The sequence below is a fragment of the Rhinolophus hipposideros genome (genome assembly GCF_964194185.1).
Source record: "Rhinolophus hipposideros genome assembly, chromosome: X".
In the NCBI taxonomy this organism is placed as follows: Eukaryota; Metazoa; Chordata; class Mammalia; order Chiroptera; family Rhinolophidae; genus Rhinolophus; species Rhinolophus hipposideros.
In genome coordinates, this window is record NC_138046.1 from 54,919,546 (window position 1) to 54,991,634 (window position 72,089).

The following is a 72,089-nucleotide window of genomic DNA, read 5'->3' on the forward strand; positions in this document are numbered from 1 at the left end:
GAACTTTAATTGCTTTTTGCTTGTGAGTAGGTGGGTTTAACTCCTAGGCCATCTAGTTGTGAAACTTGGCTCTGCCCACCGCAGGGTGTTCTGCTGGGTGAGGGTTGGCCACTTAAATGAGGTTTGGCCTCTATGGGCTCTTGTGCCTTCAGAGAATTCCCTCTGGGTGTGTGACTTGTAGGTCAAACCCGGTAGTACTCTGGTTTGGTCCAGAGTTGGCTTCTGGATATGTTGAATCTTGTGCCTCTTAAGCTGGGCCCTGTTAGGGCAGTTTCAGCACAAATCAAGTTACCAAGTACAACAACAACAGCAACAACCGAGTAAATAAATCAAGTACATTCACATGTAAAATACAACCGACAATCCCCACTCAACATAGTCAAAGATATCGAAGAAATAAAGACAGAACAAAGCAAATCACAACAAGCAGAAAAAGAAAAAAAGAAAAAGGAACCCCAATCACAGCAAAACAGAAAGCAGCACCAGTCTTGGCTTAAGCCCACCAAGTAATCTCCAGGTTGTCCTCCGTTGTGCCAAAGAGTTCCCTGCCTATTGCGCAGGCAGCGCTGGTCACCTGGTGCCCAGAGTGAATTTGGGAGTGTAGATTTAAGTGCGAGGGGCTGAGGGGTCTGGATGACATTTTTCAGAGAGACCGTGCAGTTTCTGTCCCTTCCTGCACAAATGCACGCTGAGAGTAGCTCCACCAGCCCTGTGCCCAGTACTCCTGAGTCTTAGCGCCCTCCTTCCGTGGGTGTGTGGGAGGGGGCGGGTGGGAGATCTCTAAGCTGCTGAAAGCCAGGAGCTGCGTCTGCCGCTTACTGCTGAACTCAGGGAGTGCTTCGGAGGTTGCCCTTGCCCCGCCCCAGCCCAGCCAGAGAGGGTGGGGGCTGGGGATGGATAGGTCTTCTCTCTCCCAGGCCAGCCAAGTCACACTCCTCCCGCAGACCCGAAAAGGTGGTGGCTGGGGGTGTGGGAGTCTCCTCTCTCCTCGTTCAGCGAAAATCCCCTCCTCCCAGCCTCTTCCAAAGGTCAGAGCTGGCTGCCAATTTTCCCAGCGCCTGAGCACAGACGCCCCTCTGTAATCTGACACTACTTCTCAGTTCAGGGGTCAGTTTAAGTCTCTGGAAGGGGGGGAAGGATTCGAAAAGCGCGGTGAGAGGCCCAGGTGTGGCGTCTGAGTTCTTTGTCTGCCCTAGGGCCCACGAGCTGCCCGCCCCGGAGGGAGCGATCAGCTGTGGGACGATCAGCTGTGGGACGCAGGGAAAGAGCCCACCTCCTGGAGCCTGCGCTCTCCGCTGCACCCTGGGCTCCCGTGAGACTCTAGAGCCCCGGGTGCTGCCTGCCGCTGCTGCTGTGGGCAGGCTGCAGGGCCGCGGCTCTACCGAGGGGGGTGGGGAGAGCGCGGCGCGTTTCCTCTTGCCCTCCTCACTTCTCCCCGGCTCGCCCAACTAGCGCACCCCAAAGCAAACCTTCCACGAGTCTCCGCTCTTCCTGGGAGTCGCGCAGCGGTCGCCGTCTGGCCTGGGCTCTGCCGTGGAGGGGTGGTGCGTTTCCACTTTGGGCCTCTTTCTCCTTCCTCGCTTGCCCAACTAGTGCACCCCAAAGAAAACCTTTCACGAGTCTGTGCTACGTCCTGGGCGCCGCGCGGCGGTCAAGAAGTTTTCTTTAGCCCCTCCCTTCCAACTATGACAAGAAACCTGTATGTGTGTGACGAAGAGACAAAAATAACGTGAAAAATATATAGATACAGCAATATACAGTTATGTAACATACATACATATCATTTTTGTGATGAAATTCCCAACCAGGTATATACCATAATGTTATAAAATTTTATGTCAGTCATTTTACTTTCAACTTAGTATATTTATTATGAAAGCTAATGCAGTGCAAGAGTATTTATTTATTAGAGAAAATATTTTTGTACATGTTTTCATTTTGCTACATAGCAAGATGTACACCCTTGGTAATTTATAGTTCCCAGATATATATTTCTGTGTACAGTACTATATAAGTAAATTTACATGAACATGTATAGTCTTCAAAATTTTGGTCACAATATGTATACACTGTTCTTCATATATTATATGTCTATGTTTGTGTATATATGTATATGTAAAGACAGTACACACATACATATATATATACATGTTTTTGTACTTGTTTAATGTTTATGTTTGTGATGCATAGTTTTGATGTAAATTATTTCAGTAGAGTTTGAATGACACTGTTTTACTAATCAGATTTATTTATATAACAGAACAGTAAACATTTGCTTATAAAATATGTTACAAGTACTTTTCCAATAGTTTACATGTCCTTTTACGTGACTTTTTTGTTTGTTTTGTTTTTGTTTCTTTTTCGTTTTCGACATTCAGTATTAGTTTCAGGTGTACAGGTGTAAAGTATAGTTGTTAGACATTTATATAATTTATGCAGTGATGCCCTCTGATTAGTCTAGTACACACCTGGCACTGTACATAGTTATTACAATATTATTGACTATATTCCCTATGCTGTACTTTACATCCTCATGACTGTTTTGTAACTACCAATTTGTACTTCTTAATCCCTTCACCTTTTTCACCCAGCTCACCAACCCTCCTCTTGTCTGGCAACCATCAGTTTGTTCTTTGTACGAGGTCAGACAATTAAGTTCGCGAACTCATCCTAGAAAAAGTGCTACATACCTCATTGCTGAATATCACTATGGTCACCTTTGAAGTACTACCCTTGGGAAGCTATATACTGATGCCAGCACCTAGTCCACCCTTCAAAGTAATTTTGGAACTCTTCTTCTAGAATGGCCATCAGAGCTATTGTCATATTACCCTTGATGTCCTGAATATCATCAGAATGTTTTCCTTTCAATATTTCCTTTAGCTTCAGGTAAAAAAAAAGAAGACATTGGGGGCCAGATCAGGTGAGCAGGGGGGGTTTCCAATACAGTAATTTGTTTACTGGCTAAAAACTCCCTCACAGACAGTGCTGTGTGAGCTGGTCATTGTCATGATGCAAGAGCCATGAATTGTTGGTGAAAAGTTCAAGTCATCTAACTTTTTCATGCAGTCTTTTCAGCACTTCCAAATAGTAAACTTGGTTAACTGTTCGTCCAGTTGGTACAAATTCATAATGAATAATCCCTACCTCTGATATCAAAAAAGGTTAGCAACATTGTTGCAGCAAGTTTGCAAGCTTAATTGTCAGACTTCCTATCTTTAAGTCTGTTTCTGTTTTGTTTGTTCATCTATTTTGTTCATTAGATTCCACTTATAGACAAGATCATATGGTATTTGTCTTTCTCTGACTTATTTCACTTAGCATAATACACTTTAGGTCCTTCCATGTTGTTGCAAAAGATAAGATTTCATTTTTTTATTGCTGAATAATATTCCATTGTGTATATATAGCACATCTTCTTTATCTATTCATCGATTGATGGACATCTAGTTTGCTTTCGTATTTTGGCTATTGCTAGTAATGCTGCAGTGAACACAGGGATGGATACATATATCTTTTCAAAGTAGTGTTTTTGTTTTCTTCAGCTAGATGCCCAGAAGTGGAACTGCTACATTGTATGGCAGCTCTATTTTCACTTTTTTGAGAAATCTCCATACTGTTTTCCATAGTGGCTGCAAGAATTTACCATACCACCAACATTGCATGAGGGTACCCTTTTTTCCCACGTCCTTGCCAACTGTTGTTTATTGATTTTTTAATGATACTGAAGATAGACTGCCTTTCTGATAGGTGTGAAGTGATATCTCCTTGTGGTTTTAATTTGCGTTTATCTGATGATTAGTTGAGCATCTTTTCATATGTCTCTTAGCCATCTGTATAGACAAGTTTTCTTTAAACTTCCTTTTAAATTCTCTAATTAAGTTTGTAACATAATTAAAAGCTTATCTTGGGTCACATAGCTCATTTTGAATTCCCTTGGTGCTATATCATGCTGATGGAGTACTCAAACAACTTTCTCCTTCATGTCTTGGTCTTGAATATGGGCATGGAGATTGAGATGAAATCCCATCCCTTAGCTTGGAGACCTAAATATAGGGCGACATGGATTGAACTGTCCTGGGGATGATGTGTGGACCCAGTCAAGAGCACAGGAAAAGTAACCTCCTGGAGGGAAGGAAATGATGGCTTATTTTAAGCCAGAGGCACTTGGTATCTCTCATGAGAAAACAAGTATTCAATTATTTCCCCCATTATTTACAAATATAGAATTAGGTCTAATGTATTTTTCCATTGTACCCTAAAGCCTTTAGTGCTTCGAAACTAAAATTTCGAGTGGACTAGTATTTGATGCAATCTTATGTATTACTCATTTTTATTTTGCCAAAGCTGTATTATTTTTAAATAAAGAAAAATCGGATCAAAATGGCGGTGGGAGTTGAGCCTCTGTAAAGCTCCCCTGGAATTTACAACTAATCAACCAACAATAACTCCACAAAGGACTCCCTGCACAGCAGACAGGCAAGACGAACAAATCCACTAATGAATTCACCTAAAGGTGGGAGAATCGCGCGAGTGGGGGAGGAGGGAAGGGAGAAGCGCGGAGATGGAGCCACGCGGGCAGAGGACGCAGACCTAGCTCAGTGCTCTGAGCTCACTGCATCCCGGAACTACCACAGCTGCGGGAGAGGGAAGAACTCTGACTGCTAGGGTTCCACTTATGGCCCACAGGGCTGAGGGACAGTATATAACATGGCTGAACCCAACGCTCACGGCAGACACCTCGGAGGAAAGATTGAGAAAAGAAGGCTGAAAACGGTGATTTAAGCCCTGACTGCTGAACAGAGAACAGAAGCCTAAGGCACTGAGACAAGCCGCCTCCTTCCTACCCTCCCAGAGCTCGCCCCGACCCCACCTGCCCAGTGCTACAAGCAGAACAGTAGCAGTGTCAGATCAAAAGAACAGAAAATTTGCTTTTCTGAGAACTATGGACCGCAGACACAGATTCGCAGCCCAACTAGTTCTGTCAAAGGAGAGGGAGCTGTGGAAGCGGGACTGACTGTGGTGGTGGTCACCACCATTGCTCTGGGCCACCTCTCACGACTCACCCCGCCCCTAGCCCCACCTATCTGGGTGAACCCAGCAGGAGTAAACAGATCTGATAAAACATAGGGGCTCTGAATCTGGTGCAGAAATAGGTTTGGAACTTCAAAAGCTCTCCGCCACCCCACAGGAACGTGGCGCCCTATAACCCAGGCGAACTGTTAACAGAGGAGAAACCCATTTCCCAGTGAATCACCCCATTGTGTGAGAAGCTGGAAAAGGCAGAGAAAACATAGCATTACTGTGTGAGAGAGGAAAAAAAAGGCTGCAGTTGGAGAGAAAATAAAATATTCTACCAACAATTATTAAAAAACAAAAGAAAGACCTCCTCCTATCAACCTGTTGCAGAAACCACTCCTGTAGATGTCTAGGAAGAGAAATAATAAATCAGTAATTGCCATGAATAACCAAGGAAAAAAGACAGCGCAGAAAGAAAGTGAAAAGTCTCCAGAAAAGGAACTTAAAGATATGGAAATATGTGACTTAAATGACAGAGAATTCAAGATTGCAAAAAGAAAGCAGGAAAAAACACAAATACATGGAGATTAAACAACATACTTTTAAAGAACGACTGGGTAAAAGAAGAAATTACAGGAGAGATCAAAAGATACATAGAAACAAACGACAATGAAAATACATCCTACCAAAATTTTTGGAAAGCAGTTTTAAGAGGGAAATTTATATCATTACAGGCCTATCTCAAGAAACAAGAAAAATCCCAAGTAAATAACCTCATGTCATGTTACACCTTAAAGAACTAGAAAAAGAAGAACAAGTGAAACCCAAGGTCAGCAGAAGAAAGGAAATAACAGAAATCAGAGCAGAACTAAATGAAATAGACAACAAAAAAACAATAGAAAAAATTAATGTGACAAAGAGCTGGGTCTTTAAAAAGATTCACAAAATCGACAAACCCTTGGCTAGACTCACTAAGATAAAAAGAGAGAAGACACTAATTAACAAAATCAGAAATGAAAAAGGGGAAGTTATCACGGACACCACAGAAATACAAAGGATTATCCAAGAATACTACGAAGGACTATATGCCACCAAATTCAATAACTTAGAAGAAATGGACAAGTTCTTACAAACATATAGCCTTCCAAAGCTGAATCATGAAGAACTGGAAAATCTAAACAGGCCGATCACCAGTAACGAAATTGAATCAGTCATCAAAAACCTTCCCAAAATCAAAAGTCCTGGACCAGATGGCTTCACTAGTGAATTCTATCAAACCTTCAGAGAGGATCTAATACCAATCCTGCTCAAACTCTTCCAAAAAATTGAAGAAGAGACAATGCTCCCTAACTCATTTTATGAGGCCAACATTACCCTGATACCAAAACCTGGTAAGGACAACACAAAAAAAGAAAACTACAGACCAATATCTCTGATGAATACAGATGCAAAAATCCTAAACAAAATTCTAGCAAATCAAATACAACAATGCATTAGAAGATTATTCATCGTGACCAAGTGGAGTTCATCCCCGGGGCACAAGTATGGTTCAACATCCACGAATCCATCAATGTGATACATCACATAAACAAAAGAAAGGACAAAAATCATATGATCATATCAATTGATGCAGAAAAAACATTTGACAAGGTACAACATCCATTTATGATTAAAACTCTTGATAAAATAGGTATAGAAGGAAAATATCTTAACATAATAAAGGCAATATATGACAAACCCTCAGCTAATCTCATAATTAATGGTGAAAAGCTGAAGCCCTTTGCTCTTCGTTCAGGAGCACGACAGGGCTGTCCCCTATCACCTCTGCTTTTCAACATAGTGTTGGAAGTCCTTGCCAGAGCAATCAGGCAAGAGAAAGAAATAAAAGGCATCCAAATTGGGAATGAAGAAGTTAAATCATCACTCTTTGTAGATGACATGATACTATATATAGAAAACCCTAAAGACTCCACCAAAAAGCTGTTAGAAACAATCAACGAATACAGTAAAGTTGCTGGCTGCAAAATCAATGTACAAAAGTCCATTGCTTTCCTATATACTAACAATGAAATCTCACAAAAAAAGTACAAAAAACCATTCCCTTTGCAATTGCAGCAAAAATAATAAGATACCTAGGAATAAACTTAACCAAGGATGTGAAGGACCTATATGCTGAAAACTATAAGACATTTTTGAAAGAAATTGAAGAAGACACAAAGAAATGGAAAGACATTCCGTGCTCATGGATTGGAAGAATCAACATAGTTAAAATGGCCATATTACCCAAAGCATTATATAGATTTAATGCAATCCCCATCAAAATCCCAATGGCATTTTTTAAAGAAATAGAACAAAAAATCATGAGATTTGTTTGGAACCACAAAAGGCCCCGAATAGCCAAAGCAATCTTAAGAAAAAAGAACAATACTGGAGGTATCGCACTCCCTGACTTAGGTTATACTACAGGGCTACAATAATCAAAACAGCATGGTATTGGCAGAAAAACAGACACATAGACCAATGGAATAGAATTGAGAACACAGAAATAAAACCACATAAATATGGACAGATAATTTTTGACAAAGAAGCTAAAAACATACAATGAGGGAAAGACAGCCTCTTCAATAAATGGTGCTGGGAGAATTGGATAGCCACGTGCAACAGAATGCAACTGGACTGCTATCTGTGACCATGTACCAAAATTAATTCAAAATGGATCAAACACTTAAGCATAAGACCTGACACAATAAACTGCATAGAAGAAAGCATAGGTACTTGTAGTAGCACAACAGCCTAGCCAACTATCTCTCCATGTCTTTCCTTAAGGAAAGAAGAGTCTGTGAGATTGTGCCTTTCTGGGACTCTTTTCCATCCTTGTGTTTACACCTTATGTCTCTCTGTCTGATCCCCAAAAGATGGTTTCCAGCCAAAGACAGGTAAGATATCTCACGGGAGATACAACCTAAGCCAGGCGGAACCCAGTGGGGACCCCCAATGAGCTTCTTTAAACAAATATGGGAAAGGGCCTTGCCTCCTCTTCCCCCTGCTTGGGAAAGTCTGTTTCTGGCTGTGGCTTTTCCCTCACAGCTGTCAATTAGAAAAGTAATGAGGAGAACGAAGACCAGTTATCTCTTATATCTGACAGACTTGACACTGAGAAGATATTTACTTTAAGTAAGATATAGTGGGACCTTGTACTTCGGCTGTTTAAGACTAAGATAAATTGGCTTGGGATGCTTATATGATAAATGAGTCTCACAGACCGTGCCATAAAACACTGTTACTCCCTTGCAAACTGGTCAATAAAAGCCTCCAGTCAGCTTTGTTCGGGGCTCCAGTCCTCTGAGACTGAGAGACCCCGGGCCTTCTGAGAGATTTAACAGCATTAAGTCTCTGTTTGTTTCTTTCTGAAAAACTTAACCCAAACCACCCCTTCTTGCACCCTCACTGCCCGTGTTGTGCTGGACGCGACAGTTACTTAACTTATGGACCTTGGATTCAAAGAGCATTTTATGAATTTGACTCCAAAGGCAACGGAAGTAAAAGCTAAAATAAACGAATGGGACTATATGAAACTTAAAAGCTTCTGCACAGCAAAAGAAACCATCGACAAAATAAAGAGGCAACCGACTGAATGGGAGAAGATTTTTGCAAACAGTGCCTCTGATAATGGGCTAATATCCAAAATATACAAGGAACTCATGAAACTCAACAACAAAAAAACAAACAATCCAATTCAAAAACGGGCAGCGGACCTGAACAGACACTTCTCCAAAGAGGACATACAAATGGCAAATAGACATATGAAAAAATGCTCAATATCACTAATCATCAGAGATATGCAAATAAAAACCATAATGAGATATCACCTCACCCCAGTCAGAATGGCTATCATGAACAAGACAAATAGTAACAAGTGTTAGAGAGGCTGTGGAGAAAAAGGAACCCTAATACACTGTTGGTGGGAATGCAGACTGGTGCAGCCGTTATAGAATGCAGTGTGGAGATTTTTCAAAAAATTACGAACAGAATTACCATATGACCCAGCAATCCATCTTCCGGGTATCTACCCCCAAAATTTGAAAACATTTATCCATAAAGACACGTGTGCTCCAATGTTCATTGCAGCTTTGTTTACAGTGGCCAAGACATGGAAACAACCAAAATGTCCTTCGATAGATGAATGGATAAAGAAGTTGTGGTATGTATACACAATGGAATACTATTTGGCAGTAAGAAAAGATGATATAGGAACATTTGTGACAACATGGATGGATCTTGAGAGTATAATGCTAAGCAAAATAAGTCAGACAGAAAAAGCAGAGAACCCTATGATTTCACTGATATGTGGTGTAGAAACCAAATACAACAAAAGAAGAAGACAAACAAATGAGAATCAAAAACTCATAGACAGAAACAACAGTTTACTGGTTACCAGAGGGTAAGGAGGGGAGTGGGAGGGAGATGAGGGTAAGGGGGGTCAAATATATTTTGATGGAAGGAGAACTGACTCTGGGTGTTGAACACACAATGGGATTTATAGATGATGTAATACAGAATTGTACACCTGAAATCTATGGAATTTCACTAACAATTGTCACCCCAATAAATTAATAAATAAAGAAAGAAAGAGAGAAATAAAAACAGGGAAACAATACAATTGACAAAAAAATCCTTGAAAATTAAAGCAATTTCTGTATTGTCAAAAGAAAAAATTGAAAGTTTGAAAAGCTCAGAGTAAATATATATCTATAACTGTTCGTCCAGTTGGTACAAATTCATAGGTTTCAAGTTAGGTATACCTTACCCAAGGAAAAACGCATCTAGAAAATATGTACCAATCTATTTACATTGGATATCTTGCATATCTGTGATTGACTGTTAGGGCATCATACGGTATTGACAGAAGGTACAGAACGATTTCATTTTCTAAGTATACATGTTTAATGTTTAATATTTTGTGATTAGGCAACTTTGTATAAGCAACTGATAAAAAGTTTATATATATAATGTGTGTATATATATATATATATATATATATATATATATATATATATATATAAAATGCTGTAAACTATTCACGCGATACTGTTTTATAAAAAATGAGAAAAGGTCAACTTTTGAGTTGACAGTTTATCTGTGTATGTGCGTTTCTGTCTTACACTTTCCTTGTCCTCAAATGTTTACACTGTCGTGTGCAGATTTTTCTTCACCTCTCTCATGGGCTGGACTCAAGTCTCTCAGAACATAGAGATCCAGGAAGGGATTGTGGGTAAAGAGTGGAAAATTCAAGAAAATGGTCAAAAATTCGAGAAAGTTCTGCCTGATGCACTGCAGTGTAGGCTTTTCCCTTCTTCCCCCTTGCAAAGCCCTCTGGTCTATCAGAGCTACAATTCTGGCTCTGACCACTAGGAGAGATCTATCTTTTATTTATTTATTTATTTATTTATTTATTTATTTATTTATTTAGTATTATTTTTTCAGTTATAGTTGACATTTAATATTATTTTATATTAGTTTAAGATGTACAGCATAGTGGTTAGACATTTACATAATTTATGCAGTGATGCCTCCCCTTGTTTTTTAAGGAAAGTTCATGATTTGTTTTTTTGTTTTTTTTCTACTCTCATCATATTGACCCATCAAACTCTGTTTGCTATTTCCTTTATATTTTCCATATCTGGTTTTCTTTTTTCTTTATTTTCTTTTTTTCTTTTTATGGTATTATCTCTCTGAGTAGGAATGGAGTTAATTCCAGCCATGTGATTATTTTCAGAACATTTTGTTACATTACCCTAACTTAAGAAAATTCCACATAATGTAGCAAGATTTAGTAAAGCTGTGCCTGCTGCGCATGGAGCAGCCATCCCCATTCCACAGAATTCAATTCAAGTCTCTGTTTCTCCAGTTAGCATCTGACAAGCTCAAGCATCTCGTTAAGCCTCAGTAACCTTGGAAAGATAGTGATTCTGATATCAGAGTCCCCTTGCAAAGAATACATGAAAGAACACATGAAATGTAGCAAATAGAAAGCCTTGTCTACAGCTGGCACTCAAAGTTCTCTGGATTTGCAGAATGAAGGAACACAATGTAATGCAGCCAACACAGAGCCTGGTATTTAGAGTTCTCTGTGTTTAGATACAAGTACCTTGACCCCAGGCCTCTTGACTCTAGTTGGCCTCCTCTGCAGGGGTGGTTCTGTTGGGAACAGTTTCCTGGGTGTTAGACTGGTAGCAAACTCAAAGAGCAGTGATTGCAGGAAGTTTAGTCTCCTCTGGCTCTCAAGAATTTTTTTTCTCTCTGCCATTGGGGAAGGGACTTCCAGTAAGGGCTCCATCTTGTTTGTGTGGCCCTGGCAAACTGGTTTGGGATCAGCTCTCATCTTCCTCAGCAGCCCTTGGTCTTCTCCAAACCTCCAGCTGTAGATTGCACAGATTCTCTTCAAAAGCAGCTTGTGAAGACATTGGTGACATGTCACTGCCTTCAGACCACACCATGGGTAAGTTGGTCAGCAATAGGCCTTCGCCTTAGATTCCCACAGGACTGGGGGGTGGGGTTCCGGGTCCCCTCCTGTAACCCAACCCACAGACAGGACACCCAACCAACTCCCCTTTAGAAGAGGGGTGGCAGGGCCCAGGTGGACTATTTTCCACCCTCTTGAGGAAAGGAGTCAAGTGGTCCCTGACACACCCAATCTGATTCCATATGGTAAACATCCCCTCCCATGGAAGGGGTCACAGCTGAGGTGGAAATTTTTCCCTGGTTGAGGGGAAAGATCCGAGTCATGTAGTCCTCAGATCCAGGGTTTGGAGAGTGGGAAGGGACACCAAGTTTTTTTTTTTTTTGGGGGGGGGGTATTGGTATGCATTAACATTCTTTGGATTTGTATTAGAGGTGGGTGGTGGGACAGAAAACATACTATTACCCTTGAGTTTTACATCAGCTATTCAGGGTAGATTGTATTACCCCTTAGCAGTTTATTGAAGCTTTCTTTATGTCCCAACATATGATCTATTCTGAAATATTCCCTGTGTACTTATGTGCATTGCTCTATGTCAATTAACTAAGTTTGTTAATTTACTTAATTCACATTTTTAAATCTTCTTAATCTAACTCAATTTTTGTTTACCATTTTATGTGTCACTCAGTGAGGTGTGTGAAAATTGCCCAATGTGACGATGGATTTGTCCATTTCTCCATTTACTTCTATCAGCTTTTGCTTTGCATATGTTGCCTCTAAGACATGCATACAAATTTAAAAAAAATTTAAACGGTCTTCATTTTGCATTGAAACTTTTATCATAATGAAACCTCCCTCTTTTCTCCAGTAATGTTGTTCCTTTAAATTATACCATTTCTTCTACCAATATGGTTAAACAAGCTTTTAGTAGGTTAGAATACAAATGGTATACATTTTGTCATTTTTTAATTTCAAAATTTTTGGATAATTAAATTTTGCAGGAGCATTTGATGGAATGTTTTTTTATCCATTTTGATAATATTTGTCTTTCTATTTGGAATATTTAGTCTGAAACTGTTGTTGTAAATATAGACATAAATTGGTTTATATATACCATAGTACTGTACTCTTATTGTTGCCTATTCTAAGTCACTTTTCTCTCCTTTTCTTGAAATGGTTAACATACGTAAGTATTAAATTGTTCCGTCATTTGGCTAGGTAGTTAAACATTCTTTTGCCATTCTTGTAGTGTTTACACTTAAGATTACAATGTACATTTTTTACTTTAGACAGTCTAATGTAAATTAGTTCTTTAAAGCTCCTCGGACAATGAAGGGACCTTGAAACACTTTGATTCCATTTTACTGCCTCCCAATTTATTGTCATGCATTTTCAATTTTATATATATATATATTTAAACCCACAGGAGAAATTATTATCATTGTGCTATATAGTCAATACCCATTTAGATTTTCCTAATCACACATGTCATTATCTGTTCTTTCCTGCATCTATGCACTTCCATCGGGGATCATATTTCTCGTGCCTTAAGAAGAACCTTTAATATTTCTTTTATTTAAGTCTTCTGGTTACAAACGTTCCCAGTTTTTGCTACATTAATATAATTATGAAGTGTATATCATTTTTTAAGGAATCTTTTTCCTTAAACCATACTTTTTCACTTATTAATATTGATATACTGGCTTGATATCTTGTTACTTTTGGAAATTTCTCAACCAAGATCCCTTCAAAGGCCACTTCTATACTGTTCTTTCTCCTTTCTGGGACACAAATTAAACATGGGTTAGATAGGTTCACTAAATATCCTTTACTTTTCTCCCCCTCTCTTTTGATATTCTCCACGTTATGTCTCTCCAGGCTTCATTCTGGATATTTTCATGAGACTTCTCTTTCATTTCTCTAATTGTTCTCTCAGGTGGAAACTTACCTTTGACCCTTGTACCATAACAGCAAACTTTCAGGGTAGATTTTATTATCCCTTTAGAGCAGAGGAGAGAAGTGAAAGTTAGAGATGATAAACAACTTGTCCCCGGTCACTAGGCCTGAAAGGGACAGAGCAGGGACTGACATTAAAGATTAAACCCAACACCCAAACCCTCTCCTCTGTGCTTATTTTCTTCTTGGCTGCAAATGCTCCCTCCTCTCATCTCCCAGGAAGTGGAATCACAGTGAAGTCTCTCAACGATTTTAGCACTGTGATGCATTTCATTTGAAATTATAAAAATCAGTGATATTTCTTCATTAACTATGATATTTCCCCAGGACTTTTCCTGGTACTGGGAGCATTGATGTTTTGTTCTCAATTTCAGGGCACAATACACAAGATAACACCTTACAAAGAAGACCAAGAGGCAGGACTATGTATCGAAGGAAATATAACTATGTGTCTGAACACATCCGTTCTGGCATTCATTTTTCATCCCACCAGCAGCAAGATGGAGATACAGCAATAAGTGGCATTCATAATGGCACTGGAATAAGATAGTAAGTGATCAGTCAAAGTGGCTGAAATATACCAGCCAGTGGAATTCATTACCCTGTAGTTAAATATGTCAACCTGGAAGAATGAAAAATGATAGGATCGGGTTAATGGTTGAGCAAACTTTATTTTAGCCCTGGCATTGGTGGGACAAACACATACAGAAGACATTCTGAACATATATGGACACTTATTTCTCTCCACTTCCCCACAGCGCTCCCTATACCATTCCAAGCTATCATCAGAGAGACAATTTTAAGAAACGTGACCAAACCTGTGCTAACATGGAGAAAGAACAAAAGCCTCCAGAGAGAATGAAGGAGAAGCAGGATGAGACCTCGGGGAGCTGGTTCAAGGTCATTGTGAGTGTTCTGGAAAAATGCACCTAATATGTAGAAGGTGAACAGAAGGAGCTGAGGTGAACTCATGTAGAAGATAGGTAGTTTTCTGGGGCAGAGGAGTTGGTAATCTGTCTTTTTATTACTAGGAGTTAACATCCTAGGTCATCTAAGGACAGACTCAAAGAAGCAATATAAAGGGAACAGACTGACTGCAGGCAGAATGGGAGAGGTTGTCCAAAAGCAAAGGAGGAAACTTCTGCTAAGGAGATGGAGCAGCTCCACCCTGGAAGGCTCAGTTTGCCTCAAGCTGAGTGTGGGAAGAGGTTGAGACTCTGCAGTCTCTGTCAGAGGAGCAGGCTAGATCTGCCTTAGGTTGGATCTCTTGGAACTTCATAAAAGGAAGTACACGTTAAATATCTTAAATTGATTATTTGAGGAAAACTGTTTGAATGGGAAGAAAAGGTATTTAGGAAATTCATGTCTGGTACAAAAGTTAACAATAATGGATATTATCCTATCTCAAAAAGACTATTTTAAAGCCTGACAAAAGTATTTGAAAGAAATACATGGTTGGGTTTTATCTTAACCTTAGATTCCATTATGTCAATCTCCTCTCCCGTCTTTTCTCTGGCTCCTAGATTCCATTTGGCATAAGATATGATGAGAAGTGGTTGCTGAATTTGATTCAGAAGCAGTGCAGTGTCCCCTTCACTCCAGTCGAAGTAAGAGAGGACAGTGAAGTGGATGAGAGGAAGCAGGACAGATGAGCAGTGGCTCTGGTGTCATATTCTGTTTCTCTTGCCACTCTCCCTATAGTTTCACTATGAGAAAATGCAGGCCCAGTTCTTTGTTGAGGATGCCAGCATTGCCTTCGCGTTGAAGACTGTCAATGGCAAGATTTGGGATGAGGATAATGAGAAGGTGTGTGTCAAGGGTATGACCAAGTCTAGCTATGGGCGAGAGGGCAGGACAGGGGCAAGGTCTTGCTTGATCCCAAGGCTCAGATTTCCTGGTTCTCACGCAACCCCTTTTATAGATATCTGTCATTATCAACCCTTCTGATGCACCACATTCTGTGCAGAAGGAGCTGAAGTCAGAAAAGGCAGAGCTGATAAAGGTAAGGCAGACTCAACAGAAGTTGCGCATCCACATCCAGACCCACGTCTTCTTCCCCCACCTATTGCCCCCTTCACCACCTCAGACTCAGAGCCACTGAACCCCATGTCTAACTCTGCAGCTGACCATGAACAAGCAATGTGGTGTCTCCCCGGATTCTCTTGACATCCAAAGACTCTGCTTTGACCTTGGTATGGCTATAGCAGTGATTCTAGGGCAGGTGAGGGCAGAGGGGTCTGTCTGGGAAGGCGACTTAGGGATGGTAAGTTGGGGGGGTGTTGGTGCTGCAGCTTTACCAACCGGGCTCCTTTCATTGTTCTGATTTCCTCCTCTTGGCTTTCTTGAGATTGGATGACCTGTGATACTGAAACAGCACCGAATCCTAGAATCTGCATGGCTGCCTCCCTGCAGATCGATGAAGGGAACATGCCCAAGGTGAGGATGTAGGCCCAGTGCTGGGATTGATGGTGAGGTTGGAGAGATCAAGTAGAAGAGGCAGATTGTTCCCAGATAACTCCTGTTGGGGACCTCTAACTCTTTCATCATTGTAGCATTTATTCTTTAACCAGAGCAACCAGAAACCCTACCAGCTGGATGACCTGTCCAACACTATGCAGAATGCCTCCAACATCGAGGACTTAAACCTCTCCAATGATGGGGTAAACTTTGCTGCATAGATCCTTTTTTGAAAGGAAGGTGGGAGGTCTCATGGAGTGGTGACAGGGAAGTGGATTCATTAGAAAAGAAAGGGACTTGGGGTGCAGATCATCCTAGCTCTCTTTCTCTGGTCCACGTGGCTGTTTCCCATAATTATAGGTAAAGTCTGCAGGGCAGTTGGCCAAGGGCAAAGGGCTGTGGCCAGAAGAGATGAGTGCAAACAGAAGCAGTCTATGCACCACCATCCCAGATAACTCAACCAACATAAGGTCAGTCGTACACTTCGTCACCCCCGGCGAGCCTGAGCTACCCCTGATGGTACCTGTTGGCAGGAAGCAGCAACCCTGAACCTCTGGGATGACCGCAGGCCCTATGCTGTCTTTCCTGTGTCCCTCATCTGTGCTTAGAGGACTCCTTTTCTTCTGCTGACCTGCCTACCTGTTCTGCTGGTTTGGAGTCGGTTTCCCTCCTCTGTGCACCCTGTTTTCTCTAGCATGACCTTTCAAGAGTGTGCTCCAGAAAGCAGGACACCCCCTCATCACCAAAACCAGGGTTGAATGCTGGTGACCTGGAATGGGAATTGTTCTCCAGCCCAGGGTCTCATGCTGAGACAGGCCTTCTATTCTGCACTGAGATGGGGCTTACCTTCTCTGCCCTGAGAGGGGTCTTCTTTCCCTTGATCCAAAAAGTTCTCCCCTTTAATCCCAGGCTGATGTGGGGACTTTCCTGCCTCATGCTGAGGTCTGAGGCCCTGGGTGGCTGCCATTATGACATCTGTTCTTCTGGCCCGATGCCACGATTTTGGCCCTCATTGAGAAACACCAGGTTTCCCTGAGTCACGGGTCAGAAGTGGGCCTCCCCAAGTGAGCACAGGGCCTTCCAGGGTAGCAGTGGAAGGTAGATGACAAAAGTGGTTGAGGAGACAGAAGGACAGACCTCTTAGAGGCACTGCCCGTCCCTCCTTCCACACATCACATCATCCTGCCTGGTCCTTCAGAGGAGCCCTGTGTAGCCTCACAGTTATGGTTTGTCAGGTGAGGGACCAACTAAGACAAGCACAGGTGCACAGGGGCCATGAGGAAAAAAGGCAGTGATCATAGGAGGAGGCCACAGACCCTCAACTCCATGCTGAGCTGGGGCCTGACCATTTAGCCCTTCTGGGGACAGTCTCTCGTCCCTGTGGCTGCTTCGTTTCCCTTGCTCAGGTCAGACTGAGTTCACACAGGTGACAAAGTTTCAACAAGCATCCAATGGACCCCTAGCCAAACACATGCAAGTTTTGCACTTCTATCTGGGGTCCCAGGGCCCGCCAGGGGAAGGTCATGGAAAGGCACCCAGCCCCAAATACTTCTCTTTATGCCACTGCAGAAAGGAGTCAGGTCAGTCTAGGTGGGAGCTACCCGGGGAGAAGAAGAGGGAGGAGGGAGGGAGGGAAGGAAGGAGAAAGAGTGAGCGCTCTTCCTATGGGTAAGTCCATGGGGAAGGTGCCCAGGTCGCTGGAAGGCTGGGACACTGGTATAAGTGTCTTTGTGTCTGGTGTAGGTGTGCTTGCTCCCATAAGGCAGGGCTGCTCTGCAGGTTCACTTACTTTTTCTGTTTTGTTGATTTTGGCAGCTCCATCCTGGAATTGTTCCCCAAGTTATTGTGCCTGGTAAGTGTATTCCATGATCATTGACTCCTCTAAGTGGCACTGACACTGCCCACAACCTACCCTGAACCCCCTTAGGACTGGCCCAAGTTACATTTTTGGATCTCACCCTTAATTCTCATTGGTAGATAGACCCATGTGGGCACCTCACAAAGGATGTGAACCTTCTTCACAGGAATTCTCCTTAGGCTTCAGGGACCCCATGATGATGATCCAAATATAGTCCTGCCCATTGACATTTCCAGGGCTCTTTCACATCCAACTTCTGGCCCTCACCCTGTCCTGGGCCTTTTCCTGACTATCCAAGACAACGTCCCTGGTCTTCACTGCTGACTTTCTCTCCTTTCCTCAGGATGGCCAGGAGCCACTCCCACCTACTAACTTTGGTATTGAAGCTCACAAGAAGTTACCAATCTGCAAGGTAAGGAGTAGAGATCCAGGAGGTTTTAGGTGGTGCATGAGGACAGAGTATCAGCCATAGTCCTGAGGACTGTTTTGATTCCAGGGAAGCTCCTTTGGATCTGATGTGCTGAAGAATCTAGTCCTGCAATTCCTGCAGCAGTAAGCACTCCTGGGAATCTAAGGAAGGGGAGGGCTAGGACTGTGAGGTCACCCAGGCTCAGGAGTGCTGACTGGGTCTATCACATCTCGTCTGGGGTCCAGTTCACACAGACAACCTGTCCCGTTTGCTCCCCCGCAGGTATTTCTTGATCTATGATTCTGGAGTCCGACAGGGTCTCCTTGGTGCTTATCATGACGAGGCCTGTTTCTCCCTGACCGTTCTCTTCAATCCCACGGAGCAAGCCTCGTGAGTATCACAACTCAGGCCCTGCTCTTGGGCCATCTGGCTCCCCAGTGTATACAGGCCAGCTTCAGGAAACACCCACACTGGCCATACCACCATCTCCTATTCCTCTTTTCTCCTAGAAGCAACTTGTTTGAGTACTTCAAGGATAACAGGAATATGAAGAACCTCAAGGACCCCTGTGCGTGTGTGCTGGGTTAGATTGGGCAGAGAAAGGGGGCATGAAGGGGTCAGTCATGGGGCCCAGGGTGTGGCAACCATGATTTTCACTGTCCTCTTCACAGACCTGCGGTTTCAGCTGCTGAAGCATACAAAACGTGACATTGTGTGCTCCCTCTGTGTGTTGCCCAAAACTCAGCATGACTTCCAATCCTTCGTGGTGGACATGTGGTTCCAGACGGTGAGCACGTGTTTCCTCTCTGGGGCAGGCCCAGAAAGCTGTAGGTGGGTAGGAGGCATAGGTGGTGACTGAGCACCTGGGCCCTTCCCTTTCAGGAAAGGATGCTCTGCTTCTCTGTCAACGGGGTGTTCAAGGAAGGTGAGTGTGTGTAGAGTCTCCTCCTCAAATGTCCCACTGCCGCCACACCCTGGCTGGGCTCCCTCTCTGAACTCTCCCAAATCCCTTATCCCTCCCCTATCTTTCATGTTCCCTCTGTGTTCTCCAGAATCCCCTCTGCCCCAAAACCATCCTGGTATGATCTGCATCCATGCCCACACAGCTCGGGCGTTATGGGCACACACTGTGGCCTTTGATGTCTGTCAGCCTAGATGCTTACTCTGAGAACTTGGGCCCATTACCTAACCTCTCATGTTCCTCATTTGCGTCATGGACTTAATAAATCCCACCTCTGGGTAGCTGTGCAAAATGAAACCTATGAACTTGTGAAGGGCTTGTCCCAGGGCCCAGCACGTGGTAACATCCCTGTCAGTGAGAGCAGATGGCCCCTATTGTTGCCCTCCCCATCCCCCACACCCTGATTCCCAGTGAACAGTTGTTCCCTTTGTCATGAGAATCAAGCCAGACCATCACAGGAGAAGGTAGTGTGAGCATGTGACACCTGTGCGACTCTAGGGGACTGTTGTTTGTTGTTGTTGAAGGGGAAGAAAAGTGTCAGGGTTCTGTGCGTGCCTTCACCCGGACATTCATCACTACCCCTGACAGCAGTTTCGGGTGAGTCCTGCACTGTGGGTGGGAACACCCAGCCCAGCCTGGGCCCAGGGGTGTGGGAACGTGCATGTCCTTGGGGTTTTCTCAACTTTGTGGAAGCCAACAGGTAGATCCAAGCAGCAGTCCAGCATAGGGGTTAAGAGCATGGGCTCTGGGGTTAGAGCACTGGGTTCTATTGCTGACCCCTCACTCAGTAGGTTGTGACCTTGATCAAGTCACATGACTTCCCTGTGACTCAGTGTCTTTTTTGAAAATGGGATTAGACTTTACACTCCCTTAGGCTTTTGTAAAGGGAAAATGCAAGTGTGAAATCTTCCCTGGGTTGCAGGTAAACTAGAAATCTAGTGAAGCTAGTAGACAATCTCTCCAAGGGTAAGCTCTGTGGTAGGGACAGAGCTAGCAGCTTAGAAATCTGGGTGGCAGCCACAGTTGGAGTACGGAAGTAATGTGGTTGCCGAGTGGCAGTGGGAGTAGCGTCATTGGTAGTGGTGTGGGGTTGTTCTTTCGTCAGTTGTCTGAGGGCCCATTTATTTCCCAGTCTATGCATCGTGAATGAGGAGCTGTTTGTGAGGGATGCCATCCCTGATGAAATTCAGAGTCTTCATCTTCCACCTGACGTCGCATACCCTCCTTCGGCTCCCTACCCTCTCTGTCACAGGAGCAGCAGGAAATGCTGGAGGCTTTCTCCACCCCATCTGGGATGAGCCTCCAGTGTTCTCAGAAGTGAGTGCTGGGTTTGCAGGGGTAGGGAATAGGAGGAAGCTAGGAGGAGCTGACGAATGAATAATAGGAACTTGCAGGTAATTTTTTTTGCTTGTGTATTTCACTCATCACCCTGAACATTTCCCTCTCAGTACATATTAAACAACCTAGTTGTTTTGAACAGGTATGTATTCCTTTATGTATTTTATGGACCTTGTTCTTTTATTGATATATTTGGGTTTCAGGACTTTTTCTCATGCCACACTGTGTGACAGGGCTCATTCCACTGCACATGTCATAGTAAACATGGAGGGAAAAGAAATATTCCACTCAACCACTCAATCATACCACCCTAAAATATACCACTCAAAGATAAGCCCTGAATGTTTTTATTTGCATTATATCTTTTCAGAAGATTGCTTATGCAGATATTTGTATATTTATACATGTATGCATACATTTGTATATTTGTCTACAAACGATAAGGTCTCATCTTACCAGAGAGAGAGAGACAGAGAGACAAAAAAACACCGAGAGAGAGAGAGAGAGAGAGAGAGAGAGAGAGAGAGAGAGAGAGAGAGAGAGAGAGAGAGAGAGAGAGGCTTGTGGCTGTATTGGGGATAAAGAGGCCAAGGAGGGACTTTTAAATCTTCAATGCCGTACAAATTGAGCAAGTTTAAAAGTTAATGTGAAGGAGCCATGTCGGCTCAAATTTAACCCTTGAATTTGCCAATGTATTCACTTCCCTTCTTACTCTCTTATTTCCACTATAGAATTAATGAGATGCCTCATCCTATTTGAGATTGGAGATCCCTCCAATCTCAAATAGGATGAGTTTTTTTGTTGTTGTTTTCATTTTTTTTATTTTTATTGGGGAACATTGGGAAACAGTGTGTTTCTCCAGGGCCCATCAGCTCCAAGTCATTGTCCTTCAATCTAGTTGTGGAAGGTGCAGCTCAGCTCCAAGTCCGGTCACCATTTTCAGTCTTTAGTTGCAGGGTGTGCAGCTCACTGACCCATGTGGGAATTGAACCGGCAACCTTGTTGTTGAGAGCTCACGCTCTAACCACCTGAGCCATCCAGCCGCCCTCAAAGAGGATGAGTTTTAAGCGCATTATTCATTTAGTTATTAGTGAATGATAGAATGGATAATTGTATGTTAAAGAGATGCTAGTAATTTTTATTTTTGCCACACAGGGATACAGCAGATGGTTGAAATCCTGGTGTGATGTGGCTGGATAATGCATGATCTGAGGATCCCAGAACTTTTTCATCTTGCAAACTGAAGCTTTATATCCATTGAACAACAACTCCCCAATTCCCTTTCCCCCCAGCCCTCAACAACCACCCTTCTACAATCTGTCTCTATGAGCTTGATTACTTTAGATACCTCATATAAGTTGAATAATGCATCGTTTGTCATTTTGTGAATGGCTTATTTCACTTAACATTATTTCACTTAACATTATGTCCTCAAGTTTCATCCATGTTGTAACATGTAATAAGATTTCCTTTTTTGAGGCTGAATAATATTCCATTTTATGTGTATACCATATTTTGTTTATCCAGTCATCTATTGATGGAAAATTAGGTTGTTTCCACTTCTTGGTTATTGCAAATAATGCTGAAATAAACATAGGTGTGACAACATCTCTTCAAGATCCTGTTTGCAGTTTTTTTGGTTATGTACCCAGAAATGGGGTTGCTGGATCATATGGTCATTCTATTTTTAATTTTTTGAGAACCCTCCATACTATTCTCCATAGCAGCTGCACCATTTTTCATTTCCAGTAACAGTGCACAAAGGTTCCAATTTCTCACATCTTTGGTAACACTTATTATTTTCTGTTTCTGTTAGTGGCCATCATGATAGGTGTGAGGTGATATCTCATTGCAATTTTGATTTGCATTTCCCTAATGATTAATGAGGTTGAACATCTTTTCATATGCTCGTTGGCCATTTATATATCTTCTTTGGAGAAATGTCTATCAAAGTCCTTTGACCATTTTAAAATCAGGTTATTTGTTTCCTTCTTGTTGAGTTACAGGAATTATTTATATATTCTGGATAGTAACCTCATGTCAGATATATGATTTGCAAATATTTTCTTCCATCATGTGGGTTGCTTTTTCACATTGTTGATTGTTTCCTTTGATGCACAAAAGTTTTTAAGTTTTATGTAGTTCCATTTGTCTATTTTTGCTTTTGTTGCCTGTGCTTTTGGTGTCATACCCAAGAAATCATTGTCAAATGCAAAGTCATGTAGCTTTTTCTCTATTTTCTTCTAAGTGTTTTACAGTTTTAGGTCTTATGTTTGGGCCTTTAATTCATTTTGAGTTAATTTTTGCATATGGTTTTATGTAAGGGTCCAAATTCATTCTTTTCCATGTGTATATCCAGTTTTCCCAACACCCTTTGTTGAAGAGACTCTCCCCATTGTGTGGTGTTAGCACCCTTGTTGAAGATCATTTTATGATATATATGAGGATTTATTTCTGGGCTCTCTATTCTGTTCCACTGATCCATGTGTCTGTCTTTATGCAAGTACCACACTGTTTTGATGATTCGAGCTTTGTAATATGTTGTGATATCAGGAGATATGATGTTTGTAACTTTGTTTTTTTTAAGATTGCTTGATTATTTGGGGTTCTTTTAGGTTCCATATGAGTTTTTAGATTTTTTTGGTTCTATTTATGCAAAACATCCATTGGGATTTTGATAGAGATTGTATTGACTCTCTAGATCACTTTGGGCAGTATGGACATTTTAGCAATATTAAGTCTTCCAAGCCATGAAAAGGGGATATCTTTCCATTAATTTCTATCCTCTTTAATTTCTTTCAGTAATGTTTTGCAGTTTCCAGTCTTGCCTCCTTTGTTAATTTTATTTCTTGTGTATTTTACTTTCTTGTGCTACTGTAAATGGCATTGTTTTTTAATTTACTTTTCAGATTGTTCATTGTTAGTACAACTAACAATGTACTAAAAGTACAACTAATTTTTGCATGTTGATTTTGTCTCGTAACTTTGCTAAATTTGTTTATTAGTTCTAACAGTTTTATTTTCCCTGAAATCATTATGGTTTTCTACATATAAGATCATGTCATCTGCAAATAGAAATAATTTTCTTTCTTCTTTTCCATTTGGGTGCTTTTCATTTATTTTTCTTGTCTAATTTCCTTGGCCAGGACTTCCAGTAATATGTTGAATAGAAAGTGGCAAAAGTGGGCATCCTTGCCTTGTTGTTTATTTTAGAAGAAAAGTTTTCAGTCTTTGAAAATTGAGTATGGTGTTGGCTATATGATTTTCATATATGACCTTTATTATTTAAAGTAGTTTCCTTCTCTTTCTAGTTTGTTGAATATTTTTATCATGAAAGAGTGCTGAATTTTGTCAAATAGGATTTTTTTTTTGCATCAGCTGAGATGATCATGTTTTTCTCTCCTTCATTCTGTTAATGTTGTGATTGTATGTATTGATTCTCATGATTAACTCATACTTGCATTCCAGGAATAAATCCCGCCTAGTCATGGTGCATAATCCTTTTAATAAGTTGCTGAATTCAGTTTACCACTGTTTTGTTGAGGACTTCTCATTGATATTCATCAAGGATATTGGTCTGTAGTTTTCCTTACTTGTAGTATCTTTGTCTGGCTTTGACATCAAGGTAATGTTGGCTTCATAGAATGAGCTTGGCAGTGTTCCATCCTCTTTAGTTTTTTGAAAGAGTTTGAGGAGGATTGGTATTAATTCTTTAAATGTTTGGTAGAATTCTCCAGTGAAGTCATATGAGCTTGGGCTTTTTGGGGGGAAAGGGGAGTTTTGCTTATTGGTTTAATCTCTTTATTTATTATTTATAAATCTGTTCAGATTTTTTCATTTCTTCATGGTTCAATCTTAGTAGATTATATATTTGTGGGTATTTATCCATTTTTTCTAAGTTATCCAATTTTGGGGGCATATAATTGTTCATAGTATTCTTTTATAATCCTTTCCATTTCTGTAGCATCGATTGCAGTGTCCCTTCTTTTATTTCTGATTTTAGGCATTTAGATCTTCTTTCTTTTTTCTTAATCTACCTAAGTGTTTGTCAATTTTGTTGATCTTTTCTAAAAAATAACAAACAACTCTTAGTTTAATGTTTTTCTATTCTCTTCACTATAATTTATATATTTCTTTCATGAAGTTATCATGTCTTCAAATTTAAGATGTGATCTCTCCTCCCAAACAGAGCTGGGTATGTTGCCCAAATACCCATATATGGTTGGGCAACTTTGTACTGTTGTAGACACATGGGCTCATCATACTTTACTTAAATTTATCTATCAAAGTGTGCCGAGATTGCTTGTAAAACAATACTTCTAAGTGTGTCTGTGAGGGTGCTTCTGGAAGAGATTAGCATTTGATCCATTAAACTGAGTAAAGAGACCCACCCTCATCAATGTAGGCAGGCATCATCCAATACATCAGGGGACCCAAATGGAACAAACAGGAGAAGGAAGGGCAAATTCGCTCTTCTTTTTCTGAAGCGTCCATCTTCTCCTGCCTTCAGACATTGGACCTCCTGTTTCTTGGGCCTATGGACTCTGGCACTCACACCACTGTCCCCCTGGTTCTAGGCCTTTGACTTCAGAGTAGAAATTACACCATGGGCTCCTTGTTCTCAAGCCTTTAGACTCATACTGAATTATACAACTGGATTTCCTGGTTCTCCAGCTTACACAGTTACACATGGCAGACTTTAGGATTTCTCAGCCTCCATAACTATATAAGCAAAACATATACATATGTTTGTTTACATATATACATATATATGTTTATTATATATATATGCTTATTATATATATATGCTTATTAAAGGAACTGGCTTAAAGTTATGGAGGATAAGAAGTCCCACTATGTATATCCTTTGGCCAGTAATGTTAACACATTAAATTAACCATCACAAGTTTAGACTTCATTATTTCCTCTTGAAAAAATAATTGAGAACCACATCAGATAGTATTATACTTTTACTTCAACCATTAAACAGAATTTAGAAATCTCAAGAGGAGATGGAAAAACTGTTGTACTTATTCATATTTTTGTTCTTTCTGTTTTTTCTTCCTTACTAATGTTCCAAGTGTTTTTCTTTTACCAGTTCCTCCAGTTTTAAAAACCTCTTTTAACTATTCTTTTAGGATTCATCTGCTGGAGCCAAATTGTCTTAATTTTCCTTCACCTTATGTCCTCCTTTTTTCCTCAAGGATAACTTAGTCAGATGCAACATTCAAAGTTGAGGGTTTTTTTTTTTTCAGTACTTGAAAACGGTGCCACTTTCTTCTGTACTCTTCCTAATGAAAAATTTTATGTCATTCACATTGTTTTTATCCTATAGATAATGATGTCATTTTTCTGTTCCTACTTTTAAGAATTTTTTTGTGGGTAATTAATTTTCTGAAATTGAATCATGATGTGTTCTTTCATGGATTTCTTTGGGATTACCGTTTGGGGTCTACTGAGCTGTTTGAACTTGTGGGTTTATGTCTTTTGCCAAATTTGAAGTCTGTCAGCCATTTTTCTTCAAATATTTTTTATGCCGTGCTTTCTTTCTTTTCCCTTCCAAGGCATCAATGACATGAATATTATATCTTTTGCTGTAGTACCACAGGTTTCTGATGCTTTGTTCTAATTTTTTATTCTATTTTCTCCTTGTTGCTCAAATTGGGTAATTTCTCTTCTATCTTAATGTTCACTAATTTTTTTCTGTCCTCTCTATTCCACTGTGGCATTCGTACATTGAATTTTAACTTCAGTTATTTTATGTTTCAGTTCTAAAATTTTGATTCAGTTCTTCTGTGTATCTTCTATTTCTTTATTGAGAATTCCTATTTTTTCATTGTTTTCAAACATGTTTGTACTTACTCATTGAGGTATTTCTGTGATTACTGTAAAATCCATGTCATATAACTCCAAACTCTGTGTCATCTTAATGTTGGCGTCTATTGATTATCTTCTCTCACTTAGGTTAAGATTTTCCCTGTTCTTGGATAGAAGAGGGATTTTTGTCTGTATCTGGGATATTTTTGGATATTATGTTATTAGAATCTGGATCTTAATTAAATCATCCATTTTAGCAAGGCTTCAGTGACACCATGCTAGTAGGGAGACGGGGATTGCAGTCTTATAATAGACAGGTGGGAATGAATGTCCAAGTTCCTCATTCAGCTTTCTCTGACACTGGATTTGAGATGGGAGGGGAAGAGGTGCCTCATTACTATTTGGTAGATATGGGATTTCAGACTGTCTACCAGACCTACATATACACTATCCTGGCTGGAAAAGGAAGCACACATCTTTGTTATTCCACACGGGGCCTCCCTGACACCCTGGGCTTGGGGGTATGGGGACTTATTTCTGCCAGGTAGTGACAAAAGTCCAAGTTACTCACACTACCTTCACTGATGTGTGTGGGAGGGCAAGGTGTGGGAGTGGAAGGGAAGGGGTACCTTGTTACTGCTTGGTGGAGATAGGATTTCACTCCCCACCAGGCCTCTACTGACACCACCTTGGAAGGAGGGGGAAGACACTTCCTTACTGTCTACCTTGTGACTCCCCTGACATTGTGGAGGGAAGTCGGTCTCCTCATCACTAGATGATCATGAAAGTTCTACCATCCCACGTGGCTTCTGGTGATACTAGCCCACAGAGGATATGAAAAGCACCCTTCCTTCCATGACAGAGGAGAGGAAAGGCACCTCATTATCACTGGGTATGGGTGGAAGTCAAGCTTGCTGCATGGTCTCCACGGACACCATGGGGGGGGGGAAGTGTTCATTTTCACTAGCTGGGGATGAAAGTCCCTGTTTTCATGGGGTCTTCTCTAATACCACCCTAGAGGGTGCATGGTTACAGTCAAGTGAGCATGGAATCAACTCTCTCCACTCAGTCTTTGCTGACATGGTGGGGTGAAGCTATGTTTAATATTGTGGTGTTTCTCTGAGGTAGGACAGTTACTGTCTAAAAAGTTTTTTTTTTTTTGCTTGGTTTCACATTTTCTGGTTCTCTGTCTAGATACAGCAGAGTTTTCTTAGGACTCTTTATCTTCTACTGTTGGCATTTTTGGGTCACCTGTTTCTTTTATACCAGCCTGGTATATATGACAAAAATAAAACCAAGGGAATTAAATGTTACATTACTTAGTTCCCAAAGTCCCCAGCCCATCTGCCTTTTTCTCTCTCTACATTTCAGTCTTATTTTTGTATTACCTATAGCATTCAGAGTTTTTAGCTGTACTTATCAGAAGCCACAAAGAGGAGTGTGTCTACTCCATCTCCCCCCCAAATAAAAGTAACTTCCTTTTATTTTTAACATAACTAAAAATTTATTTATTTGCATTCCTCCAATTCTTAGATAAAATGTACCATTCTATACACTCCTTTGTGTACATTGACATTCTCACTTAATAGTATATCCTGCATATCCCTCCATAACTATGTGGAGATATTCATAATTCTTCTTTAAACTTCTTTAGTGTATACTGGTTCTGTGATTGTACAAGTTTATGCCTCCAGTACACAATTGATGGATGTTTAAGTTGTTTCCATTCTTCTGTTATACAAATAGCACCAGAGTGAGGATCTATATCTATAATCTTTTTCTGTCACTACCAGCATATCACTTCATATATATATTGCTTATAATATATATACTGGGGGTTTCAAAAAGGTATACAAGTGGACACTTTGGTCAACATTGCTTAAGCAGTAGTTTGCCAAAATTGGAAGTGTCTGGACACTAATGGTCACCACTTCGACCACATCTTGCAATTGCAGAAGTCAAACATGATTTGTATTCATCTTTTATATTTTTTGCGTTTCTGTTTTTTTTAATTAAAGTTTATTGGGGTGACAATTGTTGGTAAAGTTACATAGATTTCAGGGGTACAATTTTGTATTACATCATCTATAAATCCCACTGTGTGTCCACCATCCAGAGTCAGTTCTCCTTCCATCACCATATGTTTGATCCCCTTTACCCTCATCTACCACCCCCTCCCCCCTTACACTCTGGTAAACACTAAACTATTGTCTGTGTCTATGAGTTTTATTTTTCTCATTTCTTTGTCTTGTTCTTTTGTTATTTTTGGTTAATATACCACATATCAGTGAAATCACACGGTTCTCTGCTTTTTCTGTCTGACTTATTTCACTTAGCATTATAATCTCAAGATCCATCCATGTTGTCACAAATGGTCCTATTTAATGTTTCCTTACCGCCGAACAGTATTCCATTGTGTATATATACCACAACTTCTTTATCCATTCATCTATCGAAGAACTTTTCGGTTATTTCCATGTCTTGGCCATCGTAAATAAACCTGCAATGAATATTGGAGAACACAAGTCTTTATGGATAAACGTTTTCAGATTTTTAGGGTAGATATCTAGGAGAGGGATTGCTGGGTAATACGGTAATTATATTCTTAATTTTTTGAGGAACAGCAACACTGCCTTCCATAGTGGCTGCACCAATCTGCATTCCCATCAGCAGTATATGAGGGTTCCTTTTTCTCCACAGCCTCTCAAAAGCTTGTTAATACTTGTCTTGTTGATGATAGTCATTCTAACTGGGGTGAGGTGATAGCTCATTGTCGTTTTTCTTTACATTTCTCTGATGATTTGTGATGTTGTGCATTTTTTCTTATGTCTATTTGCCATTTGTATGTCCTCTTTGGAGAAATTTCTCTTCAGGTCTTCTGCCCATTTTTCAATTGGGTTGTATGTTTTTTTGTGGTTGAGTTTTATGAGTTCCTTGCATATTTTGGATATTAGCCTCTTTTTGGAGGCACTGTTTGCAAAAATCTTCTCCCATTCAGTTAGTTGCCTCTTTATTTGTCGCTGGTTTCTTTTGCTGTGCAGAAGCTTTTAAGTTTCATATAGTCCCAATTGTTTATTTTAGCTTTTACTTCCATTGCCTTTGGAGTCAAATTCATAAAATGCTGTTTGAACCCAAGGACCATAAGTTTAGTACCTATGTTTTCTTCTATGCAGTTTATTGTGTCAGGTCTTATGCTTAAGTCTTTGATCCATTTTGAATTAATTTTGGTACATGGTGACAGATAGCAGTCCAGTTTCATTCTTCTGCACGTGGCTATCCAATTCTCCCAGCACCATTTATTGAAGAGGCTGTCTTTCTTCCACTGTATGTTTTTAGATTATTTGTCAAAAAATATCTGTCCATGTTTATGTAGTTTTATTTCTGGGTTCTCAATTCTATTCCATTGGTTTATGTGTCTGTTTTTCTGCCAATACCATGCTGTTTTGATTATTATAGCCCTGTAGTACAAGCTAAAGTCAGGCAGTGTGATACCTCCAGCATTGTTCTTTATTCTTAAGATTGCTTTGGCTATTCGGGGTCTTCTGTGGTTCCAAACAAATCTGATGATTTTTTGTTCTGTTTAAAAATGCCATTGAGATTTTTCTTTAATTTTTATTTATTTATTTTATTAGTTTCAGGTGCACAAGACAAAGTAATACTTAGATGTTTATCATTTATATCCCTCCCACTGTGTGGACCCCCCTCCTCCCAACCACTATCTCTCTGACATTGCACCGAGCCATTACATTTCCACTGCCTCTATTCCTAATGCTTTACTCCGCTTTTTGTAAGTGTATATGTACATATATATACATACATATGTATATAATTATAGTTGGCATTCATTATTGTTCAGCTTCAGGTGTACAGTGCAGTGATCAGACATCTACATCATCCCTGAGGTAGTCCCCCAAATGGGACACGTGTCCATCCGATACCCTACAAATCTTTACAACATGATTGATCACGTTCACCAAATTAATTTTGAAAACCCTGTGGCCATCTTGTGATTAAAGACTGTTTTCTCTATTTTTCTTTAAATTTATTGGGGTGACAGTTGTTAGTGAAATTACATAGGTTTCAGGTGTACAATTCTGTATTACATCATCTATAAATCCCATTTTGTGTTCAACACCCAGAGTCAGTTCTCCTTCCATCACCATATATTTGATCCCCTTTACCCTCACCACCCTCCCCCCACCCCCTTATCCTCTAGTAACGACTAAACTATTGTCTGTGTCTATGAGTTTTTGTTTCTCATTTGTTTGTCTTGTTCTTTTTTTGTTTTTGGTTTATATACCACATATCAGTGAAATCATAGGATTCTCTGCTTTTTTGTGTCTGACGTATTTCGCTTAGTATTATACTCTCAAGATCCATCCATGTTCTCACAACTGTTCCTATATCATCTTCCCTTACCGCCGAGTAGTATTCCATTGTGTATATATACCAAAACTACTATATCCATTCATCTATCGAAGGACATTTTGGTTGTTTCCATGTCTCGGCCACAGTAAACAAAGCTTCAAATAACATTGGAGCACACGTGTCTTTATGTATAAAAGTTTTCAGATTTTTTCGGTAGATACCCAGAAGAGGGAATGCTGGGTCATAAGGTAATTCTATTCGTAATTTTTTGAGGAACCTCCACACTGCCTTCCATAACGGCTGTACCAGTCTGCATTCCACCAAGGAGTGTATGAGGGTTCCTTTTTCTCCACAGCCTCTCCAACAATTGTTACTATTTGTCTTGTTGATGATAGCTATTCTGACTGAGGTGAGATGATATCTCATTGTGGTTTTTGCATTTTTCAGATGATTAGTGATGTTGAGCATTTTTTCATGTCTATGTGCCATTTGTATGCCCTCTTTGGAGAAATGTCTCTTCAGGTCTTCTGCCCATTTTTCAATTGGGTTGTATGTATCTTTGTTGTTGAGTTTTATGAGTTCCTTGAATATTTTGGATATCAGCCCCTTATTGGAGGCACTGTTTGCAAAAATCTTCTCCCATTCAGTTGGTTACCTCTTTATGTTGTTCATGGTTTCCTTTGCTGTGCAGAAGCTTTTAAGTTTCATATAGTCCCAATTGTTTATTTTAGCTTTTACTTCCATTGCCTTTGGAGTCAAATTCATAAAATGCTGTTTGAACCCAAGGACCATAAGCTTAGTACCTATGTTTTCTTCTATGCAGTTTATTGTGTCAGGTCTTACGCTTAAGTCTTTGATCCATTTTGAATTAATTTTGGTACATGATGACAGATAGCAGTCCAGTTTCATTCTTCTGCACATGGCTATCCAATTATCCCAGAACCATTTATTGAAAAGGCTGTCTTTCCTCCATTGTACATTTTTAGCTTCTTTGTCAAAAATTATGTGTCCATATTTATGTGGTTTTATTCCTGGGATCTCAATTCTACTCCATTGGTCTATGTGTCTGTTTTTCTGCAAACACCATGCTGTTTTGATTATTGTAGACCGTCACTACAAGCTAAACTCAGGCAGAGTGATACTTACAGCATGGTTCTTTTTTCTTAAGATTGCTTTGGCTATTCGGGGTCTTTTGTGGTTCCAAACAAATCTCATGATTTTTTGTTCTATTTCTTTTAAAAATGCCATTTGGATTTTGATGGGATTGCATTAAATCTGTACATTGCTTTGGGTAATATGGCCATATTAACTATGTTGATTCTTCCAATCCACGAGCATGGAATGTCTTTCCATTTCTTTGTGTCTTCTTCAATTTATTTCAAAAATGTCTTCTAGTTTTCAGCATGTGAATACTTCACATCATTGGTTAAGTTTATTCCTAGGTATTTTATTATTTTTGCTGCAATTGCAAAGGGAACTGTTTTTGTATTTCTTTTTGTGAGATTTCATTGTTAGTATATAGGAATACAATGGACTTTTGTAAGTTGATTTTATAGCCAGCAACTTTACTGTATTCGTTGATTGTTTCCAATAGCTTTTGGTGGAGTCTATAGGATTTTCTATGTATAGCATCATGTCATCTGCAAAGAGTGATATTTTAACTTCTTCATTCCCAATTTGGATACCTTTTATTTCTTTCTCTTGCCTGATTGCTCTGGCAATGACTTCCAACACTGTGTTGAAAAACAGAGATGATAGGGGAAAGCCCTGTCGTGTTCCTGAATGTAGAGCAAAGGGCTTGTTTTTCACCATTAATTATGAGATTAGCTGAGTGCTTCTCATATATGGCCTTTATTATGTTAAGGTGTTTTCCTTCTATACCTATTTTATTAAGTGTTTTGATCATTAATGGATGTTGTATCTTGTCAAATGCTTTTTCTGCATTAATTGATATAATCATACGAATTTTGTCCTTTCTTTTGTTTATGTGATGTATCACATTGATGGATTTGCAGATGTTGAATCATCCTTGAGCCCCAGGGATGAACCCCAATTGGTCGTGATGACTAATCTTTTTAATGCATTGTTGTATTTGATTTGCTAGAATTTTGTTAAGGATTTTTGCATCAGTATTCATCAGAGATATAGGTCTCTAATTTTCTTTTTCTGTGTTGTCCTTACCAGGTTTTGGTATCAGGGTAATGATGGCCTCATAAAATGAGTTAGGGAGTACTGTCTCTTCTTCAATTTTTTGGAAGCGTTTGAGCAGAATTGGTATTAGATCCTGTTTGAAGGTTTTGTAAAATTTACTACTGAAGACATCTGGTCCCGGACTTTTGCTTTTGGGGTTTTGGATGACGGATTCAATTTCGTTACTGGAGACCGGTCTACTTAAATTTTCCAGTTCTTCTACTGTAACATACGGGCTCTGAATAGGGTGCAGAAAGAGCTTTGGAACTTCAAAAGCTCTCAGCACCCCCGCAGGGACGTGGAGCACTATGACCCAGGTGAACTGTTAACAGAGGAGAGGCCCGTCTGCCAGGGAATACCCCGATTGTGTGAGAAGCTGAAATAGTGCAGAGAAACATAGCATTACTGTGTCAGAAAGAAAAAAAAGGCTGCAGTCAGAGAGAAAATAAAACATTCTACCAACACATACTGGAAAACAAAAGAAAGACCTCTTCCTATCAAACTGTTGCAGAAGCCACTCCTGTAGATGTCTAGCAAGAGAAATAATAAGTCAGTAATTGCCATAAATAACCAAGGCAACAAGACAGCTCAGAAAGAAAGTGAAAAGTCTCCAGAAAAAGAACTTAAAGATATGGAAATATGTGACTTAAATGACAGACAATTGAAGATTGCAGTTCTGAAAAAACTCAACGAGATGCAAGAAAACACAGAAAGGCAATTTAATGAACTCAGAAACGCAATCAAAGAACGACATGAACAATTTACAAAGGAGATTCTAATTTTAAAAAAGAACCAAATGGATTTTCTGGAGATCAGAAAGCCAACAGAAGAAATTAAGAATGAAATAACCAGCGTAGGTAGTAGAGGTGACCAGATGGAGGAAAGAATCAGTGACATCAAAGAAGGAAATCAGGAAATTACACAGATGGAAGAAGAAAGAGACTTGAGACTTAAAAGAAATGAAAGAACTCCACAAGAACTTTCTGATTCTATCCGAAAGAGCAATATAAGAATAATGGGCATACCAGAAGAAGAAAAAGAGAGAAGGGAACAGAGAATATATTCAAAGAAATTGTTAATGAGAACGTCCGAAATTTGTGGACAGACCTGGATCCTCGAATCTAAGAAGCAAATAGAACACCTAATTACCTCAATCCTAACAGGCCTTCTCCAAGGCACATTGTGTTGAAGCTGTCTAAAATCAACAACAAAGAAAGATTCCTCAAGGCATCCAGGGAAAAGAAGACGGTAACTTACCAAGGAAAGCCCATTAGATTATCATCAGATTTTTCAGCAGAAACTCTACAAGCCAGGAGGGAGTGGAAACAAATATTCAAACTCTTGAAAGACAGAAATCATAAGCCAAGAATAATATATCCAGGAAAGACATCCTTTAGATATGAAGGAGGAATAAAGACTTTTCCAGACATACAGAAGCTGAGGGAATTTTGTAATACACGACCTGCACTACAAGAAATACTAAAGGAGCCTATTCAAAAACCATCAACAGGGACAATTTGTGGCAACTGAAACGTAAAAAAGGGGAGAGTAAAGGCCTGAACCGGAATATGGAAATGGAGAAAGTAAGCGTACTGGAGAATATGGAATACTCTAAATATCAAACTTTCTTTTACATAAACTTAAGGGTAACCACTCAAAAAAAATCCAGAACTGAAATGTATACTGTAATAAAAGAACAAACACAGGAAAACATCATAGAATACCACCACACGGAAATAATACACAACAACAAAAAGGCAAATAAACAATGCCTTATCAGAAAACTAGAGATAAAATGACAAGAAATCCTCACGTATCAATAATCACCCTAAATGTAAATGGACTGAACTCACCAATAAAAAGACACAGAGTAGCATATTGGATAAAAAAAAAAAAAAAAAAAACTAAACCCAACCATATGCTGTCTAAAAGAGACACATCTCAGCTACAAGGACAAGCATAGACTCAACGTGAAAGGGTGGAAATTGACACTCCAAGCAAATGGTACCCAGAGAAAATCAGGTGTAGCCATAACAATATCAGCTGAAACAGACTTCAGGGTGAGAAAGATAACAAGAGACAAAGATGGACATTTCATAATGATAAAGGGGACTATACAAAAGAAGACATAAGAGTCATCAATAATTATGGCCCCAATCAGGTAGCACGAAAATATACAAAGCAACTACTAACAGTTGCTACTAACAAAGCAACTACTAACTAATTTCTGGGAGAAATTGACCAAAACACAATTATACTAGGGGACTTAAATACGTCATTGACACTATGGATAGATCATCCAAACAGAAAATAAATAATGAAATAGTAGTCCTAATGACACATTAGATGAAATGGACATCATTGACATATATAGAGCACTTCATCCTAAAACATCAGACTATACATTCTTTCAGAGTGTACATGGAACATTCTCAGTGATAGACCATATATTGGGACATAAAAGCAGCGTCAGCAAATTTAAGAAGATTGAAACCATACCAACCATATTCTCTAATCACAATGCTTTGAAATTGGATAACAACTGCAAGAAGAAAACATGAAAAAAAAAACTACATGGAGATTAAACAACATACTTTTAAAGTACGACTGGGTAAAGAAGAAATTAGAGGAGAGATCAAAAGACACATAGAAACAAATGACAATGAAAATACATCCTACCAAAACTTTTGGCATGCCGCGAAAGCAGTTTTAAGAGGGAAATTTATGTCATTACAGGCCTATCTCAAGAAACAAGAATAATCCCCAATAAATAAGCTCATGTTACACCTTAAAGAACTAGAAAAAGAAGAACAAGTGAAACCCAAGGTCAGCAGAAGAAAAGAAATAGCAAAAATCAGAGCAGAGCTCAATGAAATAGAGAACAAAAAGACAATAGAAAAAATTAATGTGACAAAGAGCTGGTTCTTTGAAAAAATTAAGAAAATCGATAAACCCTTGTCTAGACTCACTAAAATAAAAAGAGAGAAGACACTAATTAACAAAATCAGAAATGAAAAAGGGGAAGTTATCACGGACACCACAGAAATACAAAGGATCATGCAAGAATACTAGGAAGGACTATATGCCACCAAATTCAAAAACCTCGAAGAAATGGACAACTTCTTAGAAACCTATAGCCTTCCAAGGCTGAACCATGAAGAACTGGAAAATCTAAACAGACCTATCACCAGTAACAAAATTGAATCAGTCATCCAAAACCTTCCCAAAAGCAAAAGTCTGGGACCAGATGTCTTCACTAGTGAATTCTACCAAACTTTCAAAAGGATCTAATACCAAACCTGCTCAAACTCTTGTAAAAAATTGAAGAAGAGTCAGTACTCCCGAACTCATTTTATGAGGCCAACATTACCCTGATACCAAAACCTGGTAAGCACAACACAAAAAAAGAAAACTAGAAACCTATATCTCTGATGAATACTTATGAAAAAATTCTAAACAAAATATTGGCAAATCGAATGAAACAATGCATTAAAAACATTATTCATCTTGACCAAGTGGGGTTCATTCCTGGGGCACAAGGATGGTTCAACATCCGCGAATCCATCAATGTGATACATCACATAAACAAAACAAAGGAAAAAATTCATATGATTATATCAATTGATGCTGAAAAAGCATTTGACAAGATACAACATCCATTAATGATTAAAACACTTAATAAAATAGGTATAGAAGGAAAATACCTTAACATAATAAAGGCCATCTATGACAAGCCCTCAGCTAATCTCATAATTAATGGTGAAAAACTGAAGCCCTTTGCTCTACATTCAGGAACACGACAGGGCTGTCCCCTATCACCTCTGCTTTTCAACATAGTGATGGAAGTTTTTGCCAGAGCCATCAGGCAAGAGAAAGAAATAAAAGGTATCCAAATTGGGAATGAAGAAGTTAAAATATCACTCTTTGCAGATGACATGATGCTATATATAGAAAACCCTAAAGACTCCACCAAAAAGCTGTTAGAAACAATCAACGAATACACTAAAGTTGCTGGCTACACAAAATCAACATACAAAAGTCCATTGCATTCCTATATGTTATCAATGAAATCTCAGAAAAAGAAATCCAAAAAGCAGTTCTCTTTATTATTATTTTGCAATTGCAGCAAAAATAATAAAATACCTAGGAATAAACTTAACCAATGATGTGAAGTATTCATATGCTAAAAACTAGAAGACATTTTTGAAAGAAATTGAAGAAGACACAAAGAAATGGAAAGACATTCCATGCTCGTGGATTGGAAGAATCAACATAGTTAAAATGGCCATATTACCCAAAGCAATGTACAGATTTAATGCAATCCCATCAAAATCCCAATGCCATTTTTTAAAGAAATAGAACAAAAAATCAAGAGATTTGTTTGGAACCATAAAAGACCCCGAATAGCCAAAGCAATCTTAAGAAAAAAAGAACAATGCTGGAGGTATTACACTGCCTAACTTTAGCTTGTACTACAGGGCTATAATAATCAAAACAGCATGGTATTGGCAGAAAAGAGACACATAGACCAATGGAATAGAATTGAGAACTCAGAAATAAAACCACATAAATATGGACAGATAATTTTTGACCAAGTAGCTGAAAACATACAATGGAGGAAATACAGCCTCTTCAATAAATGGTGCTGGGAGAATTGGATAGCCACGTGCAAAATTATGAAACTCGACTGTTATCTGTCACCATGTACCAAAATTAATTTAAAATGGGTCAAAGACTTAAGCATAAGACCTGACACAATAAACTGCATAGAAGAAAACATAGGTACTAAACTTATGGACCTTGGGTGCAAAGAGCATTTTATGAATTTGACTCCAAAGGCAAGGGAAGTAAACGCTAAAATAAACGAATGGGACTATATGAAACTTAAAAGTATCTGCACAGCAAAAGAAACTGTCGACAACATAAAGAGGCAACAGACTGAATGGGAGAAGAATTTTGCAAACAGTGTCTCCTATAAGGGGCTAATATCCAAAATATACAAGGAACTCATGAAACTCAACAACAAAGATACATACAACCCAATTGAAAAATGGGCAGAGGACCTGAAGAGACATTTCTCCAAAGAGGACATACAAATGACAAATAAACATATGAAAAAATGATCAACATCACTAATCATCAGAGAAATGCAAATAAAAACCACAATGAGATATCACCTCACCCCAGTCAGAATGGCTTTCATCAACAAGACAAAGACTAACAAGTGTTGGAGAGGCTGAGGAGAAAAAGGAACCCTCATACACTGTTGTTGGGAATGCAGACTGGTGCAGCTGCTATAGAAGGCAGTGTGGAGGTTACGCAAAAAATTACAAATAGAATTACCATATGACCCATGGAGCAATAGGTAGGGGAGTCATACTACTATATTCTCGCTGGTGGCTGGGTTGGAGGAACAGGAAGCAGGAGCCACACTGTTCACAACCTGCTGTCCACTTCTCTGAAATCTGCAACCCGCACTCCACCGTGCTAACTGCAATCCGTTATTGCCAGCCCAGCCACCATCTTCTTGCTAGGCCCCATTTTCCTGCTAGGGTAGCCACGGCAGTTATATTAGTGGCCAATTGCTCACTGGTTACAGCTGACAGCCAACTAGCCACAGCTGATGGCCATCCAATCACAGTTGATGGCCATTTACTACCTGAGCCAGCACCTTTCTATGTGAGGCCAAGAGCCTGGAAACTGCTTTCTGGGGCTTTGTCCCCACATGCCCCCTCAGCCCTGTGGGCCGTAAGCGGAACCCTAGCAGTCAGAGTTCTTCCCTCTCCTACAGCTGTGGTAGTTCCAGGATGCAGCGAGCTGGGAGCACTGAGCTAGGTCTGAGTCTTGCATCCGCACGGCTTTGTCTCCGCACTTCTTCCTTCCCTCCTCCCCTGCTCGCGCAAATCTCCCACGTTTAGGTGAATTCAGTAGTGGGCCTGTTCGTCTTGCCTGTCTGCTGTGCAGGGTGTCCTTTGTGCAGTTATTGTTGTTCGATTAGTTGTAAATTCCAGGGGAGCTTTACAGAGGGTCACCTCACGTGCCCATATTGATGACATCTACCGACAGTTTTCTAATCCCCTCACCTTCCCCCTTATCCCTACCCCCCCACCGTCCATCTAACAACCCTCAGTTTTTCCTCTTTGTCTCCAAAACTGTTTCTGATTAGTTTATTCACTTATTCTTTTCTTTAGATTCCGCATATAATTTAGATCATATGGTACTTGTCTTTGTCTCTCTGACTTATTTCACTTAACATAATGTTCTCTAGGTCCATCCATGTTGTTGCAAATGGTAAGATTTCTTTCTTCTTTGTGGCTGCGTGATACTCCATTGTATAAATGTACTAAAGTTTCTTAATCCAGTCATCTACCGATGGGTATTTCCGTTGTTTCCATGTCTTGGCTACTGTGTATAGTGCTGCAATAAATATAGGAGTGCATAAAGATTTTTGAATTGGAGTTTTGGATTTCTCTGGATAGATACCTAGGAGTGGAATTACTGGATCATAATGTAGTTCCATTTTCAGATATTTGAGATACCTCCATACTGTTTTCCATAGTGGCTGCACCAATCTGCAATCCCACCAACAGTGCACAAGTATTCCCTTTTGTCCACATCCACACCAGCACTTGTTGTTTGTTGGTTTATTGATGATAGGCATTTTGACTGGGGTGATGGGGTATATCATTGTGCTTTTTATTTGCATTTCTCTGATGGTTAGTGAGGTTGAACATTTCTTCATATGTCTGTTTGCCATCTGTATGTCCTTTTTAGAAAAATGTCTCTTCATGTCCTCTGCCCATTTTTTAATTGGGTTGTTTGTTTTTTTGGATTTGAGTTGAGTGAGTTTTTTTATAGATTTGTGATATTAACCCCTTATCAGATATATCATTGGCCAATATCTTTTCCCATTCAGTAAGATCCCTTTTTGTTTTATTGATGGTTTCCTTTGCTGTGAAAAACCTTTTTAGTTTGATGTAGGCCCACATGTTTATTTTTCCTTTTACTTCCCTTGCGCGAGAGGTTGTATCAGTAAAAATATTACTCCAGGTAATATCTGTGAACTTCCTTCCTATATTTTCTTCTACGGATTTTATTGTTTCAGATCTCACATTTAAGTCTTAAAGCCATTTTGAATTTTTTTTTGTATATAGTGTAAGGAGGTAGTCCACCTTCATTTTTTTGCATGTGTCTGTCCAGGTTTCCCAGCACCATTTATTGAATAGACTGTCTTTACCCCATCGTACATTGTTGCTTCCATTGTCATAGAGTAAGTGGCCATATAGGCATGGATTTATTTCTGGATTCTCCATTCTGTTCCATTGATCTATGTATCTGTTTATATGCCAGTACCATGCTCTTTTGATTACTGTAGCCTTGTAGTATAATTTGATGTCAGGTATTTTTATACCTCCCACTTTGTTCTTATTTCTCAAGATTGCTGAGGATATCCAGGATCTTCTATGGACCCGTATAAATTTTAGGATTATATGTTCTATTTCTGTGAAAAACGTCCTTGGTATTTTGATAGAAATTGCGCTGAATATGTATATTGCCTTAGGCAGTATGCACATTTTAACTACATTAATTCTTCCTGTCCATAAACGTGGTATGTGTTTCCCTCTATTTATATCTTCTTTCATTTTTTTCCTCAGTGTCTTATAATTTTCTGAGCAAAGATTTTTACTTCTTTGAGCAAAGATGTGGACAAAAGGGAATACTTGTGCACTGTTGGTGGGATTGCAGATTGGTGCAGCCACTATGGAAAACAGTATGGAGGTATCTCAAATATCTGAAAATGGAACTACATTATGATCCAGTAATTCCCAGGTATTTTATAGTCTTTGGAGCAATTGTAAATGGGATTGTTTTTTTAATTTCTCCTTCTGATGTTTTATTATTGGTATATACAAATACAACTGATTTCTGAATATTAATTTTGGATCCTGCTACGTTACTAAATTCATCTATCAGCTCTAATAGTTTCTTGGTGGAGTCTTTAGGGTTCTCTGTATATAGTATCATATCATCTGCATATAATGACAATTTTACGTGCTCCTTGCCGATTTGGATGCCTTCTATTTTTTTTTCTTGTCTGATTGCTGTGGCTAGAACTTCCAGAACTATGTTGAATAGAAGTGGAGAAAGTGGGCAATCTTGCCTTGTTCCTGATTTTAGGGGGAATGGTTTTAGCATTTCTCCATTGAGTATGATGTCACCTGTGGGTTTATCATATATGGCCTTAATTATGTTGAGATATGATCTCTCTATTCCCACTTTCGTAAGGGTTTTTATCATAAATGGGTGCTGGATTTTATCAAATTCTTTTTCTGCATCTATTGATATGATCATGTGATTTTTATTTTTCATTTTGTTAATGTGGTGTATCACATTAATTGATTTGCAGATGTTGAACCACCCTTGCATACCAGGGATGAATCCCACTTAATCATGGTGTATGATATTTTTAATGTATTGCTGAATTCTGTTCGCTAATATTTTGTTTAAGATTTTTGCATCAATGTTCATTAGAGATATCGGCCTGTAGTTTTCTTTCTTTGTGGTGTCTTTGTCTGCTTTTGGGATCAGGGTGATAGTGGCTTCGTAAAAAGTGTTTGGGAGTCTTCCTTCCTTCTGGATTTTTTGGAAGAGCTTGAAGAGAATAGGTGATAATTCTTTTTGAAGGTTTTATAAAATTCACCTGTAAAGCCATCTGGTCCAGGGCTTTTGTTTGTTGGGAGATTGTTCATTACTGATTCAATTTCCCTGGTGTAATCAGTATATTCAGGTTTTCTTTTTTTTCTTGAGTTAGCCTTGGAAGGTTGTACACCTGTAGAAAATTGTCCATTTCTAACAGATTGTCAAATTTGTTGGCATATAGTTGCTCATAGTAATTTCTTAAGTTTTTTTGTATTTCTGCGGTGTCTGTTGTCACTTCTCTTTCATTTATGATTTTATTAATTTGGGTCCTCTTTCTCTTTTTTTTAATGAGTCTGGCTTAAGTTTTATCAATTTTGCTTATCTTCTCTAAGAACAAACTCTTAGATTCATTGATGTTTTGTATTGTTTTTCTGGTTTCTATTTCATTTATTTCTGCTCTGATCTTTATTATCTCCTTCCTCGTGCTCTCTTTGGGCTTATTTTGCTGTTGTTTTTCAAGATCCCTTAAGTGTGAAGATAAACTGTTGATTAGTGATGTTTCTTGTTTCTTTAGGTAGGCCTGCAATGCTATGAATTTCTCTCTTAGGACTGTTTTCATGGCATCCCATAGATTTTGGGTCATCATGTTTTCGTTTTCGTTTGTCATGGGATATCTTTTGATTTCTTCCTTAGTCTTCTGCTTGACCCATTCATCATTTAGTATATTCAGCCTCCATGAATTGGTGTGTCTTCCAATTTTTTTCCTGTAGGTCATTTCTAATTTTATAGCACTGTGATCAGAGAAGACGATTGGTATATTTTCAATTTTCTTAAATTTATCAAGACTGGTTTTGTGGCCTAACATATGGTCTATCTTGGAAAATGTTCCATGTGCACTTGAGAAAAACATGTAGTTTGCAGCATTGGGGTTAAATGCTCTGAAAATATCGATTAAATCCAAGTGGTCCAATATATCATATAAGGCTATTGTTTCCATATTGATTTTCTGTCTGAAAGCCCTGTCCCTTGTTGTCAGAGGTGTGTTGAAGTCCCCTACTATGATAGTGTTACTGTTGATCTCTGTCTTTATGTCAGTCAGTATCTGTTTTATACATTTAGGTGCTCCTATGTTGGGTGCATAGATGTTTACTAGGGTTATGTCCTCTTGTCAGATCGATCCCTTTATTATTATATAGTGCCCATCTTTGTCTTTTAATACGGTCTTCATTTTAAAGTCTATTTTGTCAGATATAAGTATTGCAACTCCAGGTTTTTGTCATTTACATTTACATGAAATGTCTTACTCCAACCCTTCACTTTCAGACTGTGTGTGTCTTTTGATCTATAAGTGAGTCTCTTATATACAGCATATACAAGGGTCTCGCTTTCTTATCCACTCAGCCACCCTATGTCTCTTGATTGGAGCATTTAATCCATTTACATTTAAAGTGATTATTGTTAGGTACATAGTTATTGCCATTATTAAATTTGTAGTTAGATTGTTTTCATCTTTCTTTTATTTACAGAAGTCCTTTTAGTGTTTCTTGCAATGCTGGCTTGGTGGTAATAAATTCCTTTAGCTTATTCTTTTCTGGGTAGCTCTTTATCTCTCCATGAACTTTAAATAATAGCCTTGCTGGATAAAGCAATCTAGGTTGTAGGCCTTTGTTTTCCATCACTTTGAGTATCTCCTGCCACTCTCTCCTGGCCTTCAATGTTTCTGTAGAAAAGTCATTTGATAGTCTTATGCGAGTTCCCTTGTATGTAACCCTCTGTCTTTCTCTTGATGCTTTTAGGATTCTCTCTTTGTCTTTACGCTTTGCCATTTTAACTATAATGTGTCTTGGTGTGGACCTGTTTGGGTTTATCCTGATTGGAACTCTCTGCACTTCCTGGGCTTGTATGTTGGTTTCTTTCATCAGGTTAGGGTAGTTTTAGGACATTATTACTTCAAACATGTTCTAGATTCCTTGCTTCCTCTCTTCACCTTCTGGTATTCCTATGATGCGCATGTTGTTGCGCTTCATGTTATCCCAGAGGTCTCTTAAACCATCTTCATTGTTTTTTATTCTTTTTACACTCTGTTTTTCTGTTTGGGTGATCTCTGCTAACTTGTCTTCTAAGTCGCTGATTGGATCCTCTGCTTCATCTAACCTGCTGGTAATTCTTTAAAGTGAGTTCTTAATTTTGGTAATTGTGTTCTTTAGTTCTAACCGGTTGTTTGTTATGATTTCTACATCCTTATTCATGTCGTCTCTAAGCTCCTCAAACATCACCAGTGTTCTGAACTCTGTCTCTGATACGTTGGTTACCTCTGTTTCATTGGTTCCACTTCTGGAGGTTTCTTCTGTTCTTTTATTTGGGACATGTTTCTTTGTTTCCCCATTCTGGCTGACTCTCTGTGTTTGCTTCAATGTATTAGGTAGATCCCCTAGAGTTCTTATTTCTTGCTGGTTTATCTTATGTAGTATGTGTCCTTTATATTTGACTTGCACTACTTTGTTATTCTCCTCTGCATGTGTTCTAAAGGTGACTCTTGTGTTGTGTATATTGTCCTATTAAAGAAGATCTTTAATTGCTTTTCATTTGTGAGTAAGTGGGGTTAACTCCTAGGCTGACTAGTTCTGAGACTTGGCTTTGCTCACCGCAGGATCTTCTGCTGGGTGAGGGTTGACCACTTAAATGTGGTTTGGCCTTAATGGGCTCTTCTACCTTTAGAGAATTCCCTCTGACTACCGGTAGGTTAAACCCGGTAGTACTCTGGTTTGGGCTGGAGTTGCCCTTGGATATGTTGAATCTTGTGCCTCTTAAGCTGTGCCCTCCTGGCTTTTGTGTTCTCTGTTCCACCCTAGGATCCCGTGTGTCTCTGCAGCTGCTGGCTGTGTCTCCACAGTCGCAGACCCAGGCCGCATCCCCACAGCCACAGGTGCGGACCGCGTTTCCACCGCCACAGATACAGACCACGTTTCCACTGCTGCAGATGCGGTTTGCGTCCCCACAGCTGCAGTAGCAGGCCACGTCTCCACTCTGCTCCTTTCCCTTTTCCCCTGCTCGCCCAATTTGCGTACTTTCCAATAATCCTTCCACGAGTCTCTTAGCTCTTCTGCGTGATGAGCAAAGAGTTCTCTGATGGGTTATAAGTCCTGTTTGTGATAAGATCTGGAGGAGAACTCAAAAAGTGCGCCCCGCTGCTGCCATTCCTATGACGTCACTCCTTGTCATTGGGATTTTGATGGGGATTGCATTAAATCTGCATATGGCTTTGGGTAATATGGCCATTTTAAGCATGTTGATTCTTCCAATCCATGAGCACGGAATGTCTTTCCATGTCTTTGTGTCTTCAATTTCTTTCAAAAATGTCTTATAGTTTTCAGCATATAAATCGTTCACATCCTTGGTTAAGTTTATTCCTAGGTATTTTATTCTTTTTGCTGTAGTTGCAAAAGGAATTGTCTTTTTTTTATTTCTTTGTCTGAGATTTCATTGTTACTATATAGGAATTCAATGGACTTTTGTACGTTGATTTTATTGCCAGCAAGTGTACTGTATTCGTTGATTGTTTCTAATAACTTTTTGGGGGAGTGTTTAGGGTTTTCTATATATAGCATCATGTCATCTGCAAAGAGTGACAATTTAACTTCTTCATTCCCAATTTGGATGCCTTTTATTTATTTCTCTTGCCTGATTGCTCTGGTGAGGACTTCCAACACTATGTTGAAAAACAGAGGTGATAGGAGACAGCCCTGTCGTGTTCCTGAACGTAGAGCAAAGGGCTTCAGTTTTTCACCATTAATTATGAGATTAGCTGATGGTTTGTCATATATGGTCTTCATTATGTTAAGGTATTTTCCTTCTATATTGATTTCATTAAGTGTTTAATCATAAATGGATGTTGTATCTTGTCAAATGCTTTTTGTGCATTAATTGATATAATCATATGATTTTTGTCCTTTATTTTATTTATGTGATGTATCACATTGATGGATTTACGTATGTTGAACCATTCTTGTGTCTCTGGGATGAACCCCACTTGGTCGTGAGGAATAATTTTTTTAAAGCATTGTTGCATTCAATTTACTAGAATTTTGTTGGGCATTTCTGCATCTGTATTCATCAGAGATATTGGTCTGTTGTTTGCTTTTTTTGTCTTGTCTTTAGCAGGTTTTGGAATCAGGGTAATGTTGGCCTCATAAAATGAGTTAGGGAGTACTGCCTCTTCTTCAAATTTTTGGAAGAGTTACAGCAGCATTGATATTAGATCCTGTTTGAAGGTTTGGTAGAATTCACTAGTGAAGCCATCCGGTCCAGGACTTTTGCTTTTGGGAATGTTTTGAATGAATGATTCAATTTTGTTACTAGTGCTTGGTCAGATCAGACATTCCAGTTCTTCATGATTCAGCCTAGGAAGGCTATGTGTTTCTAAGAACTTGTCCATTTCTTCTAGGTTATTGAATTTGGTGGCAAATAGTGCTTCATAGTATTCTTGGATAATCCTTTGTATTTCTGTGGCATCTGTGATAACTTCCCCTTTTTCATTTCTGATTTTATTAGTGTCTTCTCCCTATTCATCTTAGTGAGCCTAGCCAAGGGTTTGTCAATTTTGTTAATCTTTTCAAAGAACCAGCTCTTTTTCACATTAATTTTTTCTATTGTCTTTTTGTTCTCTATTTCATTTAGTTCTGCTCTGATTTTTGCTATTTCCTTTGTTCTGCTGACCTTGGGTTTCACTTGTTCTTCTTTTTCTGGTTCTTTAAGGTGTAACATGAGGTTATTTATTTGGAATTTTTTTTGTTTCTTGAGATAGGCCTGTAATGATATAAGTTTCCCTCTTAAAACTGCTTTTGCTGCATCCCAAAAAGTTTTGGTAGGATGTACTTTCACTCTCGTTTGTTTCTATGTATCGTTTGATCTCCTCTAATTTTTTCTTTGACCCGGTCGTTTTTTAAAAGTGTATTGTTTAATCTCCGTGTGTCTGTGTTTTTTTCTGCTTTCCTTTTGCAGTTTATATCCAATTTCAAAGTCTTGTGATCAGAGAATATGCTTGGTATGATTTCAGTCTTCTTAAATTAGCTGAGGTTAGTTTTATATCCCAATATATTGTCTATCCTTGAGAATGTTTCATGTGTACTAGAAAAAGTATATAGTCTGATGTTTTAGGATGAAGTGCTCTATAAATGTCAATTATGTCCATTGCATCTAATGTGTCATTCAGGGGTTCTGTTTCCTTTCTCATTTTCTGTTTGGATGATCTATCCATTGCTGTCCAAGCTGTATGTAGGTCCACTAGTATAATTGTGTTTTGGTCAATTTTTTCCTTTAGTTTTGTAAGTGATGGCTTGGTATATTTTTCTGCTCCCTGATTAGGGGCATGAACATTGATGACTGTTATGTCTTCTTGTGGTATACTCCCCCTTACCATTATGAAATGTCCATCTTTGTCTCTTGTTACCTTTTTCAACCTGAAGTCTGTTTCATGTGATATCAGTATAGCTACACCTGATTTTCTCTGGATACCATTTGTTGGATTGTCAATTTCCTCCCTTTCACTTGGAGTCTGTTTGTTCTTGTAGCTGAAATGCATCTCTTGGAAGCAGCATATGGTTTGGTTTAATTATTTGATCCAATCTGCTACTCTGTGCCTTTCTTTGGTGAGTTCAATCCATTTATATTTTGGGTGATTATTGATATGTGAGGATTTCTTATCATTCTTTGTTTAGTTTTCTGGTAAGACTGTGTCTCCATTGTTTCTTTGCATTTTTGTCGTTATCTATTATTTCTGTGTGGTGGTATTCTATGATGTTTCCCTCTGTTTCTTCTTATATTACAGTACATATTTCAGTTCTGGAATTTTTTTGAGTGGTTACCCTTAAGTTTATGTAAAAGAAAGTTTGATATTTAGAGTATTCCATTTTCTTCAGCACGCTTACTTTCTACATTCCCATATTCCGGTTCAGGCCTTTACTCTCCGCCTTTTTATGTTTTGGTTGCCACAAATTGTCCCTGTTGATGGTGGTCAAATAGGCTCCTTTTGTATTTCTTGTAGTGCAGGTTGTGTATTAGAAAATTCCCTCAGCTTCTGTATGTCTGGAAAATTCTTTCTTCCTCCTTCATATCGAAAGGATATCTTTGCTGGGTATATTTTTCTTGGCTCATAATTTCTCTCTTTCAACAGTTTGAATATTTGTTTCCACTCCCTCCTGGCTTGTAGAGTTTCTGCTGAGAAATCTGATGATAATCTAATGGGCTTTCCTTTGTAGGTTACCGTCTTCTTTTCCCTGGCTGCCTTGAGGATTCTTTCTTTATCGTTGATTTTAGACAGCTTCAATACAATGTGCCTTGGAGAAAGCCTTTGGGGATTGAGGTAATTAGGTGTTCGCTTTGCTTCTTGGATTCGAGGATCCAGTTCTTTCAACAAGTTTGTAAAGTTCCCATTGACGATTTGTGTGAATATACTCTCTGTTCCCTTCTTCCTTTCTCCTCCTTCTGGTACGCCCATTATTCTTATATTACTTTTTCTGATGGAGTAAGAAAGTTCTTGTAGAGTTCTTTCATTTCTTTTAAGTCTCAAGTCTCTTTCTTCTTCCATCTCTGTCATTTCCAGGTTTCTGTCTTCAATGTCACTGATTGTTTCCTCCATCTGGTCAACTCTACTACCTAAGCTGCATATTTCATTTTTCATTTCTTCTATTGAGTTCTTCATCTACAGAAATTCTATTTAGTTCTTTTTTTAAATTTCCATCTCTTTGGTAAGATGTTTATTTTGTTCTTTTATTGTGTTTCTGAGTTCATTAAACTGCCTTTCTGTGTTTTCTTGTATCTCGTTGAGTTTTTTCAGAAGTTCTACCTTGAATTCTGTCTTTTAAGTCAAATATTTCCATATCCTTAAATTCTTTTTCTGGATTCCTTTTCCTTTCTTTCTGAGCTGTGTTGTTGCTTTGATTATTCGGGGCATTTGATGATTAATTACTTATATTCCTATACATCTACAAGAGCGGATTCTGCAACAGGTGGATAGAAAGAGGTCTTTCTTTTACTTTCCAGTACGTGTTGGTAGAATGCTTTATGTTCTCCCTGACTGTAGCCTTTTATTCTCTCTAATACTGTATTGTTATATTTTGTCTGCACTATTCTGGTTTCTCACACTATGTGGGGATCCCCTAGAAGCAGGTTTCTACGCTGTGGACAGTTCAGTTGGGTCATACGGGACACCGTCCGTGGGAGGATTTGGAGAGCTTCTGAATTTCCAAAGCTCTTCCTGCACCAGATTCAGAGCCTGTGTGTTTCAGCAATTGTGTTTACCCCTGCAGGGATCCACCCCGGTTAGTGGCCAGTCCTGCTTTCATAATTTCCTCCCTTTTTTCGAAACTAGTTGGGCTGCAAATTTGTGTCTGTCGACCATAGTTCTCAGAACTGCAAATATTCTGTTCTTTTGACCTGATACTGCTACCGTTCTGCTTCTAGCACTAGGCAGGTGTGGACGTGGCCAGCTCTGGGAGAGTAAGGACGGGTCGACTAGTCTCAATGCCTAAAGCTTCAGTTCCCTGTTCAGCAGTGAGAGCTTAAAACACTGTTTTCAGCCTTCTTTCCTCAGTCGTTGCTCCGATGTCTCTGCCATGAACATTGGGTTCAGCTATGTTATATTTTGTCCCTTCAGCCCTGTGGGCAACAAGCAGAGCACTAGCAGTCCGACTTCTTCCCTCTCCCGCAGCTGGGGGTTCTGGAATGCAGTGAGCTAGGAGCACTAAGCTAGGTCTGCATCCTGTGTCTGCGTGGCCCTGTCTCCACACTTCTCCTTTCCCTCTTCCCACACTCATGCAATTTGCCCCCCTGTGGTGACAGAGCAAGGAGTGCAGTTTCCAGGCTCTCGTCCTCATGTAGAAAGATGCTGGCTCAGGTAATAAATGGCCATCAACTGTGATTGGATGGCCATCAGCTGTGGCTAGTTGGCCATCAGCTGTAACCAGTGAGCCATTGACCACTAATATAACTGCCATGGCTATACTAACAAAAAATGGGGGCTAGCAAGAAGATGCTGGCTCAGCTAGCAAGGGTAGAGTGTGGATTGCAGATTTTGTGGCTCTTGCTTCCTGTGTCTCCAACCCAGCCACCACTGAGACTATAGCAGTATGACTCCCCTATCTATGGCTGTGTGGGTGTTCCTTTTTGGCCTCACCATACCCTGCATTCCTATGTGGGGGGTAGGACCAGAAACCTCTCATGACACCCTGCATGACAAATGTCGCAGTGAGCAGTGTATGGTGCCGGCCAAATTTCTCCAAAGGGCAGTATAGCAGTTTGTGCATATGAACACTCAGTCTCAGGAAGGCGAGGAGGAACAGCTGCTGGAGAGCTGGAACCCCATGAAGGGGTGAGAAGATTGGACGGTTCCCCAACCGGGATAGGCTGGAGAAAGTGAAGTTTGTTGCGGCCCTGTGGGCTGGAAAGTGCCTGCTGAGGCCGTCACCTCCAGGTTGGGGAGGACTTGGAGGTCTCGCCCTGCAGAAAGGGCACACGTTGTGGGTCCAATGCACAGCCCTGGCGAATGACTATGGACTATGGGGAATTGTCTTCCATCCCTAATTTAATAGACCGCTTGACTGTTTGCTTGGGAATGTACCACGATGTAGTGGAACTGGCAGATGTTTGCTTTTGTGTCTCAACTGGCCACTATCGAAAATATGTAAGCACTTTGACTGTGAGCCACTGTTGTTCCAGCACGGTACCTGTGGAACCCTGGCTGTGCCCAGAAGGTCTGGCTTTGTCCAGAAAGTTGGGCTGTGCCTGGAAAGACTGGTGGTACCCTGAGAAATCCTGGCTGTGCCCAGGAAGACTGGCTGTGTCCAGAAATACTGGAAATACCTGAGAGGCCCTGGCTGTGTCCAGGAAGTCTGGCTGTGCCCAGAAGTACTGGGGTGGTGCCCTGAGAGGCCCTGACTGTGCCGGGGGAGACTGGTGGTACCCTAAGAAGCCCAGGAAGTCTGGCTGTGCCGAGAAGGACTGGTGATGCCCTGAGAAACCCTGGCTGTGCCCAGAGAGCCTGGCTCTGTCCAGGATATTGCATTCCCCTCCAGGGTCCTTGCACAGGGCCCCTCGCGGAAAATGCTTGTCGCGTAACTTTTGAGGCGAGACCCTATAGGGTTGGAGTGTGGGGACACAGCCAGGAGTGCAGTTTCCAGGCTCTTGCTCTCCTGTGGAAATGTGCTCACTTGGGTAGTAAATGTCCATCAACTGTGATTGGATGGCCATCAGCTGTGGCTAGTTGGCCATCACCTGTAACCAGTGAGCCATTGGCCAGTAATATATCTGTCGTGGCTACGCTAGCAAAATATGGGGGCTAGCAAGAAGATGGTGGCCCAGCTAGCAAGGGTGGAATGTGGATTGCAGATTGTGTGGCTCCTGCTTCCTGTGTCTCCAACCCAGCCGCCAGCGAGACTATAGTGGTATGACTCCCCTATCTATGGCTGCGTGGGTGTTCCTTTTTGGCCTCACCATGTCCTGTGTTCTTATGTGGGGAGCGGGACTACAGACCCTGCATGACACCCTGCATGACACCTCCTTTACATGATCTCAGTAGTGTGCTTCTTAGTCTTGTTTATCTGCTGTGCACGGAGTCCTTTGTGGAGTTATAGTTGTTCGATTTGTTGTAAATTCCAGGGTAGATTTCAAGAGGCTCACCTCACACTGCCATTTTTATGAAGTCCACTCCAGTGGGTTTTTTTTTCCTGTAGAGACAGCCTGCCTTAGCTCAGTCTGCAGACTTTCCTAGAGTCTCTGAAAGGTTCACAGAATCTGGCTTGAACATGTTCTATACCTCTTGCTGAGTAGCCCTAAGCCCGGCACTAGTGGCAGCCAGCATTGGTTCCTGGCTTGGCCACTCAAGGCACTTCCAAGCACAGCACACACCACAGCAATCTTCAGGTTTCTTTGTGGCTTCTGCCTGGTTGCCCCAGGTGGGGCACAGGCTGTGGCTTAACTTGACCTACAGTGGATCCCCTCCAAGGTGGTCCTGGGACTGGTGTCCCCAGTGGCCAGCTTTGAAATGAGCTGGAGCATCACTCAGCTGCCTCCAAGAATGACATACCCAAGGGGTGCATTGAGCAGGCACCAGATTCCTGCTGAGGTAGATCCTGTTCTGTAGGGTCAGCCCCTGCACAACAACTCTTCCACTGTAATCAAGGTTGGTCCTCACAACCAGTGAGCCCAAGGTTCAGTCTCATCTATTGATGTGCAAATATCAACCAAGGCTCAACTACAAAAGGAGAGCACACACAACCCATGCAAGGTACACACCTGGAGCACCTGATTCAGGTGAAAGAAAGACTGTGCCAGTGAGCCCCATGGCACCTACTACATATGGCCACTCTAGTAAGATTAGAAGACATAGCAGCTCTGCCTAATACTAGAAACAAACACAGGGAATTGGCCAAAATAGGGAGACAAAGAAACATGTCCAAAATAAAAGAACAGAACAAAACTCCAGAAAATGAACTAAACAAAATGGAGACAAGCAATCTACCAGACACATAGTTCCAAACACTAGTTATAAGGAGGTTCAATGATCTCAGGGAGAACGTCAACAAAAAGATAGAATATATAAAAATAGAGATAGAAAACATGAAAAAGCACTAATCAGAAATAAAGAATACAATAGTGGAAATGGAGCATACATTACAGGGAATCAACAGTAGATTAGATGAAGCAGAGGCCCGAACCAGCAATGTAGAAGATAAGGTAGCAGAAAACACCCAATCAGAACAGCAAAAAGAGGAAAGAATCCAAAAAATTGAGGTAAGTTTCAGGGGCCTCTGGGGCAACATCAAGAGTACAGACATTCATATTATAGGGTTACCAGAAGAAGAAGAGAAAGAGCAAGGAATTGCTCTTTGAAGAAATAATGACAGAAAACTTCCCTAACCTGGCAAAGGAAATAGATATACAATGCCAGGAAGCACAGAGTCCCAAACAAGATGAATCCAAAGAGATACACACCAAGACACATCATAATTAAAATTCCAAACTTTAAAGACAAAGAGAGAATCTTAAAAGCAGCAAGAGAAAAGCAGTTAGTTACCTACAAGGGAGCCCCTATAAGACTCAGCTGATTTATCAACAGAAATTTTGCAGGCAAGAAGAGAGTGGCAGAAAATATTCAAAGTGATGAAAAGCAAGGACATACAACCAAGATTACTCTATTCAGCAAAGCTATCATTTAGAATTGAAGGATAGATAAAGAGCTTCCAAGACAAGAAAAATGTAAAGGAGTTCATCACCACCACCAAATGAGTATTACAAGGAATCTTAGAGAGGGACTTCTTTAAGATGGAAAGGAGGTTAGGAGTTGGTGAAAAAGGAAAGGGATTGAGAAATACAAATTGGTTGTTACACAGTAGTTATGGGGATGTAGGGTATGCCATAAAAAACATAGGCAATAATATTGTAATAACTATGTATGGTGCCAGACAGGTGCTAGATATACCAGTGTTATAGATGGGAGTGGGGTTGGGGGCAGGTTGAAAAAGGTGAAGGTATTAAGAAACAGAAATTAGTACTTACAAAATAGTCATGGGGAGATGTCATCAAAATGGCGACCTGAGGTGAGCCTCTGTAAATCTCCCCTGGAATTTACAACTAATCAAACAACTATAACTCCACAAAGGACTCCCTGCCACAGCAGACAGGCAAGACGAAGAGTCCCACTACTGAATTCACCTAAAGGTGGGTGAATCACGCGAGCGGGTAAGGAGGGAAGGGAGAAGGGCGGAGAAGAAGCCCTGTGGGTGCAGGACGCAGACCTAGCTCAGTGCTCCCAGCTAGCTGCATCCAGGAACTACCACACCTGCAGGAGAGGAAAGAACTCGGACTGCTAAGGCTACATTTATGGCCCACAAGGATGAGCGAACAACATATAATACGCTGAACCCAACACTCACGGCAGAGACAGCAGAGAAAAGGCTAAGGGAAGAAGGCTGAAAACGGTGGTTTAAGCCCTCACTGTCAAGCAGAGAATGGAAGCTTTAGGCACTGAAACTAGCCGCCCCCTCCCTATGCTCCCAAAGCTAGCCCCGCCCCCACCTGCCCGGTGCTAGAAGAAGAACAGTACCAGTGTCAGATCAAAAGAAGAGAATATTGCTGTTCTGAGAACTGTGGACTTCAGACACAGATTCACAGCCCAACTAGTTCTGGCAAAGGGGAGGGAGCAGTGGAAGCAGGACCGGCTGTGATGGTGGTGGCCACGATTGCTCTGGGCCACTTCTCACAACTAACCCCGCCCCTGGCCCCACCTATCTGGGCGGATCCCTGCAGGATTAAACAAAACTGCTGAAACATAGGGCTCTGAATCTAGTGCAGGAAGAGCTTTGGAACTTCAAAAGCTCTCTGCATAACCACATGGACACTGCGCCCTGTGACCCAGGCGAACGATAAATAGAGGAGAAGCCCATCTCCCAGGGAATCCCCCCATTGTGTAAGAAACTGGAATAGTGCAGAGAAAACATAGCACTACTGTGTGAAACAGAAAAAAAGGCTGCAGTCGAAGAGAAAATAAAACATTCTACCAACAAGTACTAGAAAACAAAAGAAAGACCTCTTCCTATCTACCTCTTGCAGAAGCCACTCCTCTCTATGTCTGGGAAAAGAAATAATAAATCAGTAATTAGCATGAATAACCAAGGCAACAAGACAGCTCAGGAAGAAAGTGAAAAGTCTCCAGAAAAGGAACTTAAAGATATGGAAATATGTGACTTAAATGACAGAGAATTCAAGATTGCAGTTCTGAAAAAACTCAACAAGATGCAATAAAACACAGACAGGCAGTTTAATGAACTCAGAAACACAATCAAAGAACAACATGAGCATTTTACGAAACAGTTTGAAATTTTAAAAAAGAACCAAATAGAATTTTTGGAGATTAAAAACTCAATAGAAGAAATGAAGAATGAAACAGCAAGCTTAGGTAGTAGATTTGACCAGATGGAGGAAAGAATCAGTGACATCGAAGATAGAAACCTGGAAATGACAGAGATGGAAGAAGAAAGAGACTTGAGACTTAAAAGAAATGAAAGAACTCTACAAGAACTTTCTTACTCTATCAGAAAAAGTAACATAAGAATAATGGGCATACCAGATGGAGAAGAAAGAGAGAAAGGAACAGAGAGTATATTCAAACAAATAGTCGATGAGAACTTCCCAAACTTGTGGAAAGAACTGAATACTCAAAACCAAGAAGCAAATAGAACACTTAATTACCTCAACCGCAACAGGCCTTCTCCAAGTCACATTGTAGTGAAGCTGTCTAAAATCAATGACAAAGAAAGAATCCTCAAGGCAGCCAGGGAAAAGAAGACAGTTCAACATCCACAAATCCATCAATGTGATACATCACATAAACAAAATAAAGGACAAAAATCATGTAATTATATCAATTGATGCACAAAAAGCATTTGACAAGATACAACATTCATTTATGATTAAAACACTTAATGAAATCAGTATAGAAGGAAAATACCTTGACATAATGAAGGCCATATATGACAAACCATCAGCTAATCTCATAATTAATGATGAAAAACTGAAGCCCTTTGCTCTACGTTCAGGAACACGACAGGGCTGCCCCTGTCACTTCTGCTTTTCAACATAGTGTTGGAAGTCCTTGCCAGAGCTATCAGGCAAGACAAAGAATAAAAGACATCCAAATTCGGAATGAAGAAGTTAAATTGTCATTCTTTGCAGATGACATGATGCTATATATAGAAAACCCTAAGGACTCCACCAAAAAGGTATTGGAAACAATCAACCAATACAGTAAAGTTGCTGGCTACAAAATCAACGTACAAAAGTCCATTTTATTCCTATATACTAACAATGAAATCTTGGGAAAAGAAATACAAAAAACAATTCCTTTTGCAATTGCAGCAAAAAGAACAAAATACCTAGAATAAACTTAACCGAGGATGTGAAAGATCTATATGCTGAAAAGTAAAAGGTATTTGTCAAAGAAATTGAAGAAGACACAAAGAAATTGAAAGACATTCCATGCTCATGGATTGGAAGAATCAACATAGTTAAAATGGGCATATTAGCCAAAGCAATATACAGATTTAATGCAATCCCATCAAAATCCCAATGGCATTTTTTAAAGAAATAGAACAATAAAATCACCAGATCTGTTTGGAACCACAAAAGACCCCGAATAGCCAAAGCAATATTAAGAAAAAAGAACAATACTGGAGGTATCACACTCCCTGACTTTAGCTTGTACTACAGGGCTACAATAATCAAAACAGCATGGTATTGGCAGAAAAATTGACACAAAGACCAATGGAATTGAATCGAGAACCCAGAAATGAAACCACACAAATATGGACATATAGTTTTTGACAAAGAAGCTAAAAACATACAATGGAGGAAAGAGAGCCTCTTCAATAAATGGTGCTGGGAGAATTCAATAGCCACTTGTAGAAGAATACAACTGGACTGCTATCTATCACCATGTTCCAAAATTAATTCAAAATGGATCAAAGACTTAAGCATGAGACCTGACACAATAAACTGCATTGAAGAAAACATAGGTACTAAACTTATGGACGTTGGGTTCAAAGAGCATTTTATGAATTTGACTCCAAAGGCAAGGGAAGTAAAATCTAAAATAAACGAATGGGTCTATATGAAACTTCAAAGCTTCTGCCCAGGAAAAGAAACCATCGACAAAATAAAGAGGCAACTGACTGAATGGGAGAAGATTTTTGCAAAGAGTGCCTCCGATAAGGAGCTAATATCCAAAATATACAAGGAACTCATGCAACTCAACTACAAAAAGACAAGGAACCCAATTGAAAAATGGGCAGAGAACCTGAAGAGACATTTCTCCAAAGAGGACATACTAATGGCAAATAGACATATTTAAAAATGCTCAACATCACTAATCATCAGAGAAATGCAAATGAAAACGACAATGAGATATCACCTCACCCCAGTCAGAATGACTATCATCAACAAGACAAATAGTAACAAGTGTTGGAGAGGCTGTGGAGAAAATGGAACCCTCATCCACTGTTGGTGGGAATGCAGACTGGTGCTGCCGTATGGAAGGCAGTGTGGAGGTTCCTCAAAAAATTACAAATAGAATTACCATATGACCCAGCAATCCCACTCCTGGGTATCTACCCCCAAAATCTGAAAACATTTATACATAAAGACTAATGTGCTCCAATGTTCATTGCAGCTTTGTTTACAGTGGCCAAGACATTGAAACAACCAAAATGTCCTTCGATAGATGAATGGATAAGAAGTGGTATATATACACAATGGAATACTATTCGGCGGTAAGAAAAGATGATATAGGAACATTTGTGACATCAGGGATGGATCTTGAGAGTATAATGCGAAGCAAAATAAGTCAGACAGAAAAAGCAGAGAACCCTATGATTTAACTGATATGTGGTATATAAACCAAAAACAACAAAAGAACAACAAACAAATGAGAAACAAATACTTATAGACACAGACAATAGTTTAGTGGTTCCCAGAGGGTAAGGGCGGTGGGCGGTGGGAGATGAGGGTAAGGGGGATCAATTATATGGTGACTCAGAAGAACTGACTCTAGGTGGTGAACACACAATGGGATTTATAGATGATGTAATACAGAATTGTACACCTGAAATCTATGTAATTTTACTAACAATTTTCACCCCAATAAATAAAAAACTTTAAAAAAAATAGTAATGGGGATGTAATGTATAGGGAATATAATCAATAATATGATAATAACTATGTATAATGCCAGATGATTCTAGTCAGGTAGATCACTTCCTAAATTATATTAATATAAATGTCTAACCACTATGCTATACACTTGAAAATAATATTGATTGTCAACTCTAATTGAAACATTTAAAAAAGTGGGAAAAAGTTCAAAAATATTATGACAGCATGGTACAGTGTCAGATGGTTGCTGGACTTTTCATGGTGATCACTTCTTTAGCATAGGGAACAATACCAATAATGTGGTAATAACACTGCATAGTTCTTGGTGGGTTCTGTTGAGTAACTATGATGTGTACCTGAAACTAATATAATATTGTATGTTAGCTATATTTTAATAAAAAATCTTTTTTTTAAAAAAAGACCCCTTTTTCATATATGATGATATTTAGAGGTTTCAGGAATTAGCACCTAATATCTTTGAAAGCCAATATTAAGCCTACTACATAATCATACCATTTTGCAACTCTGTAAGCATTGTGTAAAAGGACATGATTTTCACATCTTCACCAACTGCGTGTGTTGACAAATGATTGGATTTGTCAACCTAAAATTTTAGAAGTTGTATCTTGATGTAGTTTTAATTTCATGTCTCTTCCTTGAATCAAGTGTAAGATTCTTTTTATATGGTTAAAGACATTGTGCATTTTTGTTTAATTGCTCTTGTTTGTTACACATCTTTGATAAGGTTGCTATTTTTGATGCCCCTATATTACTGTATTTATTTACAAAGGGATTATCAACATTTTGTTGGAGATATTAGCTGTGAATATTCTTTTCCAGTGTCATTTTGATTGGCTAGGATGTGTTTTGGCATGTAACATTATTGTTATTTTCACCTAATCAAATTTATCAATCTTTTTTTCCTTAATGTGCTTGGATTTTGAGTCAGTTGGGAAAGTTACCTCCACTTCCAGATTATAGATAAGTTAGACTTCATTGAAATTAAAATCTGCTCTGTGAAATACATTGTTCAGAGAATGAAATGACAAGCCATAGAATGGGAGAAAATATTTACAAAACACATATGTGATAAAGCGCTTGTATTGAAAATATACAGGGACCTTTTAAACCTCAACAGTAAGGAAAAAAAAAGTTTTAAATGGGCAAAATAACTTAAGACACTTCACAAAAATTTACAAATGGCAAATAAACGTATACAAAGGATACTGGACATCATATATTATTAGAGAATTGCAAATTAAAACAACGAGATACTACACTACACACCTAGTGGAATGGTCAAAATCTAAAGTACTGCTGACACCAAATGCTAGTGAGGATGTGGAGCAACAGGAACTTTCATTTATTGCTGGTGCTAATGCAAAATGGTACAGCAACTTTGGAAGACAATTTGGCAGTTTCTTCATCAAAGGTAAACATAATCTTCATATGATCCAGCAGTTGTATTACTTGGTATTTATCCAAATAAGGTGAAAACTTATATCCACACAAAAACCTGCACACTTATGTTTATAGCACCTTTATTTATAATTACCAAAGTTGGAAGTAACCAACAAGTCTTTCAATAGATGAATGGCTAAACAAGTTGTGGTACATCTATAAATTGAGTATTATTTAGCAGTAAAAAGAAATGAGCTATCAAGCCATGAAAAGACATGGAGGCATCATAAATGCAAATTTCTAACTGAGAGAAGCCATCCCGAAAAGACACATTAGAGCTGATAGCCTGGCTAGGTCTTATTTTCAGGGAAACACGGTATTTCACCTCAGATTTAACCCCTAAATTTGTTCATGCATCCCTACCCCTTCTTACTATCTTATTTCTCCATAGAGTTGAGACAACTCCAATGCGATAGTGTGAGTTTTAAACCCAATATATATTTAGTTATTAGCAAATGATAGAATGGACAATTGTATGTCAAAGAAATGCTAGTAAGTTTTGGATTTTTGCCTCTTGGGGAGGCAGCAGACGGCTGAAATCCTGATGTGACATGGCTGGATAATGTCTGATCTGATGATTCCTGCACTGGGGATGTGGAATGAGTCCTGAATTTTCCTATAGATATATGAACATACAGAGCGGCCCCGGAGCAGCAGCTGGGAGAACATCACACGTTGCTGTGCTGGTGCGATCTCTCACTGAGCTCACCAGGTCAGTCAGACACAAGCCTGGCTTCCCAACGTGGGAACTGGATTAGGGTCTGCTCAGAGGTATAGTGTGGAGCAGCTCTTAGGGGCTTCTGAGTCACCCAAGAAAGTGGAGAACCTTCTGTCTTGAAATCTTTGACCTGAAGGCGGATCAGAGAGATATTTGCTTCCTTCATGAAGATATTTACTGCATTAGGAGAAACAACGAGAAATGACTTTTCACAATGCCAGCTTGGTCCCAGGCTCAGCCAGCCCCTACCCATGTGTCCCAGTATTTAAAGGCCATTGAAGTCCCACCACAAGCCATGTACTCGGGCAGATTTTCTCATTTACCCCTCAGGACAGCTGTGAGGCAGTTCTCATGAGTCCCACCTCACCTCACAGATGAGGGAGCTCAGGCTGACAGAGCCTAAGTCACCTCTCCAGATGAGTGGCAGGGTGGGAATGAGGTACTGTCCCTTGCCCCCCATAGAGGTCACAGAGCAGTCTCCCTCTTAGAGACGGGCTTCCAGGGCTGGAGAAATGGTCAGTCACACTCTCTGCTATCGTGGCAGTGCAGGGACTCCTTCAACAACCCCACCGAGTGATTAAGATGACAGAGGAGATGAAATCCTACCTCTTGTGCCAAGAGACCTGGGTGTGAGGCCACATCCTTTGGCTGATCCATGAAGAGGTGAGTGGGGCTCCAGCTGAAGCTCAGGTGTTGCCCTTGGGACCGGTGACTGACCCCAAGAGGGAAGGGAAGTGATGTGTATGGACCTGCATTAAGCAAGGTGTACTTTATATTTCACCCCCTTTGACCCTAACAGCTATTCAATTTAGCCGTCGTTATGGCCATTACTCATATCAGGGTACTGACATTACAGGAGTACGTGTAACTCACGGTACACTTTTTGCTGTCTCCTGATCAGCAGCTCACTCTGGAAAAACTCTAACATTTTTCCATTGCGTCTTCATGCCCCCTGGGATCTGAATTTCTGTTTTTTTCTTTTCTTTTTTTTTGGGGGGTGGGTGGGAACTGAATTTCTAATCTCTGTGGAGGCTGACTGTACATATTCCCTGAAGTATCATTCATTATTTTTTAAAATCATGACCTGTATAATTTTCGAGTTACAATATTATTCAAATTTAAAAACACATTCTAAATGAAAAAATAAAACATGAAAAACTTTGTGAAAACCAGGAGCAAATATTTTAAAACTTCATCTCAGGTATTGGATTATTGTCCATAGTTTATGAAGCAAACTTACTAGCAACAAAGAGATTGGCAAGTAAGTTCAACAGAGAAGTCACATTAAAATATATAGTACAAAAAATACAGTGCAATCAACATGCTAAAATATGCGAAGGAACAAGAACTAATAAGATGCAAAGACAAATCCTGAGATACATGAGAGGAAAGGACAAGATGCAAAAGAAGAGTAGTGTCATTCCCCTCTGGGAAGAGACCGTGAGTGTGTGCGCGTGTCTGTGTTCGTGTGGCCCTCACCTACAGGGACACATCTGGAGATGAGATACCATTCTATGACAACAGACCCCTTTGCGTCAGAGGATGGGAGTCGGGCTTGTGATAGATGCAGGGTAATTTCGATTTATATATTTTTGTATATTGTTTGAAATTTTGTATTCAGGAAAATAGTGTTTTAAAAAAATTGAAAAAAATACATTTGAATAGGTTGAAAAAAGAAATGTGCACAAATATTCATTACTTGGAAAAACATTCATTGTGTCAGTTCCACCAGGAATGAAGTAAATATAAAATTGCGTTGGCAGTGTGTCTCTGTGTTTGTGGTCTTGTGTTTCTACGTCTCCTCTAGCTTTAGCACCCAAATACACACAGGTGCAACTCTATCTTCAGTTCAGTCTAGATATCCCGTAAAATGATGGACCAGGAGGGATTGATGCCAGTGGGTTAAAAAATTCTGTAAAACTGTGGCTGATACCATAGAGCCAAGATAATACTAATCTCCACCCCTTCCTCCCACTTGCTGAGCTCTCACGTCTGAAACTCTCAGAGCTTACACCCTGAATCTGGCTTCCTGGCTTCCTGGTGCCATCCATCTCCATTTTTCTTTCTGTTTTTATAGAAAAGGAGTGCATTTTACAAAGAATAACAAATGTCTTTGAATGTTTTCTTTATTGTGATAACAGTTTTGTTTGGAAAATTCATATGTACGTTAAAGTATTTCCATCTGCTGTTGATCCCAAATCTATATCACTTTCATTGATGTATCTCTTGCCGCCTCAGTGTAGATTGGCTTGTCCACACTTTAGAGGGGACCCTCCCAAAGAGCCAGCCAGGCATTCACCTTCCATTATTCCACCCCTATACTGGCTGCCCAAATCTGCTCCCACCCCGTGTCTATCATTCCTGTCCAGGACAGGACATGGCTGCTCAGACCAGGGTCCAATGCCCCATCCTCTCTCAGTCACCTCCCGCTTTCCCTGAGCTGCCCCCAAGCTACCTATCATCAGGCCAAGGTGCACCACTGCCACCTGGTGTTTTATCCTCTACAGGTCCCAGAGTACATGTTTTTACAGTCTTCTTTTACACTTGTCAAGGTTTTTTGTTGTTGTGTTTTGCTTTTTTCCAGACAGAATTAGAATCATTCTGTACATAGGTTCATACGCTGGATTTTAGGAGAGGTTATTGTAGGTATTTTTTCTTTTTTACTCCTTGAAGACTCTTCTTAGGAGAAATGTTTGACGATGGAGGTACGTTGATGCCACCTTGTGACAGAATCCTGAACTACAGCTTGAAAATCGAGGAAGGGGAAAGTGGGAGAGAGGGGTGGTGGCCGAAACCCACCAGGCAGAGCTTTCTGGAACTCTAGGTGGAAAAGCAGCATATTTAAGGTCGTGGGGGTACTGACGACATCTTTCTATGCTGAAGAGACAGCTGTATGTGGGAAGAAAAAAAAGATCATTTTTATTTTTACCTTTTAAAAAAATTTTTACCTTTTGAGTCCTCTAGGATGATAGCAAGAAATCTATGTAAACAAAACCTGTTTCACTTATCTTTATAAGCTGCTTTTGCTCTTATTACTATCACCTTTCCATGTGCATAATTAAATCTATGATAGCATTTTATATTACAACAAAATTTTAGTTTTTCATTTTTAAAAAATCACCTGGGTGTTTCATTGTATAGAAGCCTCAAAACTTATTTCACTATATTTGTGATGACAATTTAGTTACTTTACCTTCTTTTTTGTATTACAAACAATACTATACTTAACCACCTTTGCTTATGTATGTGCAAATATCTTTTAAGCATCTCTTTATAAGTTCCTGAAATATTGTTTCAAAACCATGAAATCCAGACATTTTTATATTAACACAATACATTCATATTAGTATTACTAATGTGTGTTCTTAACAGTATGGTATGAAAGTGTCTGTTTCCCACATGTTAGAAATAACATGAATCATTGTTAATGTGACAGACAATAAATCATCTTTCACCATTGTTTTCATTATAACTTTTATTTATTTATTTAATTATTTCTTTTTTGAAGATTTAATATCTTTTTTTAGTTTTTATTTTTCAATTATATTTGATATTCAATATTATTTTATATTAGTTTCAGGTGTGCAGAAGAACAGTGCTTAGACATTTATATAATTTATGAAGTAATCACCCCGATAAGTTGATTATCCACCTGGCACCATACATAGTTAATCCAATATTATTGATATATTTCCTATGCTATACTTTACATCCCCAATACTATTTTGTAACTACCAATTTGTACTACCTAATTCTTTCCCCTTTTCCACCCAGCCCCCCAACCACCTTCCCATCTGGCAACCATCAGTTTGTTCTCTGTATATATAAGTCTGTTTCTGTTTTGTTTGTTCATTTACTTTGTTCCTTATTCCACATATAAGTGAGATCGTATGTTATTTCTCTTCCTCTGTCTAACTTGTTTCACTTACCATAATACCCTTTAGGTCCATTCATGTTATTGTAGATGGTAAGATTTCATTCTTTTTTATAGCCACATGACAGCCCATTGTACATATGGACCACATCTTCTTTACCAATTATCTATTTTCCTTTTTAAAATTAATTTCATGTGTACAAAACAATGTAATAGTTAGACATTTATCATTTATATCCCTCACAAAGTGATAACCCCATCCCCCAATCTGCTACCCCTCTGACATCAAATACAGCAGTTACATTTCATCTGTCTCTATTCCATATGATGTACTCCACTTCTTGTGAATATATATATATATATATATATATATATATAATACATATTAAATTATACTTGACATTCATTATTGTTCAGTTTCAGCTTCAGGTGTACAGTGCAGTCCTTCATAGTATTCTTGGACGATCCTTTGGATTTCTGTGATGTCCGCGATAACTTCCCCTTCTTCATTTTGGATTTTGTTAATTAATGTCTTCTCTTTTCTTATCTTAGTGAGTCTAGCCAAGGGTTTGTCAATTTTGTTAATCTTTTCCAGGAAGCAGCTCTTTGACACATTAATTTTTTCTATTGTCTTTTTGTTTTCTATTTCACTTATTTCTGCTCTGATTTTTGTTATTTCCTTTCTTCTGCTGACCTTGGGTTTCACTTGTTCTTTTTCTAGTTCTTTAAGGTGTAACATGAGGTTATTTATTTGGGATTTTTCTTGTTTCTTGAGATAGGCATGTAATGATATAAATTACCCTCTTAAACTGCTTTCGCTGCATCCCAAAGATTTCGGTAGGATGTATTTTCATTGTCATTTGTTTCTATGTATCTTTTGATCTCTACTCTAATTTCTTCTTTGACATGGTCGTTCTTTAAAAGTATGTTGTTTAATCTCCATGCATTTGTGTTTTTTCCTGCCATTATTGCAGTTGATATCCAATTTCAAAGCCTTGGGATCAGATAATATGCTTGGTATGATTTCAATCTTCTTAAATTTACTGAGGCTGATTTTATGTCCCAATATATGGTCTATCCTTGAGAATGTTCGGGAGAGACGTCATCAAAATGGCGGCATGAGGTGAGCCTCTGTAAAGCTCCCCTGGAATTTACAACTAATCCAACAACAATAACTCCACAAAGGACTCCTTGCACAGCAGACAGGCAAGACGAACAGGCCCCAAACTGAATTCACCTAAACATGGGAGAATCGCGCGAGAGGGGGAGGAAGGAAGAGAGAAGAGTGGAGACGGAGCCACGGGTGCAGGACGCAGACCTAGCTCAGTGCTCTGAGCTTGCTGCATCCCGGAACTACTGCAGCTGTGGGAGAGGGAAGAACTAGGACTGCTAAGGCTCCATTTATGGTCCACAGGACTGAGGCGGTAGCATATAAAAAGGCTGAACCCAACGCTCAAGGCAGAGATCTGGGAGAAAAGGCTGAGGGAACAAGCTGAAAACAATGGTTTAAGCCCTCACGGCTGAGAAGAGAATGGAAGCCTTAGGCACTGAGAGTAGCCGCCCCCTCCCTACCCTCCCAGAGTTCGCTCCGCCCCCATCTGCCCAGTGCTAGAAGCTGAACAGTAGCAGTGTCAGATCAAACGAACAGAATATTTGCTGTTCTGACAACTGTGGACCGCAGACACAGATTCACAAGCCAACTAATTCCAGCAAAGGGGAGGGAGCTGTGAAGCAGACCGACTGTGGTGGTGGTCGCCGCCATTGCTCTGGGCCACCTCTCACAACTCACCCAGCCCCAGCCCCACCTATCTGGGCGGATCCCTGCAGGAGTAAACAGAACTGATGAAACAAATGGGCTCTGAATCTGGTGCAGAAAGAGCTTTGGAACTTCAAAAGGTCTCCGCATCCCCATAGGGACGTGGCACACTATGACCCAGGCGAACTGTTAACAGAGAAGAGGCAGGTTTCACAGGGAACTCCCCCATTGTGTGAGAAGCTGGAATAGTGCAGAGAAAACATAAAACTACTGTGTGAGAGAGGAAAGAAAAGGCTGCAGTTGGAGAGAAAATAAAATATTCTAACAACAAGTACTGGAAAACAAAAGAAAGACCTCTTCCTATCAACTTGTTGCAGAAGCCACTCCTGTAGATGTCTAGCAAGAGAAATAATAAATCAGTGATTGCCATGAATAACCAAGGCAACAAGACAGATCAGAAAGAAAGTAAAAAGTCACCAGAAAATGAACTTAAAGATATGGAAATATGTGACTTAAATGACAGAGAATTCAAGATTGCAGTTCTGAGAAAACTCAACGTGATGCAAGAAAACACAAAGAGGCAATTTAATGAAATCAGAAACACAAAGTACAACATGAGCATTTTACGAAAGAAATTGAATTTTATAAAAGAACCCAAAGGAATTTCTGGAGATTAAGAACTCAATAGAAGAAATGAAGAATGAAACAGCAAGCTTAGGTAGTAGAGTTGACCAGATGGAGGAAAGAATCAGTGACATCAAAGATAGAAACCTGGAAATGACACAGATGGAAGAAGAAAGGGACTTGAGACTTAAAAGAAATGAAAGAAGTCTACAAGAACCTTCTGACTCTATCAGAAACAGCAATATAAAAATAATGGGCATACCAGAAGGAGAAGAAAGAGAGAAGGGAACAGAAAACATATTCAAACAAATTTCTGATGAGAACTTCCCAAACTTGTGGACAGAACCGGGTCCTCGAATCCAAGAAGCAAAGAGAACACCTAATTACCTCAATCCCAAAAGGCTTTCTCCAAGGCACATTGTATTGAAGCTGTCTAAAATCAACGATAAAGAAAGAATCCTCAAGGCAGCCAGGGAAAAGAAGACGGTAACCTACAAAGGAAAGCCCATTAGATTATCATCAGATTTTTCAGCAGAAACTCTATAAGCCAGGAGGGAGTGGAAACAAATATTCAAACTATTGAAAGAGAGAAATTATGAGCCAAGATAATATATCCAGCAAAGATATCCTTTAAATATAAAGGAGGAATAAAGACCTTTCCAGACATGCAGAAGTTGAGGGAATTTTCTAATACACGACCTGCACTATAAGAAACACTAAAGTAGGCTATTTGACCACTATCAAAAGGGACAATTTATGGCAACCAAACATAAAAAGGGGGAGAGTAAAGGCCTGAACCATAATATGGGAATGGAGAAAGTAAGCGTGCTGAAGAAACTGGAATACTCTAAATATCAAACTTTCTTTTACATAAACTTAAGGGTAACCACTCAAGAAAAATCCAGAACTGAAATATATACTGTAATAAAACAAGAAACAGAGGGAAATATCATAGAATACCACCACACAGAAATAATACACAACAACAAAAAGGCAAAGAAACAATGGAGACACAGCCTTACCAGAAAACTAAAGAAAAAATGACAGGAAATCCTCACGTGTCAATAATCACCCTAAATGTAAATGGACTAAAGTCACGAATAAGAAGACACAGAGTAGCAGATCGGATCAAAAAACTAAAGCAACCATATGCTGTCTCCAACAGACACATCTCAGCTACAAGGACAAGCATAGACTCAAAGTGAAAGGGTGGAAATTGACACTCGAGGCAAATGGTATCCAGAGAAAATCAGGTGTAGCCATAATGATATCACATGAAACAGACTTCAGGGTGAAAAAGATAACAAGAGACAAAGATGGACATTTCATAATGGTAAAGGGGACTATACAACAAAAAGACATATCAGTCATCAATATTTATGCCCCCAATCAGGGAGCACCGAAATATACCAAGCAACTACTATCAGAACTAAAGGGAGAAATTGACCAAAACACAATTATACTAGGGGACTTAAATACATCATTGACAGCTATATATCGATCATCCAAACAGAAAATAAATAAAGAAATACCAGCTCAAAATGACACATTAGATGAAATGGACATAATTGACATATATAGAGCACGTCGTCCTAAAATATCAGACTATACATTCTTTTCAAGTGTACATGGAACATTCTCAAGGATAGACAATATATTGGGACATAAAATCAGCCTCAGTAAATTTAAGAAGATGAAATCATACCAAGCATATTCTCTGATCACAATGTTTTGCAAATGGATATCAACTGCAAAAAGAAAGCAGCAAAAAACACAAATACATGGAGATTAAACAAGATACTTTTATAGAACGACTGGGTCAAAGAAGAAATTAGAGGAGGGATCAAAAGGTATATAGAAACAAATGACAATGAAAATACATCCTACCACAATTTTTGGGATGCAGAGAAAGCAGTTTTAATACGGAAATTTATATCATTACAGGCCTATCTCAAGAAACAAGAAAAATCCCCAATAAATAACCTCATGTTACACCTTAAAAAACCAGAAAAAGAAGAACAAGTGAAACCCAAGGTCAGCAGAAGAAAGGAAATAACAGAAATCAGAGCAGAACTAAATGAAATAGAGAACAAAAAGACAATAGAAAAAATTAATGTGACAAAGAGCTGGTTCTTTGAAAAGATTAACAAAATCGACAAACCCTTGGCTAGACTCACTAAGATAAAAAGAGAGAAGACACTAATTAACAAAATCAGAAATTAGAAAATGGAAGTTATCACGGACACCACAGAAATACAAAGGATCATGCAAGAATACTATGAAGAACTATATGCCACCAAATTCTAGAAGAAATGGACAAGTTCTTAGAAAAATATAGCTTTCCAAGGCTGAACCATGAAGAACTGGAAAATCTAAACAGACCGATCACCAGTAACGAAATTCAGTCAGTCATCCAAAACCTTCCCAAAAGCAAAAATCCGGGACCAGATGGCTACACTTGTGAATTCTACCAAACCTTCAAACAGGATCTAATACCAATTCTGCTCAAACTCTTGCAAAAAATTGAAGAAGAGTCAGTACTCCGTAACTCATTTTATGAGGCCAACATTACCCTGATACCAAAACCTGGTAAGGACAACACAAAAAAAGAAAACTACAGACATATATATCTGAAAAATACTGATGCAATCAACGAATACAGTAAAGTTGCTGGCTACAAAATCAACATACAAAAGTCCATTGCATTCCTATATACTAACAATGAAATCTCAGCAAAAGAAATAGCAAAAACAATTCCCTTTGCAATTGCAACAAAAAGAATAAAATACCTAGGAATAATCTTAACCAAGGATGTGAAGGACCTATATGCTGAAAACTGTAAGACATTTTTGAAGAAATTGAAGAAGACAAAGAAATGGAAAGACGTTCCGTGCTCATGGATTGGAAGAATCAACATAGTTAAAATGGCCATATTACACAAAGCAATATACAGATTTAACGCAATCCCCATAAAAATCCCAATGGCATTTTTTAAATAAATAGAACAATAAAATCATCAGATGTGTTTGGAACCACAAAAGACCCCAAATAGCCAAAGCAATCATAATAAAAAAGAACAATACTGGAGGTATCTCACTGCCTGACTTTCGCTTGTACTACAGGGCTACAATAATCAAAACAGCATGGTGGTGGCAGAAAAAGAGACACATAGACCAATGGAATAGAATTGAGAACCCAGAAATAAAACCACATAAATATGGACAGATTGATTTTGACAAAGAAGCAAAAAACGTGCAATGGAGGAAAGACAGCCTCTTCAATAAATGTTGCTGAGAGAATTGGATAGCCACGTGGAAAAGAATGAAACTGGACTGCTATCTGTCACCATGTACCAAAATTAATTCAAAATGGATCAAAGACTTAAGCATAAGACCTGACACAATAAACTGCATAAAAGAAAACTTAGGTAGTAAACTTATGCACCTTGGGTTCAAAGAGCATTTTATGAATTTGACTCCAAAGGCAATGGAAGTAAAAGCTAAAATGAACGACTGGGACTATATGAAACTTAAAATCTTCTGCACAGCAAAAGAAACTATCAACAAAATAAAGAGGCAACCGACTGAATGGGAGAAGATTTTTGCAAACAGTGCCTCCGATAAGGAGCTAATATCCAAAATATACAAGGAACTAATGAAGCACAACAACAAAAAAACAAACAACCCAATTGAAAAATGGGCAGAGGACCTGAAGAGACATTTCTCCAAAGAGGACATACAAATGGCAAATAGACATATGAAAAAATGCTCAACATCACTAATTATCAGAGAAATGCAAATGAAAACCACAATGAGATATCACCTCACCCCAGTCAGAATGGCTATCATCAGCAAGACAAATAGTAACAAGTATTGGAGAGGCTGTGGAGAAAAAGGAACGCTCATACACCGTTGGTGGGAATGCAGACTGGTGCAGCTGTTATGGAAGGCAGTGTGGATGTTCCTCAAAAAATTACAAATAGAATTACCGTATCACCCAGCAATCCCTCTCTTGAGTATCTACCCAAAAAGTTTGAAAACATTTATACATAAGGACACATGTGCGCCAATGTTCATTGCAGCTTTTTTTACGGTGGCCAAGACATGGAAACAACCAAAATGTCCTTCGACGGATGAATGGATAAAGAAGTTTTGGTATATATACACAATGGAATACTATTTGGCAGTAAGAAAAGATGATATAGGAATATTTGTGACAACACGCATTGATCTTGAGAGTATAATTCTAAGCAAAATAAGTCAGACAGAAAAAGCAGAGACCCCTATGATTTCATTGGTATGTGGTATGTAAACCAAAAACAACAAAATAACAAGACAAAGAAATGAGAAACAAAAACTCATAGACACAGACAATAGTTTCGTTGTTATCAGAGGGGAAGTAGTGTGGGTGTAGGGAGATGAGGGTAAAGGGACCAAATATATGTTGATGGAAGGACAACTGACTCTGGGTGTTGAACACACAATGGAATTTATAGATGATGTAATACAGAATTGTACACCTGAAATCTATGTAATTTCACTAACAATTGTCAGTCCAATAAACTGAAAAAAAAGAATGTTCCATGTACACTAGAAAAAATGTATAGTCTCATGTTTTAGGATGAAGTGCTCTATATGTCTATTATGTCCATTTCATCTAATGTGTCATTTAGGACTGTTATTTCTCTGTTTATTTTCTATTTGGATGATCTCTCCCATAGCTGTCAATGATGTATTTAAGTCTCCTAGTATAATTGTATTTTGGTCAATTTCTTCCTTTAGTTCTGTTAGTAGTTGCTTGGTATATTTCGATGCTCTCTGACTGGGGGCATAAATATTGATGACTGTTATGTCTTCTTGTTGTATATTCCCCGTTACCATTATGAAATGTCCATCTTTATCTTTTGTTACCTTTTTTACCCTGAAGTCTGTTTCATCTGATATCATTATGGCTACACCTGATTTTCTCTGGATACCACTTGCTTCAAGTGTCAATTTCCACCCTTTCATTTTGAATCTATGCTTGTCCTTGTAGCTGAGATGTGTCTGTTGGAGACAGCATATGGTTGCTTTAGTTTTTTGATCCAATCTGCTATTCTGTGTCTTTTTATTGGTGAGTTCAGTCCATTAACATTGAGGGTGATTATTGATATGTGAGTATTTCCTGTCGTTCTATCTTTCGTTTTCTGGTAAGGCTGTGTCTCTATTGTTTCCTTGCCTTTTTGTTGTTGTCTGTTATTTCTGTGTGATGGTATTCTATGATATTTCCCTCTGTTTTTTCTTTTATTACAGTATATATTTCAGTTCTGGATTTTTTTTTGAGTGGTTACCCTTAAGTTTATGTAAAAGAAAGTTTGATATTTAGAGTATTCCAGTTTCTTCAGCACGCTTACTTTCTCCATTCCCATATTATGGTTCAGGCCTTTACTCTCCCCCTTTTTATGTTTGGTTGCCATAAATTGTCCCTTTTGATAGTGGTCGAATAGCCTACTTTAGTGTTTCTTGTAGCGCAGGTCGTGTATTAGAAAATTCCCTCAACTTCTGCATGTCTGGAAAGGTCTTTATTCCTCCTTCATATCTAAAGGAGATCTTTGTTGGATATATTATTCTTTGCTCATAATTTCTCTCTTTCAATAGTTTGAATATTTGTTTCCACTCCCTCCTGGTTTGTAGAGTTTCTGCTGAAAAATCTGATGACACTCTAATGGGCTTTCATTTGTGTATTACCGTCTTCTTTTCCCTGGCTGCCTGGAGGATTCTTTCTTTGTCGTTGATTTTACACAGCTTCAGTTCAATGTACCTTAGAGAAGGTCTATTGGGATTGAGGTTATTAGTTGTTCTATATGCTTCTTGGACTCGAGGATCCAGTTCTTTCCACAAGTTTGGTAAGTTCTCATTGACGATTTGTTTGCATATACTCTCTGTTCCCTTCTCTCTTTCTTCTCCTTCTGGTATGCCCATTATTCTTATGTTATTCTTTCTGATGGAGTCAGAAAGTTCTTGTAGAGTTCTTTCATTTCTTTTAAGTCTCAAGTCTCTTTCTTCTTCCATCTGTGTCATTTCCAGGTTTCCATCTTTGATGTCACTGATTCTTTCCTCCATCTGGTCAACTCTAATACCTAAGCTGGCTGTGTCATTCTTCATTTCTTCTATTGAGTTCTTAATCTCCAGAAATTCTGTTTGGTTCTTTTTCAAAATTTCATCTCTTTCATAAGATGCTCATGTTTTTCTTTGATTGTTTTTTGAGTTCATTAAATTGCCTTTCTGTGTTTTCTTGCATCTCGTTGAGTTTTTTCAGAACTGCAGTGTTGAATTCTCTGTCATTTAAGTCACATATTTCCATATCTTTAAGTTCCCTTTCTTGAGACTTTTCCCTTTCTCTCTGAGCTTTCCTGTTGACTTGGTTATTCATGGCAATTACTGATTTATTATTTCTCTTTTTAGACATCTACAGGAATGGCTTCTGCAACAGGTTGATAGGA

The 72,089-nt window shown here is 39.4% G+C and overlaps 1 protein-coding gene across 1 annotated transcript; it reads left to right on the forward strand.

Annotated features, from left to right (window-relative positions):
- Positions 1 to 14,263: 14,263 nt before the first annotated feature.
- NXF3 (nuclear RNA export factor 3) lies at positions 14,264 to 44,483 on the forward strand (the record flags this gene model as incomplete). Its single annotated transcript, XM_081043014.1, has 18 exons — positions 14,264 to 14,341; positions 14,959 to 15,042; positions 15,137 to 15,265; positions 15,357 to 15,422; positions 15,558 to 15,627; positions 15,783 to 15,871; positions 15,988 to 16,095; positions 16,253 to 16,362; positions 17,708 to 17,744; positions 18,094 to 18,162; positions 18,247 to 18,302; positions 18,442 to 18,549; positions 18,669 to 18,727; positions 18,831 to 18,946; positions 19,042 to 19,084; positions 19,645 to 19,717; positions 44,192 to 44,211; positions 44,326 to 44,483. The coding sequence occupies 18 exons, from the start codon at positions 14,264 to 14,266 to the stop codon at positions 44,481 to 44,483; spliced, it is 1,473 nt and encodes a 490-aa protein (XP_080899140.1).
- Positions 44,484 to 72,089: the final 27,606 nt, after the last annotated feature.